Raw genomic sequence first — 68,108 nt, 5'->3', positions numbered from 1 at the left:
CACTGCAAAGAATGGGAATTTCAGAACAATTAATTGTGCTCATGCAAAACCTGTACATAGACCAATAGGCGGTCTTACAAACAGTAAAGGGGATAATGAGTGGTTTAAAATCAGGAAAGTTGTGCATCAGGATTGTATCCTTTCACCATATTTATTCAATGTGTATGCTGAACAAATAATCGGAGAAGCTGGAGTATATGAAGAAGGAAGACTCATTAACAACCTGGGTTATGCAGGTGACATAACAAGTGACGAGGACTTGAAGCACTTACTGATGAAGATCAAAAACTACAGCTTTCAGTACGAATTACACCTCAACATAAAGAAAACAAAAATCCTCACACCTGGACCAATAAGAAACATCACGATAGGTGGAAAAAATATTGAAGTTGTCAAGGGTTTCATTTACTTGGATCCACAATCAGCACCCGAGAAATCGGCAGCCAAGAGATCAAAAGACACATTGGATTGGGCAAATCTGCTGCAAAAGACCTCTTTAAAGTGTTAAAAAGCAAAGATGCCACCTTGAGGACTAAGATGTCCCTGATCCAAGCCATGATATTTTCAATTGCCTCGTATGCACGCAAAAGCCAGACAATGAAAAAGGAAGACCAAACAAGAATTGATGTCTTTGAATTATGGTGTTGGTGAAGAATATTGAATATACAATTACCATGGACTGCCAGAAGAATGAACAAATCTATCTTGGAAGAAGTAGAGCCAGAATCCTTAGAAGCAAGGATGGTGAGACTTTGTTTCATGTACTTTGGATATGTTATCAGGAGGGAGCAGTGCCTGTAGAAGGACATCATGCTTGGTAAAGTAGATGGTCAGCAAAAAAAAAAAGAAGACCCTCCATGAGATGCATTGATACAGTGTTTGCAACAATGGGCTCAAACATAGCAACGATTTTAAGATGGCACAGGACTGGGCAGTGTTTCTTTCTATCGTACTATGAGTTGGAACAGGCTCAATAGCACCTTACAACAACAACAATTAAGGAAAATTTCGTTATTTTAACAGTGAGAAATCTAATTCTTTGTTTTATATGTTGGTACAACTTGACATCTACATGCAAAACAATGAAGTTGAACCATTACCTCACATCACATACAAAAATTAACTCAAAATAGATCAATGACAAACATAAGAGCTAAAACCACAATATTCTTAGAAGAAAACATATGAGCCAATTTTTATGACTTTGGATTTGGTAATGGTTTCTTACATATGACACCCAAAGCATGAACAACCAAAGAAAAATAGATAAATTGGACTTCATAAAAATAGAAATCTTTTTGTGCATCAAAAGACACTGTCAAGAAAGTAAAAAGGCAACCCACAGAATGGGAGAAAATATTTGCAAGTCATATAGTTGTTACGAGTCAGAATATATAAAGGATTCTTACTACGCAACAATAAAAAGACAAACAACCCAATTAAATCATGGGCATTTTTCCAAAGGAGATACGCAAATGGCCAACAAGTTCATGAAAAGACGTTCAACATCATTAGACTTTAGAGAAATGCAAATCAAAACCACCAGAAAGCTGGACAAATGGAAATGGGGAACTCAAGGTCAAGAAGGGGAGAGTGTTCACACATCGCAGGGTTGGCAACAAATGTCACAAAACGGTATGTGTATTAAACGCTTAATGAGAAACTAATTTACTCTTTAAACCTTCATCTAAAGCATTAAAAATAAAACAAGGTACCACTAACAATAGAAAATAGCAAATGTTGGAGAGGGTGTAAAGAAACTGGCGAGAACGCTTGCTGTGTGTGAAAACCGTCGCTATATCGGCTTTCCCAATAAATAGCTTATTGTGCAATACTGCCATCTTGTGGTCATATATTTTCCCTTGATTAGCGTTGAACTCAACTACAACCTGTTAAGCATTTCTGGGCAATTGTTGTACATTTCTTTTCCCAGCTGAACCCAATTATTATTTTGTCAAATTAACAGTATTCTTTGTAATTTTACTTATAATTGAAATTAAATTTCTAAATTAATTTGGAGAAAATTAACATCTTTACAATACTAAATCTTCCTGTCTAGGAACGCGGTATACCAAAACAAAAAAACCAAACCCAGTGCCATCGAGTCAATTCCAACTCATAGCGACCTGGTGGCTTAGTGGTTAAGTGCTACAGCTGCTAACCAAAGGGTCGGCAGTTTGAATCCACCAGGCGCTCCTTGGAAACTCTCTGGGGCAGTTCTACTCTATCCTATAGGGTCGCTATGAGGAACACGGTATATCTCTTCATTTATTGAACTCTTCTTCAATGTCATTTAGTAAAGTTTTCATGTTGATTTCATATAGGTGTTATACTTTTATTAATTTATTCCCAGAAAATCTAAAATGTTGGCTTCTTTTAAAACTTCATATAGAGGGAAACTACTGGTTTTTGTTTAAATATTTTATAACCAGCCACCTGACCTAATTAAAATTAATTATAATAGTATTTCAGGTGCTTACCTTGGGTTTTTAGGCAATCACGTCATCTGTGAATAACTGTAACTTTGTTTATGCCGTATTTACTGCGATCTTGGGCATAGTTCCATCGTGGGTTTTTTTTTTTTTTTTGAGTATTTAACTAATTAATATAAAGTTCTTAGCATATTGTCTGGTACATAGTAAGTGCTTGTTATTGATTATGAAATTTTTTGGTGTTTTACCTTTTACTTATTGATGTTAGCTGTTAGTTTGACGTGGATTTTTAAAATGTTATAGGATTATTTCTCTGTTTTCTGAAATGTTTGTTTTTAAAATATTGAATGTTTAATTTTGTAGAGTATTGTTTTTGTATTTATGGAGATGATAATTTATTTTTTGCCCTTTCTTATAATTCTATGATAAATTAGTTATATGATATTATTACTAGACTTCCTAATACTTAACTAGTCCTATTCTCCTATAATAAATTTGAACTGATTACAATATTATTATGATCCTTTAAAAATGTTCAAAAATTTAATTTACTTATATTTTGCTTATGATCCTTACATCCATGTTTCTAAATGAGATTGAGATGAAGTTTTATTTTTTCTGTATTGTGTATCTTGGTCAGAGATTGGTGTCTAGGTTTTACTAATTTCATAAAATGGATTAGGAAATGGTCAATCTTTTCCAAGGTGCTGAGGCAGTTCATACAGTATAGGAATGATTTATTTCTAGAATGTTTGAAATCATTTATCCTCCAAGTCAATTCAGCCTGACATCTTTCTTGGTAGTATATCTTTAATAACTTTAAAAAATATCCTCTGCAGTTTTTAATCAGTTTGGATTTTAGCTTTTCTTCTAAAATTAATTGTGGAAATTTCCTAGAAAATCACCTATTTCATGAAGATTTTCAAATAGCCTGGAGTTGTATGTACAGTCAGTTCTGCTATAGCATGACATGTGCACTCCTAAAAATGACTGACATCACACAATAAAAACTACAGGGTTTATTGGGAAAATGGGATTGGGGTATAATACTCAAAAACTTTGCCAGTGACACAGTAAAAAAAGGGATATCTATACCCGTTGCCATTGAGCTGATTTCAACTCACGGCGATCCCATGTGTTACAGAGTAGATCTGCTCCATAAGGTTTTCTTGGCTGTAATCCTTATGGAAGCAGATCTCCAGGCCTTTCTTCTGTGGCACTGCTGGATGGGTTCAAACCACCAATCTTTCGTCTAATAGCTGAGTGCACACCATTTGCACACCCAGGGACCATATGAGAGTCTAAATAAATATCAGCATACTTTTACACATCCCACCTGTTTATGAAATACATAAATGCTACAAAAAAATGTGGCACTTTATAGTCTAAGCAAGTACAGGCTACTGTGATCCCATTCATCAGGCAGCTCAGATGGTACAAGATTCTGGTTGTGGTATCAGTCTTTGCATTTTGGTATTACCCATTTCTTCTGTCTCTCTCCTATGTGTTCTTTGTCACTGAATACTAGCAGGGTTTGAACCAGCTACTCTGTAGAGAGGAGCTCCCAATTTCCTTATTGCCCCCTCCTAGTTGAAGAGTTGGGCCACACACGTCCACTTGGAACTTCCATAGTGCCAGAAGAACCAGACCTATGACCATAATCTACCAGTCCCAATAAGAAGATAGACTGGAGAGTGGAGAGGAAGTGGTGATCGTCAGGCTTGCGGGGAAGGAGGGGCATGGGAAGAGGGTCCCCCTTCTCTCCCCCCGGGTGAAGGGATTGTTTAATCCTCTCCAATGCAAGAACAATGGCTCCAGGAATCACCCTTAGAAATTGGAGGTACCTGCAAGAAAAGGAGACTGGCTTCTCATCCCCCTGCCGAGCCGGCTGAGTTAGAGCTGAACATGGTGAAGGAGTTACTCCAGAGACCTTTACAGGTATCCTCTGGAGCCTGGAGGTATTTGTGAAATTGGAGACTGAAATTCACTTCTGATCTAGAGACTGACAAAGGCAGTAGGTCTTCTGAAATAGCTCTGCCAGCAAGGCTTGAAGGGATCGTAACAGTGTCCTTGGAAACTAACTCCCTTTTAGCTCAGTTCTCTGCCACCTTTGGAGAAGGTATGGAAGAGGACCCAAATGGTTCTCGTAATTTTGCATGGAGGACTAGGGGTTGGAAGAGGAGTAGAAGCCAATGGCTTCTCAAGGAGCCTCTGGGCCAAGTGGTGGTTTGCCCAGTCTAAGGGAATGGACCTGTAGTAGAGGCTTAAGGAAGACAGCTGGAGCAGTTCTCTATAACGGAGCAGTCCCCTAAGCAGCAATAAGACCACCATATCAACAGAAGCCATAAGCTTTGGAACCAGACCAAATCAGAGGGAGAGTGGGACACCTTCCACTACTAACCTAAACATATGTGCATAGACGGATTTCTGCCTTTCCATGCCCCCTCCCTTCAATATCATAGAAGTCAGGCCATTGGAAGGGAGAGGAGGAGGTACCATGCTCTCCTCCCCTTCCAAGCCCTTTGAAATCCCTGATCTAGCCAGTGAGGAGAGAGGGGAAGGGCTTTGAAATGGCTATAAGTTTGCATTGTAAACTGCACTGGGCCAAATTTTTATAAATTCAAATGGCCTAAAGGTTGTGAAAGCTTTTCCAGATAGTGATTAGGGACTGGAAAAGGAGAGTTGAACGTTGTGTGCATAACTGACAGTACCATAACTGATAGTAAGACTCGTGATGTGTAATCAACTTTATATTTATCCCCTACTGTCTCTTTATGAGGAGGCCTGGTGGTGCAATGGTTAAGAGTTCAGCTGCCAATCAGAAGGTTGGCAGTTCAAATCCACCAGCCGCTCCTTGGAAATCCTATGGGGGCAGTTCTACTCTGTCCTACAGGATCACTATGAGTCGGAATCAACTGGAGGGCAACGGGTTTGTTTTGTTTTGTTTTGCTTTGTCTCTTTATGTCTCTTTTCAGTGGGGTTGGTTATGTCTTGCTTCTGGATAAAATTTAAAGCAATACTTTTCTTTGATTTTCTGTTTACTCTTAGGTTAAAAAAGGTCCTCTGGCCCAGTTCATTGTAGTAGTGAAATATTTATATATTAACCTTCATTCAAACCTTCCTTTCCCAAATTGAGCCTGTCTCAGGTGAGTTGCCTGCAACAGGTGGTGCAGAATTTGAGGAGTGTGGTTAGCTTTTTTTTTTTTTTAACCCTCTAAGCTTTTTGCTAATGGTAGGTTCCCTCCAAGGGAGTAGATTGGGTAGGGGAGGAGGCAAAAGGACAGGAAATATTTTGCTTTAACTGGCCTTTGTTGAAAATCAATTTGTCACCCAAAGCAGGTCCTGCTCGGTGCGTCTTCTTGCCAATAAAGACACACAGAGGTGAGGAGTGAGAAAGCCTTTATTGCAAGCGTGCAGGGAAGGAGCAAGGAGGTTGTATACCTCAAATCAAGCTCCCTGAACAAAGGGAGGCAGAACATTTTATACTGTCTTTCACAAGGACATACATACAAATATTATGGACTACATAGGTTATCACGGCATGCAGGCTCAGTAAGACAATTTTAATTTTTTTCCTTTGGCATGTAGGCTAGTTAACTGGGTTTGACTGGACTGAGCCACACTGCTTTGAGGACAATGGACAGGAGGGGGCAGGTTCCTCTTTGTCAGAGCTGCTCCCAATTAAGCCACACCCAGTGTTATCATTTAAGGGTTTCTTTGATAATGGCTAAGCAGCTCCTGGCTGCATTGGCTATCAAATTGACTGTAGATGTATGGGTTTATTACTCAGGGTCTTAGGATACTGGGAGGGAAAAACTTGAAAGAGGAAGGAAGCTGGAGGCATGGGGGTTGAGTTTAGGCCTCTACATCTGTCTTGTGACAGTGGGAATATGTATATTTTAGGGGGAAACAGGCTGTGGGGAACAAGAAGCTATGGAAAAGGAGACAGACATATTATTCTCTTGCACTTAGCAAATAACAAAGATACGTTTCTTCCTAAACATGAGATGCTATTTCAGATGAATGTGGTAGTATCTCAGACACCATGCATCTAATTAAAATAGTTAGGGAAAAAGAGGTTAAAGATCCCATTCTCTCACCAAAGTCCAATGAGCTTACCATTCCCATCAACTCAGTTCTGACTCATAGTGACAGAGTAGAACTGCCCCATAGGGTTTTCAAGGAGCAGCTGGTGGATTCAAACTGCCAGCCTTTTGGTTAGCAGCCAAGCTGTTTAACCACTACACCATCAGGGCCTCAATGAGCTCAAGGTTCCCACAAACTGAGTCAAGAAAGAAAGGCATGGGAGTGAGAAAATAAACAAACAAAAAGCAAATATAAGAATTATATCTTAAAAGGAACTGTGTGCCTGTAAAATGGTGGTAGTAATAATAATAGCATCAATAGTAGTAGCATCAGAAGAACCTATCTAACTTCAGGAGGGGTAATGACCAGGGTCAGCCCATAGCTGATTCCCACGAGGTGGAGGTCAGACATACCTCCATCTTCTAATCTTTTTACCAGTTCGGACACCAGCTGTCCCTCCATGGCATTCTCTACTTCCCTTCTGGGTTTGATAATCCATTTCAATGGCCATACAGAACTCACAGACTATACTTACAGTTAAGTGGTTTATTAAAGAACAGCGTACAGCTAGGAATAAGGATCTACAGGGTACAACTCGGACTCAAGATCAGGAAACATGTAGGCAAAGTCCCCCTTCTTCAGTGCAGGACAGCTCTCCCAACTCCTCTTGGTTGTACAGGCCTCCTCTTGGCCCCCTGAGGACAGGCTCCTCTTGGCCCCGTCACCTCTCACCGCTGGCTCTGTCACTGGGCTATTTCCAGGCCTGTTGCCATATTCAGTATTACAGCCCTTGATCCATGTTGCTGTTCTTTTAGGAGGTTCTTTGCCTTCTCTATCTCTCTCTCTGCTTCTTCTTTGTTCCTGTTGCTTCTCTTCCTGCTTCTTTCTATCTTAAAAACCTCTGAGGGGCTGGCTGCTTAAATACACCAACTCCTTGTCAACTTCAAGCCATGGCACGCCCACCAGGTCCACAAGCTGACCAATCACCTTTTGGTAGGCCACAGACACTTCGTTTGCACAGTAGGCTACAATTCACCTCATTTTCATAGTCTATTGACCAATCCCTGTAAGGTGCATACCAATCACAGGGCAGGTTGCAGCCCAGGACCAGACGAAAAATATCAAACCAAGTTGTTCACAGCTTACCCAGGAAATGCCAATCAAAAGTAACAAACCCTCTGGGACAGAAAACTAGGGCAAAGGTAACTCCTCAGGGGTTAGGGGAAAAAATTCTCAAGCTGTTTTTCCAAAGAACCAAGGCAAAAGGGTACATCAAGGAACTGAGTTCACCACAGTGGCCATTAGGTACATGAAGCTGACTGGAATCAGCTGGATAAGAGGGTGAGTAAGTTTTTTACTTAGCCAAAGTTTAGTCAAAAATTCTCTTTTGGAGCCAGAAGAAATCTGGATTAAAAGAGGCTGTGAATGTCTAAAATTTTAAATGACCCTTGGGCACCCAACCATCCATGGGCAGGAAGTGAGCTGAGAAGGCTTATCAGCCCCCAAGGAAGAGACATATTCTTCAATGCTTGTATCAGATGTGTCCAAGGAGGATAATGGACAAAGGAAGAATCTCCCAGAGGACAGAACCAGGGGCCACAGAGAAAACTTGAACTTCATATATATGAATTTTTCAAGATTATTTCCTGCCTATAAATACTGGAGGTCTGTTTTACTTATTTGTTGCCTCAGTATTGCTGTGTAACAAATCACCCCAAATCTCAATGGCTTAAAACAACTGTTTATTATCTAGTTGTGTTAATTTCATGAGGCTGTCATAACAAATTGCCACAAGCTGGGTGACTTAAAACAACAGAAATTTATTCTGTCCCAGTTGTGGAGGCCAGAAGTTCAAAATCAGAGTGTCATTGGGGCCACGCTCTTTCCAAAAGCTCTAAGAGAGAATCTTTCCTTCTCTCTTCCAGCTTCTGGTGGCTCCAGGAGTCCCATGGCTTAGGGCCACATGACTGCAATCTCCGCCTCCATGTTCTCATGGCCTTTTCCTCTATGTTTGTGTCTCAAATCTCCCTCTGCCTTTCTTTTTAAGAACACCTGTCATTGGATTTAGAGCCCATCCTAAATCCAGGGTGATTTCATCTTGAGGCTGTTAATTATATCTGCAAAGACCCTTTGCCAAATAATAATAACATTCATAGGTTCCAAGGGGTTAGGACATGGACATATCTTTTGGGGGGCCACACTTCAAACCACTGCCCTAGGCTACAGGTAGGCTATGCACTTCTGCTGATCCTAGCTGGGTTCACTCATGTGTGTGCAGTTGGGAGTCAGTTGGATGCTCTTGGCTGAGCTCATTTATGTCTGAGAATCATCTGACTTTTGGTTCGTTTAGGATGGTCTCAGCTGGAGCAAAGGGTGACAAGGCTTTCCTTTATGTATCTTATCCTTTAGCAGGCTAGCTGGTGCATGTTCTCATGGTAATGTCTACAGAGGAACAAGAGTGATCAAAAGAACAAGGCCCAGTGTACAAGCACATTTTAAGCTTGTGTTTACATCATATTTGCCAAAATCTTTTTAAGCTGATGTTTACATCATATTTGCTAACCTCTCATTGGCCAAACCAGTTTACATGATTGAGCCCCTTGTCAAGGAATGGAATAGAATGCTCTTCTGGAGCTCTGTCTAGATGTATAGTAGACCATCTCGCTTTACCCTTCATGTCTCTTAAGGTTTTGCTAATATTTTCATCTGTTTTCTGCTCTCTGTGTCTCTGTGCTAATTCTGGGTAACGTCCTTAGATCCTTATTCCACATCACCAACTCCGTCTTTAGCTATGCCTCATCTGCTCCTTAACTTGCTCCTTGCACCTCCCATTTCTTTAATATTTCTTTATTCCTCAAAATTATGTCTGGTCAATTTAATATAGTTTCTTGCTTGTTAGTAATTCTTTCAACGTCTCTTTTATTCCTTTAAACGTTTGATACACATTTATTTTTATATTCTGTATCTTGTAGTTTGTGTAATTTCAGCATTTGCCAGTTTGATTTTTCAGTTTGTTGGCTTATTTTCTTGTGTTTCTGAAGTTTCTTCACAAGCTCATGTTCTTTGGAACTTTATCTGTAGGGTTCCTTGGTTTAAAGTGTATTTTTCCAGAAATGATTTTTATTTGCTCTGCCACATGCCTGAGGTAGGCAAGAATGTCCCCTCCCCATGAGGGATAGTTTTTTCTCCTGTTTTTCCATTGTATCATATTTCGAGGGTCCTATCCTTACTTGGGTGGTCTTTTATCCTCCTCACAGCTTGTAGCAGCCTGGCTTTATCTCCTACCTTTTGGTGTGCCAAAAGTAAAATCCAAGTGCCTGGTCATTGGTCTTTAAACTGGTGTATGTTTACTCCTGAGGGGTACATGAACAATTTCTAAGGTTTATGTGGGAACAGATAATTTTAATAAGAATAATTTCCAGATTCTCAACTTCCAAGTATACTTTTTCCTAAAATTGATCTTCTGGTCATTCCTGTCATACTGGGTCTCTCTTCTACCCTGATGGTGGTAAAGACAACTTGGGATAATGCTGTGCTGGTGGGCCCCCAATGGGCCCCTTGGTTCCCACCATTATGTGACAGCAGAGCTTGAGGACCTGACTGGGGGCCACCATGTAGTGGGGGTACTGGGCCTGGGGCCCCACTTTACCAACTTCCCTCCATCTATCTTTGTATGCTGCTTGGAAGGCATCTGGGTGGCTGTGGCTATGCTGCTGGCCCAGGAACCCTGACCTCTTGTGGTCATCAAAATGGCTAGTAAGGGCTATAAGTCTATGTATGGCAGATGAACCCACTTCTCAGGGCTTCCTTTGTTGGTCCCCTTACGGCTTTTCTAGCTTGGCTCTGCCAGAGAGAAACCATGCAGTTATTTATCACCAGCAATGACTTTGGTCTATTCCTTTCCTATACATAGCCTCTCTGAGTGCATTTGTGGGGTCCTGGGGCTGTGTTGATGGGAGTGGAGTGTCTGGTGCCTGGGACCAAATTGTGTAAAGGACTACAGAGATAATAAAAACCAAACCCATTGCTGCAAGTCGATTCAGACTTAAATGTCTTTGCTGGATTTATTTGCTGGGTTTTGGATTGAAATAGTAAATTTTGGATAAAAAAAAATTGCAACTCATTATAGTGACTATTGAGATAGTGAGTGTTCACATATTTTTTTCATTTTATTCTGTTAATGAATTACCTTGACTTTTGAATGTTCACTCAACTTTACATTCATGGAATTAACCAAATGTGGTTGTGATGTTTTACTTTTTAAAAATATATCATTGAGTTCAATTTTGCTAATATTTTATTTAAGGTTTTCCATTTGTACATGAGATAATGAATTATGGCTTTGGCAAAGAATATTGGACATACCACAGGCTGCCAAGAGAACAAACAAATCTGTCTTGGAAGAAGTACAACCAGAATGCTTCTTAGATTCAAGATAGCAAGGCTTCGTCTCAAGTACTTTGGACATGTTATCAGGAGGGATCAGTATTGGAGAAGGACATCATGCTTGGTAAAGCAGGAGGTCAACGAAAAAGAGAAAGACCTTCAGTGAGATGGACTGACACAGTGGCTGCAACAATGCACTCAAATGTAGCAATGATTGTGAGGATGGTGCAGGACTGAGCAGCGTTTTGTTCTGTAGGAGTTTTTTATATATGCTAGTTATGAGTCCTTTGTCAGATATATTTAATACAAATATTTTCTCCCAGTTTATTGTTTACCATTTCATTGTCTTAATGTTGTTTTTGAGAAGCAGAGTTTCTAATTTTGATTAAGTTCAGCTGTTGTATTCTTTTTCTTTTAATGGTTAATGCCCTTTGTGTCCTATCTAAGAAATTTTTGCTTACACCAAGGTCATGAAGATCTTCATCTGTGTTTTCTTCCAGATGTTTTATAGTTTATCTTTTACATTTACATCTGCAGTCCACATTGAATTATTTTTTCTGTATGGTGTGAGGTAAGAGTCAATATTCATTTTCTTGCATATGAATATCCAGTTATTTTAGGATTATTTGTTTAAAAATTTTTCTTTTTCCATCGAATTTCACTGGTAAATTTGTGAAAAAACAAATGACTGACAATCCATCAAATTTTAACAATTACAAACACACATACACATAGCAAGAGAGCTCCAAAATACATGAAGTAAAAACTGACAGAACTGAAAGGAGAAATATAAAATTCAGCAATAACAGTTGGAGACTTCAATATTCTACTTTTAATAATGGATAAAACAATTAGATAGAAGATCTACAAGGAAATGGAAGACTTGAACAACACCATAAAAAACTAGGTCTGACAGACATCAATAGAACATTCCACTCAACAACAGTAGGATACACATTCTTCTCAAGTGCACATAGAATATTCTCCAGTATAAACCATATGTTAGGCCATAAAACAAGTCTCAATGAATTTGAAAGGATTAAAATCATGCAAAGTATGTTCTCTGACCACGAAGGAATGAAATTGGAAATTAATAACAAAAGGAAATTTGGGAAATTTATGAATACACGAAGATTAAATAACACACTTCTAAAACACCAATGGGTCAAAGAAGAAATAACAAAGAATGTTAGAAAATACTTTAAGATGAATGAAAATGAAAACATAACAAACAAAAACTTATGGGAGCAACAAAAACAGTGCCTAGACGGAGATTTATAGCTGTAAAATTCCGTTAAAAAAGAAGAAAGGCATTAACACCAATCTTATAGATATTAAAAAAAAGATTATAAAACAATGCTATGAACAACAGTACACCAACAAATTGAATAATCTAGATAAAATGGACAAATTCTTAGAAACACACAAACTACCTAAAGTGACTCAAGAAAAAAATAGAAGTCACAACAGACTTAAACAAGTGAAGAGATTGAATCAATCATCAAATATCTCTCAACAAATAAAAGTCCAGGACCAGATGGCTTCACTGGTAAATTCTACCACACATTTAAAGAACAATTAACACCAACCTTTCTCAAACTCTACCAAAAAATAGAAGAGAAAGGAACACTTCTCAATTCATTCTCTGGGACCAGTGTTACTCTGATACCAAAGCCAGACAAAGACACCACATTACAGGAAAACTACAGGCTTATATTACTTGTAAATATAGATGCAAAAATACTCAAAATACCAGCAAAGCAGACCCAACAGCATATTGGAAGGATTATACACCAAGACCAAGTGGGATTTATCCCAGGATTGAAAATGGGGTTCAACATAAGAAATTCAATCAATGTAATACACCACATTAATAGAACAAAAGGGGGAGATACATGATCATGTCAATTGATGCAGAAAAAGCATTTGACATAATTCAACATCTTTTCATGAAAGAAATACTAAAAAAAAAAAATTGGAATAGAAGGGAGTTCCTCAACATGATAATGGACATTTATGAAACCTCACAGTTATCATATCATACACAGTGATGACTGAAAGCCACCATCCTATGATCAGAAACAAGACAAGGATGCCAGTTTTCACCACAGCTATTAAACTCGTACTGGAAGTTCTAGCCAAAACAATAGGCAACAAAAAGAAATAAAATGCAACCAAATTAGAAAGGGAGAAGTAAAACTATTTGCAGATGACCTGAGTCTATACATAGAAAATCCTAAAGAATGCACAAATAGCTACTGATGCTAATAAACAAATTCAGCAAAGTTGCAGGGTACAAGATCAAAGTACAAAAAATAAGTTTTTTTCTATACACCAGGAATTAAGAATCTGAAAAGGAAATTAAGAAAATAATTTATTTTACAACATCTTCCAAAAGAATAAAATATATAGGAATAAATTTAATCAAGGAGGTGAAAGATGTGTACACTGAAAACTACAAAACACTGTGGGAATGAATGAAAGAATACCTAAATAAATAGAAAGACATCCCATGATCATGGATTGTAAGACTTAATATTGTTAAGATGACAGTGCTCCTCAAAGTGATATACAGATTCAATGCTATCCCTGTCCAATTCAAATACTCTTTTTTGCAGAAATGGAAGAGCTGATTCTCAAATTTATATGGAGTTGTAAGAAGCTTCAAACAGCCAAAACAATCTTGAAGAAGAAGAACAAAGTAAAAAGACTTGCACTCTCCAATTTCAAAACATACTACAAAGCCACAGTAATCAAAACAGTGTGGGACTTCCAGGAAGATGGCAGCTTGGGCAGGAGTAAGTTCCAACTCCACCTCATAAGAACATCAAGAAATACAACTAAAGAATCAAAAAGGATGGAGAGGAAGTCAAGGTGATATCAAGTAATAAAAGACTGGTTCAAACGTAGGAAGATTGAGGTAAATTTCAAAGTAATCACAAAGAAAGTTAGCAAACTTACTTATCAAAATAAAGAAGAAAACATAGTCTCAATAAACACAAAATCTACAAAAACAAAAGAAATGAAAAGAAAATCCACAAACAAAAGGAACACAGGAGAGTAAGAGTAACAAGAAAACATCAGCGCCACAAAAAAAAAAACTACAAAATGACAGCAATAAACTGACACCTATCAATAATCACACTGAATGTAAATGGCTTAAATGCATCCATGAAGAGAACGAGAGTGGCAGAATGGATTAAAAAATACAACCCATCAATACGCTGTCTATAAGAGACACACCTCAGAAACAAAGACACAAATATATTAAAAATCAAGTACGGAAAAAAAACATCAAGCAAACAGCAACAAAAAAAGAGCAGGAGTGGCAATACTAATCTCAGATAAGATAGACTTTAAGACAAAATCCACTGTAAAAGAAAGGGAAGGACATTATATAATGATTAAATGGACAATCTACCATGATGACGTAGCCGTCATAAATATCTAGCACCCAAAGACAGGGCTACGAAGCACATAAAACAAACTGTAACAGAAAGCATTCTGCATCCCACATTGGAGAGTGGCACCTGGGGTCTTAAACGCTAGCAAGCGGCCATCTAAGATGCATCAATTGGTCTCAACCCACCTGGAGCAAAGGAGAATGAAGAACACCAAGGACACAAGGTAATTATTAGCCCAAGAGACAGGAAGGGCCACATAAACCAGAGACTACATCAGCCTGAGACCAGAAGAACTAGATGGTACACGGCTACAACCAATGACCGCCCTGACAGGGAACACAACAGAGAATCCCTGAGGGAGCAGGAGGACAGTGGGATGCAGACCCCAAATTCTTGTAAAAAGACCAGACTTAATGGTCTGACTGAGACTAGAAGGACCCCGGTGGTCATGACCCCCAGACCTTCCGTTAGCCCAAGACAGGAACCATTCCCAAAGCCAATTCTTCAGACAGGGATTGGACAGGACAATGGGATAGAAAAAGATGCTGGTGAAGAATGAGCTTCTTGGATCAAGTAGACACTTGAGACTATGTTGGCATCTCCTATCTGGAGGGGAGATGAGAGGGCAGAGGGGTCAGAAGCTGGCAGAATGGACACGAAAAGAGAAAGTGGAGGGAAGGACCAGGCTGTCTCATTAGGGGGAGAGCAATTAGGAGTATATTTTTTAGCAAGGTGTATATAAATTTTTGTATGAGAGACTGACTTGATTTGTAAACTTTCACTTAAAGCACACACACACAAAAAAAGATTGCAGCTTTGGAACCCAATGGGGCGGTTCTACTCTGTCCTATAGTGTTGCCATGAGTAAGAATTGATTTGACTGCACACAATAACAACAAGCAGAAGAAAGGAAAAAATAAAAATCAGAGCAGAAATCAATGCAAGGGAATACAGAAAAACAAGGAAAAAATCAATTAATTGAAAACTGGTTCTCTGAGATCAGTAAAACAGATAAACCTACAAAAAACAGTCAAACTGATCAACAAATATCAGGAATGCAAGAGACGGCATCAATCATTTTCTGTAGGTATTAAAATAAAAATAATAGAGGAAAACATGAACAAATTTAAGCCAATATATCTAACAACTTTGATACAATGGGAAAATCCCTTGAAAGACACAACCAAAGATCACTCAAAAAGAAATAGATGTCCTAAATCTAGAACATAAAAATATTCTGAATATAGAATAGCCCAATATCTGTTATAAAAATTGAATTTGTAGTTAAAAACGTCCTCAAAAAAAAAAAAAAAAAGGTGCAGATAAACTTAACTGGTGAATTCTACCAAATATTTAGGAAAGAAATAAAGCCAATTCTATACAAATCTTCTGGAAAATGAAAGAGGGAATGCTTCCCAAATTATTCTACAAGGTTGGCATTATCCTGATACTGAAAGCAGACAAAGATCTTACGTGAAAAGAAAACTATATGCTAATATCTCTCATCAACATAGGCGCAAAAATCCTCAACAAAATATAACATCTTGAATCAAAATGTAATTCGCCATATTAAGGGACTGTAAAAGAAAAATTATATGATCTCCTCAATAGATGCAGAAAAAGCATTTAATGAAATTCAACATCTATTCAATGATTAAACTGTCAGCAAACTAGGAGCAGAAAAGAACTTCTTTAACCTGATATAGGGAATTAGGGAACCTACTTAATTTTGCTTGAGATCGAGAACAAGGCAAGGATGTCTTCTCTTAGCACTCTAACATCGTCCTGAAAGTCTTAACAGGTACAATAAAGCAAGACAAACAAATAAAAGGTGTACAGATTTGAGAAGTAATAAAACTGTTTCTATTCACAGCAGACGTTATTGTTAAATGTGTTTAGCAAGGTTGCAGGATATAAAATCAATGTACAAAAATCAGTTGTATTTCTGTATACGAGCAATGAACGATTAGAAATCAAATTCTTTGTAAGTACCATTTCCAATAGCACCAAAAAATGAAATACTTAGTATAAAAATTAATGAAATATGTGCAAGGTCTGTACACTGAAAAACTACAAAACGCTGATGAAAGACCTAAATAAATGGAGAGATATAGCATAAATGGTGTAGAAAATTCAGTATTGTTAATATGTTATCTATGAAGACAATTCTATGAGATCTACATAAAGTCACTAGAGTCAAAAGGTGAATTTAGCATGATTGAAAAGTGTAAGATGAATATACAAAAATCAACTGTATTTCTATAATTAGCAGCAAACAAATAGAAATGAAAATTACTATTAAGAGCATGAAAAGACAAGCCACAGACTGGGGTAAAATACTTGCAAATCACATATCTGACAAAGGACTTGTAACCACAATACATAAAGAACCCTCAAATGAAATAATAAGAAAACAACCCAATTAAAACAATAACCAAAAGATTTGTACAGACACTTGTTTCATGGACCAAATACCTTCTCCGATCTCTCTGAGGGTTATAATGATCAATTTCTGAAGTTTTCTTCTTCCTAAATCATCTCTGCTTATTCTCCTTGATCTCTATTTTTCATTAATTAGACTTTCTTCAGATATCTGACGATGCTTGGTTGTCTTTCATTTCTAAGAATAGTGCCCTAACAAGCTGATTACAAGCACTACACATACAGGGCTTGTCAACAATAGAAGTCACTGTAGGGTGATCAAGCTACCAAGTTTGTCGGAGAACCCTAATGATGGTACCTTTAGGTCCTTCCTCTTGGATAGATTAGATTTCCCAGAGAAGAATTTTCCAGGATTCTGCTTGATGGTCTATGTCTAGCTGTCCACCTTCTAGGAGCTGAGTCTAGGAAGAAGGCAGGGTAGAGGAAGAAAGAGAACATCTAAGCATTCAATGTGTAAACATTCACTTAATTTGCTAGCACAGCACTTCTGCTCTCAACTGTGCTTTGTATTCCCCAGTCTAGAGACCTTTTGTTTTATCTTCTCCAGATAATAAGCCTTCTGTCTTCTGTTATGGTGGGGAGGGCATTGGCCAGGCTGCACAGAGTGAAGATGGGGATGAGGATAAGACGAGAATGGAGAAAAACGGCTCCACATTTACCCTTAATGACAAGTTCTTGGTGCCACCAATTCCTTGGTCTTTTGGGAGCCCTGAAGTGTAAGTCAGGTTGTTTTGTGGCATCCCCCACTGCCAGCTTATGATTGACTCACCTTTGCCAGGTCTGTTAAATCTGACCAATGGTCTATCTGATTTCTAGTTTCTTTTTATCTCCCTTCTCATTTATATGTCCTTGTGGGCTTAAAAAAAAATCATTTTGTTGTCTTTTTCCAGCAAACAAGTGTTGTCTTTTTAGTGGGGTTTAAAAAGAGCCTAAGAGGAAAGGCATGGGTTTAATCTGTGCTCTTTGTCCAGAATCTTTTTCAGCTATTTTGAGAATACCAAAAATGGCAGGGTAAACTCTTTTTTGTTTTTTCCCTGCCCCCAGTACCCTACACAAATGTGAATAAAGGAAATAAAAGCTATAAACTTCCTCAAGGACAAATTAAGTAAATAAAAAGGTGAGGGCATAAAGGAGACAATCACATATGATAAAGATGAATAAGTCACGAGAGGCTAGGTTTTATCGCAGTAATAAAGAACCCCAAAATCTTAGTGGCCTAACACAACAATAGTTTATTTTTACATGTACTGTATGTCCAACATAGGTCCTCTTCATAGTCATTCAGGGACACAGGCTAATGGAGGCTTCATCTCAACACGTGTTCGTAAGATCTCTTGCACAGTAGTTCTTAAAACTTCTGCCAGGAAGTGACACACATCACGTATGATCCCATTCGATTGGCCAAAGCCAGTCATATGATCATATCTAACTTCAAAGGGGCAGGGAAGTGCAATTCTACCATGTACCTGGAAGGGAGACAAACTCAAATTTTGTTAAATAGCACTAATGACTCCCAATCCCTCTTGCAGTCACCAAATGTTCAGTTCATTCTCCTTCCTATACACAAAATACGTTCACTCCAAGGGATAATGTTAATGGTTGAACAACATGATAAATATAACTAATGTCACTGAATTGTACACATGAAGAATGTTGAAAAGGCAAATGATTTGTTACATATATATTTACTGCATTTTAAAAAAGGGAAAAAAATACATTCACTCCCTCCCTGAGGAACACAATCCGAACGTCCCAAATGGTTATGACATCAAGCTTAAAGGTCGTGATTTCTGGGTTACACACAAAAGATCAGGGGTAATACATGTTTTTTGTTGTTGTTGATGATGTTGTTTGTTTTAATAATATCAAGTCTGAATGTGACTTCTCTTAATCTAGAAGCCTTTAAATTAAAAGTTATCTTCCCCATGAACATCTAATTTATGGTGGTGGAACAGTGACAGAATGACCACAATAAACAATCTCATTTGAAAAATGGAATAATAAGAGCTATATTGATACTGAAATCTAATGTCTGCGAAGAGAACACTGCAAAGTTCTCCCACCTACCTGCTTGGGATGGGAAGTAGAGAATGTTCCTTGGTTACGCCATGGTTTTCCTCTCTAGGAGGGGCTCTCCAGACTTTGCTTTCCATGGTCCTTGGATCCATCCTCTGGGAAGTTCATCCTTACCCAGTATCCCGCTTGGTCACATCTCAAGTGGACAGAATATGCCCTCCTTGGGCATATTTCTTAGCACATCTCCAGCCCATGGAAGTTTGGAGGCCCAAGATTCACTTGACGTCTTAATTAGCCAAAGTCAAGGATGGTGGTTCTTTTGGAAGTCCGTTCTCTCAAAAACATAGTTAGCTCTTTTAGCTGTTTAACTCTGGGAAGCTCTACGTCCCCATAGGCATACCTGCAATTATTGCATCAATGTATTAGATTTACTACATTGCTTGGCTTTCTCAGCCCCAAGCCCCCCTCTTTCTGTATTTAATTGCAGGTACTCAAGCCTATCAGGTTTTGGTAGAAAACAAGTCACACTCTTAGTCTGTTTCCACTGTGTGACTTTTTCCAATCGAAAGGGTTTACTGGATTCTACAACCATAATTAGGTCTTTGTTCTGAAACAACTTAATCCATGAAAAACCTGAACATTAGATGTGGTGACCATCCCCTTGATTTGATGCTTGCCACAATGCTGAGTTTTCATTTGTGTTTTTCAGCTATAAGAATTTCTCAATTTTATTGTCTGCAATTTGAAGTTGAGAAGAAGGAGTTAGTTCTATCAATCCTAAAAGTCCCTGAACTTGGGGCAGGGGTCTGGTGACCGTGGTTTCAGGGGACATCTAGGTCAATCGGCATAACAAAATGTATTAAGAAAACATTCTGCATCCCACTTTGGTGAGTGGAGTGTGGGGTCTTAAATGCTAGCAAGCGGCAATCTAAGACGCATCAGTTGGTCTCAAACCACCTGGAGCAAAGGAGAATAAAGAACACCAAAAACTCAAGGTAATTATGAGCCCAAGAGACAGAAAGGGCCACATAAACCAGAGACTACATCAGCCTGAGACCAGAAGAACTAGATAGGAGTCTGACTGATCCTGATTACCAAGAGGAAATCGGATTGATATTACATAATGGAGGTAAAGAAGAGTGTGTCTGGAATACAGGAGATCCCTTAGGACATCTCTTAGTACTACCATGCCCCGTGATTAAAGTCAATGGAAAACTACAGTAATCCAATTCCAACATGACTACTACTGGCCCAGATCCTTCAGGAATGAGGGTTTGGGTCACCTAACCAGGCAAAGACCCATGACCAGCTAAGGTGCTTGCAGAGGGTAAAGGGAATACAAAATGGGTGGTGGAAGAAGGTAGTTCTAAATACCAGCTACAACCATGTGACCAGTTGCAAAAACGAGGGCTGTAATTGTTATGAGTGTTTTTTCCTTGTATGTGTGCATCGAATGTTTTTTTTTCTTCACTTATAAAATATAAGATATAAACATGGCTAGTATGTTTTTGGTTGTATGTTAGTTGTATCATGTTAGGTGCAAGTATGACTTCATAATTATCTTTATTTAGAGGTTGTGTATGGTTTAGGGAGATGTGTACAGGTGCCAAGTTGACAAGGGGTGAACTGTAATGGTTAAGGTTGTGTGTCAACTTGGTTGGGCCATGATTCTCTGTTTTGGCAGTTATGATGTAGTTTGGCGGCCATGTAATTATGTAATTACCTCCGTTATGGATTGAATTGTGTCCCAAAAAAATGTGTGCCCATTTGCTAGGCCATGATTCCCAGTATTGTGTGATTTTCCACCATTTTGTCATCTGATGTGATTTTTCTATGTGTTGTGGATCTTACCCCTATGGATACAGGCCCACCACCAAGGAAACTCCCTTTCAACTGATTGGCTACTCACAGCAGATCCCATCATGGAGATGATCACATTACATCAGATCTCATCACGGAGGTGATTACATCATTATACGACTGCCAAACTACATCATAACTGCCAAGCCACTGAGAATCATGGCCCAGCCAAGTTTACACACAATCTTAATGATCACACCTACCAACCCAGAATTCTATACCCAGAAAAAAATCTTTCCAACAAAATGATTGCAAAGTAATGACTTTTTCTGTCAAATCAAGTGTTGGTGAAGATGTGCAGTAACTGGAACCCTCACACATTGGTGGGAATGCAAAATGGTACAGACATTCTGGAGAACAGAAAATTTCCTGTAAAGTTAAATATATACTTACTATACATGTCTTAGTCATCTAGTACTGTATAACAGAAATACCACAAGTGAATGGCTTTAACAAAGTGAAATTTATTCTCTCACAGTCTAGTAGGTTACAAGTCCAAATTCAGGACGTCAGCTCCAGGGGACGGCTTTCTCTCTCTGTCAGCTCTGAAGGAAGGTCCTTGTCCTCAATCTTCTCCTGGTTGAGGAGCTTCTCAGGCGCAGGGACCCCAGGCCCAAAGGGCACGCTCTGCTCCTGGTGCTGCTTTCTTGGTGGTATCAGGTCCCCAACTCTGCTTGCTAGATAAAAGGTGATACAGGCCACACCCCAGGGAAATTCCCTTTACCTTGGATCAGGGAGGTGACCTGAGTAAGTGTGGTATTATAATTCCATTCTAATCCTCTCAACATAAAAATACTATCACAAAATGAAGGACAACCACACAATACTGGGAATCATGGCCTAACCAAGTTGACACATATTTTTGGGGGGACACAATTCAATCCATGACAATACAGCTCATGGAGCCCTGGTGGCGCAGTGGTTAAGAGCTTGGCTGCTAACTCAAAGGTCAGCAGTTCGAATCCACCATCCACTCCTTGGAAACCCTATGGGACAGTTCTATTCTGTTCTATAGGGTCGCTATGAGTCAGAATCAACTTGATAGCAACAGGTCTGTTTGTTTGGTTTCTGATGGGTATACAGTTCATAAACCACTCTCCTAAGTGTTTACACAAGAGAAATGAAAACATATGTTCACACACAAAAACGTGTACATGAATATTTATAGTAGCTTTATTCAACCCAGATACAAACAGGTACATCCATACAATGGAATCCTACTCAGCAATAAAAGGAATGAACTACTCTATGTTCAATGACATAGATGAATCAAAAATACATTATGCTAAGTGAAAAAAAGACAGACTCAAAGGGCCACATACCTTATGATTCTATTTATATAACATTTAGGAAAAGGCAAAATTATTTAAAAAGGAAACAGACCAATGGTTGCCAGGGGCTGGGAGCTGGGGAAGGGATTAACTACAAAAGGTCATGAGGGAAGTTTTTGAGGTGATGGAATGTTCTATAACTTGCTTGTGACTGTGATTACTTGACTACATGTCATAGAACTGTACACAGAAAAGAGTGAATTTTACTGTACATAAATTATACCTCAGTAAACCCAGCTTTTAAAAAAATACAAATCCCTGTCTTTGAGTCAATTCTGACTCACAGCGACACTTTAGGACAAAGTAGAACTGCCCCATAAGGTTTCCAAGATTGTAAATCTTTATGGAAGCAGACTGCCACACCTTTCTCACTCGGAGCAGCCGGTGAGTTCAAACCACTGACCTTTTGGTTAGCAGCCAAGTGCTTTAATCACTGTGCCACCAGTGCTCCTAACTTAAAAAAAAAAAGACAAAAATATTTTAATCTCTTTAAATGCATTGATAATTTATCAAATATTAAAGAAATTATCAGAGGACAAAAGCTAAGTGAAACTGGGAACCCACAGAGGTTAATAGACCACTGAAATCTGCTTTCCTCTTGAGGGCATTTGCCAAAATCAGAAAACTTGAAACTCAGTGTTGAGGAAGCCGATGGCAGGAGACACACCCCAGGCCTTTGATAATGGGGTGATCTAATAGGAGATTGTCCTGTTGGTATAAAGCCAGGGTCTCAAAGGTCTATACCCCATATTTTGTGAGCTAGAAACCACCACCCCACAGCAAACCTGAGGCCTTGAAGAATTTGTCTGTCTTGAATCTCAGTAGTGAGTAGACAGGAAAAAAAACTCTCCCTGGGAGAATTGATACCCACAAACCAGCCCTCAGATGCCAAATTCGCAGTACCGGATCATCTCAAAAGTCTCAAGTTGTGTGAATTTAACAGGGCCTTAGGCTTTTATAAAAAAATATGTATATATATATATAGTAGCTCATATTTTTGGCAGCAGCAAGTATTAGTTGTCTTTAGAAAAGCTCACTATTGATTGGGATTTTCTTTTATGCCAGTTTGATAGCTTCTGAATTCAATACCGAATTAACAGCAAACTGAATACCAAATAAATAAGTAGGGGTCCTGTTTGTGTCACATTTAAATTAACCATAGAGTTTGATACTGATTGGGGTATGTGACCTAGATCCTTATGACTTAGATCCTTTATGACTAAAGATCCTTTACATTCTTTATGGCCTCCAACCACTCTCCTATTTGTTAGTTACTTCTTTCCTTTTTCTTTTATTTTTTATTCTTATTAGCAGTTTTGACTGGACCCAACCTCCTAATATCTTGAGCACTTCTTTTGCTCAGAGTCAACCCTCCCTCCGTAACCTCTCTCTCTAATGGATCACCACCACCAGTATTTGCGTTCATTCAGGACTCTTTTTGTTGCAAGTGACTGAAAACACAATTCAAAGTGGGTTAAGCAGGAAACGAAGTTTAGTTAGCACCTGTGAATGAAGAGTTGAGGAGTAAATCTAGCTTTTGGTGCTCAAACAATTCATCAGGTCAGTTGCTTTTAATCTCTCACGTCTGCCCCTGCTGTTTTAGTGTCATTCTCAGCCTCCACTTGGTGGGCTCAGCAGCTCTGGTCTCTCCCAGTGCTAAAACAACATGTAAGATGGCCACCTGGCATGTCACATCTTGCAGGAAAGAGCTTGGCTCTTTTCCACTAGCTCCAGCAAAAACATTGAGATTACTAAGAATGGACTAGCTTAGGTGACCTGCCCATTCAGGAAACGATCATTGTGGCCAAAGGGGTGTGTTGCTCTGAATGGTCAGGCCTAAGGCATGGGCTATATCCTGGTAAGTAAGTCTGGTGTGGAATGTTACTGCAAGTTGAAGAGTAGAGAGCTCTAAATAACCCTTAACCCTCCTCTTTCGTCCTCTCTACAGCCCTGAAGCTGGTGGGTTTACATTCTACCTATCAGGCAGGGCTCCAGTGGCCTTCCTGTACTCAGTGGCCCAGGAGCTGGGGGGCCTGGCAGGGAGCCCCCACATCATGGTGGTGCTGGATCTGGGTTACTTTACCGCCTTCCCTCTATCCATCTTTGTCCGACAACTGGCAAGGATCCGGGCAGCAATGGCTACACTGCTAGCTTAGGAACCCAGCACTCTTATAATCATCAAACTGGAACACTGGCCACAAATCTGTGTTTGCTGACCTCTGCGTGGCCTTCATGGATGCCTGGGAAATGACCTCCAGCCTAGTCCTGCCAGATATCTACCCAAAGTGGCTCATACAATGAGGTAGAACTTGCTCCTCTCTTTGGTCTCTCCCACCTGAGTGCTTCCATTGGTCCTGGGGCTGTGCAGATGGAGGGCCTGGGGACTGGGACACAGTTGTGGAGAGAACCACAGCCATGAGAGAACTTCTGGGAGAAGGGCAGAGGCCATTAACTTATCTCACCTGGAAGACTGCAATAGCTTCCTAATTATACTGGTTGATTCTATTCTTAGGAGCCCTGGTGGCACAGTGGTGAAGTGTTTGGCTGCTAACCAGAAGGTCGGCAGTTAGAACCAATCAGCCACTCTGTGGGAAAAAGATGTGGCAGTCTTCCCGTAAACATTTATAGCCTTAGAAACCCTATGGGGCAGTTCTACGCTATCCTATAGGGTCGCTGGGTAGGAATCGACTCCATAGCAATGGGTTTTTTTTTCCTGTTCTTACCCCATAGGAGCCCTGGTGGCAAAAACCTCTCATCCACTCAGAACTAGAGTGATTATTTCCAAGCACAAGCCAGAGCATGTTATTAGTCGGCTCAAAAGCCCAAAAGCTTCCTATCCCACTTGGTATAAATCCAAACCACTTACTGTAGTCCATGAGACCCTATATGATGCTCCTATCTAACTGCAGTCTCATTTATTACCACTCTTCCCAGGCATGTTGCAGTCCAAACCCATGGGTTTTCTTGCTGCTCAAGCATGTCAACCTTTTTGCCTTGGGGCCTTTATATCTTCTGTTCCTTGTGCCTGGGGTGCCCTTCCCCAGATCTTTGGCTGGCTTTCTTCTCATTTACTTCTCTCATTAATCATCTCCTCACAGAGGCTTTTCCTGACCATCTTAAATAAAATAGCTCTCTCTCCCACCTCAGCACACTATCCCCTCTTTACCCTGCCTTTTGTTCTCATCACTAACCACAACCTGCAATTATTGGTTTACTACTATTATTGTTGTTTACTTTTCTGTCTGTCTGTCTTAATAGAATATATAATCCCCACGAGGGGTAAGGAGTTTGTCCAGCTCACTCACTGCTATATCTCCATGACCTAGAATTTGTTGTCAGTTGCCATCAAGTTGATTTCATTCAACTCATGGCAAAGTATGTGTTGCAGAGCGTAACCGTTCCATAGGGTTTTTGTTGTTATTGAGGATATACACAGCAAAACATACACCAATTCAACAATTTCTACATGTACAATTCAGTGACATTGATGACATTCTTCGAGTTGTGCAACCACTCTCACCCTTCTTTCCTGAGTTGTTCATTCCACATTAACATAAACTAACTGCACCCTAAGTTTCCTATCTAATCTTTCAAATTGTTATTGTCAGCTTGACCCCATACAGATAGATCTTAAGAGCACATGCTCAAGACAGGCATTTTTATCAGTTAAACTAAACCATTGTTTGGTTTTAAGAAGACTTCAGGGATATTTTTGGTTTAAGGTTTAAAGATTATCTCAGGGCAATAGTTCCAGGGGTTCATCCAGCCTCCGTGGCTCCAAAAAATCTGGAGTCCATGAGAATCTGAAATTCTCTTCTGCATTTCCACTCTTTTCATCGAAGATTCTTCCATAGAATCTTTGATCAAAATGTTCAGTAATACCATACGATCCTGCAATCCCACTCCTTGGAATACATCCTAGAGAAGTAAGAGCCTTTACATGAACAGATAAATGCACACCCATGTTCACTGCAGCACTCTTTACAATAGCAAAAAGATGGACGCAACCAGGGTGCCCATCAATGGATGAATGGATAAATAAATTATGGCACATTCACACAATGAAATACTACTCATCAATAAAGAACAATGATGAATCCATGAAACATTTCATAACATGGAGGAATCTGGAAGGCATTACGCTGAGTGAAATTAGTCAGTTGCAAAAGGACAAATATTCTATGAGACCACTATTATAAGAACTCAAGAAATAGTTTAAACAGAGAAGAAAATGTTCTTTGATGGTTACGCCAGAGTAGAGAGGGAGGGAGAGGGGTATTCACTAACTAGATAGTAGACAAGAACTAATTTAGGTGAAGGGAAAGACACACAATACAGGAGAGGTCAGCACAAATAGACTAAGCCAAAAGCAGTTTCCTGAATAAACTGAATGCTTCGAAGGGCAGCGTAGCAGGGATGGGGTTTGGGGACCATGGTTTCAGGGGACATCTAGGTCAACTGGCATAATAAAACGTATCAAGAAAAATTCTGCGTCCCACTTGGGAGAGTGGCATCTGGGGTCTTAAACCCTAGCAAGCAGCCATCTAAGATGCATCAGTTGGTCTCAACCTATATGGAGCCAAGGAGAATGAAGAACACCAAAGACACAAGGTAATTATGAGCGCAAGAGACAGAAAGTGCCACATAAATCAGAGTCTACATCAGCTTGAGACCAGAAGAACTAGATGGTGCCTGGCTACAACGGAAGACTGCCCTGACAGGGAACATAGCAGAGAATCCCTGAAGGAGTAGAAGAACAGTGGGATGCAGGCCTCATATTCTCATAAGAAGACCAGACTTAACGGTCTGACTGAGGCTAGAAGGACCCTGGAGGTCATGGTCCCCAGGCCTTCTGTTAGCCCAAGACAGGAACCATTCCCCCAAAGCCAACTCTTCAGACAGGGATTGGATTGGACTATAAGATAGAAAATGCTACTGGTGAGGAGTGAGCTTCTTGGATCAGGTAGACATATGAGACTATGTGGGCAGCTCCTGTCTGGAGGTGAGACGAGATGGCAGGGGGGACAGAAGCTGGCTGAATGGACACGGAAATACAGGGTGGAGAGGAGTGTGCTGTCTCATTAGGGGGAGAGCAAGGTGTATATAAATTTTTGAATGTTCAGTAATGGTAGCTGGGCATCATTCAGTTCTTCTGGTTTCATGGCAAAAGAGGTAGTTGTTCATGGAGGCTCCCTAAGGTTTCCAAAGTTGTGACCTTTTGGAACCAGATTACCAGGCCTGTCTTCTGAGGCACCTTTGGGAGGGTTTGAACCACCAACCTTTTGGCCAGTAGTTGAGCACTTAACCACTTGCACCACCCAGACTCCCACGACCTAGAATGGTGTCTGAGAAATTGCAGATTCCAAAAATTCATTGAATGAATGAATGAAAGTGAGATAACTGACATGTCACCTCTATGTCCTGCACCTTCTCTCGGCAGCCTACACCCTGTGAGAAATAGGCAACTGGCCAAAGCCCCTCCCTGCAGCAGTTGCTGATTACTATATATGCATGGTTATCACTTAGAGACCCTGAGCGATTCAAATGGTAAATCTGCTCAGTGCTAACAGAAAGGTTGGAGGTTCAAGTCCACCTACTGGCACCTTGGAAAAAAGACCTGGTGATCTACTTTGGAAAAGTCAGCCACTGAAAACCCTCAGAGGACAGTTCTACTCTGACACACATGAGGTCACCATGAGTTGGTACAGAATCCATGGCAACTGGTATTGGTAAATGGTTATCACCATTAATGTTTTACATTTATATTGCGGCAGTATAATTTCCAGTGCAGTTTTCTATATTTATTATTTTTATTTTGGTGGACTCACAAGAACATTGTCCCCATTTAACCCATGAAAGCCTGGGAGGTTACACACAGAGCTGAGCCAGTCCCTGGCCCTAGTCTGATTCCAGACACTGGCATAGAGTGATACTGGTGGTGGCAGTGGCTAGAGGGGTAGTCTGTCTTCATCAGAACACCTGCCTTTTGCAAGGGCTAGAAGTGACCATCCTTGACTCCTCTCCATCTCTGGCTGATGGGGTCCTCTGTCTCCTGGAAGCCAGTTCCTGGGCCTGGAGGGCTTTCCTGACAAGAGTTCAGCACCTTCCCAGTCCTTGTCGGTGGAGGATGACCTCCTAGTTTCCCACCTCGGGTTCCTGTTGGTCTTGCCGGAACCCTTTGTCTCTGCTATGAGTCTTCCCTGACCACCTTAAAGGGGGCGCCGTGACCAGGCACGACCACATCGGCAGCGCTTAGGATCCTCTTCCGGCTCCGCTCCTGGGCCACCGGGTCCTCGCTCAGTGCCTGCCAGGAGTCCTCGTCCCCATCGCGTTCAAACACGTCGCCCACCACCACTACGGTGCCCAGGGCTGTGCCCGCCACCACCACGCTCACGTCCTTCTGACCCCCGTGGCCCGGCGTGGCCCACACCTCGAGACCGGGACCCAGCCGCAGGGGTCGCTCCTCACTTAACCCGTGGGGGAGGTAGCGGCCCCCCGGGAGGCAGAAGTCGTGCGAGACCAGAAGAGCCGCCCCCGGGAACAGCCCCAGATTCCCGATGTGATCAGAGTGCCCGTGGGTCCCCACTACCAGAGTCACGTCTCCCGGGGCCACGCCCTGCCCCGCTAGGGCCCCCAGCAGCGCCTCCCGAGCCCAGGGGCCCCCAGTGTCCACGACTATAGGGCCACGGGCCGCCTCCTTCAGGGCGCTCTTCGACCCGCCGTCCCCGGAAGGGGGCTCTCGGTGGCTGGAGCCCAGGGCCCAGTCTTGGGGCAGCACAAGGGTCACGGAACCATCGGCGCGCACGGCATCACTGACTCCTTCGGGCTCCGCGTAGCCCTGCAGCAGAACCACGACGGAGTAGGGGCCACCAGGCACCAGCAGAGGGGGCTCCCCGCGCAGCGGCTCGGTCCGCACCAGGTTACTCATGGCAGGAGAGGGACCGGCTGAGGACACAGAAAGTGGGGCTGTGGGCGACAGTCAATTCCTCCGCGTTTCCGCGCGCGCCCGACTCCGGCCACTACCCAAGTGGCATCTTCCAGGTCTCATCTTTACCACGCCCTTCAGGTAGTATCTCCCGCAATCCGCTTCTGAAAATGGTATTTCCCAGCCTCCCCTTTCTCCTACGCGACCGGCCCGCCCCTCAGCGCCTTCAGTCCGCCCTCCCTTCCCACGCTTCCGTGGTAGATCGCACCCATCGCTCCCCAAAGGATATCCCATTTCCCCCACTCACTCTAACCTTAGCCATTCTCTCTACCTTTGACCCAGATTTATCGCCTCTCTTAAGTCTCCCCTCCTGGGAAAGAAAAAAAAAAAAAAAAAAAAATCCAAAAAACAGGAGAAATTTTGTCCTCTACGGGCTTCCGTAAAGTATGGTGGCGGAAACGGCCGTACATATGAGATTTTAATTTCCACGCATTACCCAATCTGCGCAGGCGTAAATTGCACCGCCTCAAGCTTAAATACAGTTCTTCTCCTGGTTCGGAATCCACTGGACAGTACTGGGTTTATGTCTGCTCGCTTCCTTGAACTTTCACAATTAGAAAGCACCATTAGTTTCTTTTTTAAAGAAACTATTTTTTTTAGACAATCTCATAAAATTAAACGATTCACATCTCCCCACCCCCCAGCTCTTGCTCTTAATATCCTCGTCTTTTGGTTGAAGGATAAGGCTTGAAAGAGGGAAAGGAACGTACTTCCATCAGAGCATAAACCAAAAAACCAAACCCACTGCCTTTGACTGGGTTCCAACTCATAGTGACCCCACAGGGTTTCCAAGGCTGTAGATCTCTACGGAAGCCGACTGCCACATCTTTTTCCCATGGAGCACCTGGTGGTTTCCAAACGTTAACCTTTGGTAAGCAGTCAATAGCTTCAACCATTGCCCCACCAGGGCTCCTTAGTTTAAAGCATAGCTAATCTTTTTCCCAAACTGGCATTCTGCAGAACAGTCTCAAAGAAAGTGTTGATAGGTTTGTGGGGGCAAGGGGTGTGGGAACACTAAGACTTCTACGCACAAATAATGTGGGAAATGGTAGATTAACCTTAGTTTTCTTTACAGTAACAGGAATTTTCCAAGTCCTTATTATTCTAATGGGAGTTGATCTCCAAGAGGTGAAAAAGTATACAGGATTTCCCAAGCTTTCTGAGCACTTTTTCACAGAGCCCATCAGAAGCAGTTTGAACTATGCTGGTAAATATGATTTTGGGGGATGGATATTAGAAAGCCTGGTCTCTTCACATTTTCCCTCCCATTCTCTGCTAAAGACAGTAGTAGTGAGTTGAATCCAGACCACTAGTCATATAAAGAAATCAAGGACAGATTTAGTCAAGGGTGGAATGGAAAGAACAGCTGTCTCTTCATTTTTCACTTCCACCCTGACCACTCCCCTGCCCCCCGCCAATCTATCAAGATGTACATTTTCTCCCTTAAGCAAGGCAACTGAGTGCTATTCTTCTTTGACATCAGAGTGACTAATTCATCACTACCTGAGACAAATGAGTCCTACAGAGGCAAGATGGGAGCAAGTGGAATTTGTCTAGTAATTGCTAAGATACCACAGAAGGCATATTATTATCCAGGTAGTACTTTTCGAAGCACAGGTTAAATTTTCACCAGCAAAAGTGAGCATTTATATAACTCAGCCCTGGGTACTGGACTCTTCTCTTGGCTTGAAATGTGACCAGGCTTTTCTGAATCCCCCAGAAAAGGTATCTGCCCTTAGGATCTATCTCATTGCTTTCGTTCAGTCTCCTCTGGGCCTGAGTGCAGTTCTGGCATGGTTCACAGCAGACTCCTTTTCCTGAGCTTGACCACATAAAAGGTTTGTAAAACAATCTCCCTGCTTACTGGTTAATTAAACTTGCATTCAACACCATATGGTGATAAATAAAAAAAAAAATCAAACCCACTGTTGGGTCAACTCAGACTCATAGCTACCCTACAGGAGAACAGAACTGCCCCATAGGGTTTCCAAGGAGCGCCTCGTGGATTTGAACTGCTGACCTTGTGGTTTGCAGCTGAACTCTTAACCATCACACCACCAGGGTTTCCCGTATGGTGATAGGATGAGGCAAAGGGTAAGATTCAGATGTTAGATCTTTCCAAGCAGGGCATATTAGATGATGACGGGAGAGAAGGATTAGTTGCAGGCCGGATCTGAGCTCAGGTTTGGGCATGAAGGGTACTGTTTCCCACATAGTTTGGAAGTAGAAGCGGCTCCGTGAGACCTGGTGCAAACTACGAGAGTTTCACTTAAGGGGATGATGTGGGCATCAAACTTTCTTCAGATGGTTGAAGATGTTGCTTGACGTGGATTGAATTGTGTCCCCCAAAAATATGTATATCCATTTGGCTAGGCCATGATTCCCAGTATTGTGTGATTATCCACCATTTTGTCATCTGATGTGATTTTCCTATGTGTTGGAAATCTTACCTCTATGTTAATGAGGTGGAATAGGCGGTAGTTATGTTAATGAGGTAGGGCTCAATATACAAGATTGGATTGTGTCTTTTGAAATATAAAAAGCAAGCACAGACACAGGAGTACTTCCTGCCACCAAGAAAGAAGCACCAGGAGCAGAGGGTGTCCTTTGGACGCGGGGTTCCTACGCAGAGAAGCTCCTAGTCCAGGGGAAGATTGATCACAAGGACCTTCCTCTGAAGACAACAGAGAAAGCCTTCCTCTGGAGCTGGCACCCTGAATTTGGACTTCTAGCCTATTAGACTATGAGAGAATAAACTTGTTTGTTAAAGCCATCCACTTGTGTTATTTCTGTTACAGCAGCACTAGATGACTAACACAGTCCCCTTCTGTAGCCAGGAGGCCTGGCTTCCCTGCATTGCCCATTTCCTTCAGCCCCAGGCTGTCCAATATGTACAAAGCGGTGTTCTGTAAGGGGATGGTTTCCTTGGCTTGGCCACTTTTGTAAAATCCAAAGCACTCGGAATCCACAGGGTCCACAATGGGATCATTGAGGAATTTCACCATCACAAACTTCTTCAAGGTCATTAGGTTTTTCTTGTAGGACTCATTGACACCCCTCTCCTGACTTATATCCAACAAGAAAATGCTATAGTTGCAGTATGCATCCCCCTTTATGGGGTCGTGCCACTATTCTGCTTGCACCAGGCATTCTTGAATGGCTTTGGGAGGCAGCGCCACCATTCAATATTTTCCTGAGCAAGTCACAGACAGGAGAGCTCTCTCCTGGGCATCAAGGGAGTCCAAAAACACCTTGATGCTGTCCCTCAACAGAGATGAGATTGATTGTGGGAGGTGAGGGCATCTTTGAGCCACTGCCCTCAGAAATTGGCCTCCCCGGGAGAATCCCATAGCATTATAGCCTTGCTACAATTAAGGATCCATGGCGAGAGTCTGACACACTGTCAATACGTGGAAATTGACATTCAAGAAGCAGCTGTTCTCTACATCCTATATCAGTGTCTTCCCAATCTCCAAAGAGAAGACATAAATTCCAGGTATTTTCTTCACAATCATTTTTTTAACAGCACCCATGCTTAAGGGATTACAACAGCTGTCTCCTACCCCATGCCAGATCACCAGTGGCAGTAGCAGTGGCAGCAGTGGGTTGAGATGCCCCAGAGCCCAGGCAGTGTAGGACCTGGGCAGGAGAGCAACACCCCAGCACCATTAGCTTTTAACAGGGCAGCAGCCAACAGCACTATTCTCTGGGTGCTGACATATTGGCCAGGTATAATGTGTATACGGCAGTGTGCAGAGGGAGTTATCGGAAACTTTAGGCCCAGCTGAAACATATATATATGTATATATATGTATGTAAAGTTTAGTAGTGATTTAAAAATTTGACACCTGTGAAATTATATGGCGGGCCCTTGGTGAAATCAATATGAACTAGACCAAGTATCTACCTGCCTAATTTAGTGTTGTCCCATCCCCATCCAGGATCTCGTTCTTGTTCAGTTTGCTGGCACATAGCCTCCTGGACACAGACAGTGTAAACAGTGTAGAGAATGTCTACTCTGGGATCTTCCTGTAAAGGTCTGAAAACTGAGACCCAGAGAGGCAAAGGGACTTTCCCAAGCTCCACAGCCCCAAAGTCACTGCTGACCTCTGGAAGCAATAGAGATATTTAAAGGGGAAAGCCTTGGGTATTGTCAGCACACACACCTGCCATTCAAGGTGCTGGATGGCAGGCAGAGGGCCCATCTATTGGGGCAGGACTTCAACCTGCTGCTCCCAGCCTCTCCCAGTAGTATGCCATGCTGTACCACCAGGATCCTGCCTAGCCTCAGATAGGAGAGAACAGCTACAAGCCCTGGAATGGGTCACTCACACAACATACAGCATTAAAGCTGTGGGGCAGGGAAAGCTCATACGTCAGAAGGTTCTTCTCCATGACCCCTGCCCTTCCTGGGGGCTCCAAGACAAGTCAAAGGTCCTCTGGGTCATGCTTGGGGTGGCCTGGTGTCTTGGTTACCTCTTCTTCCTCCTCTTCATGCTCCTCCTCCCCTTCTGTTTTCTCTTGTCTATCTGTGATCTCCTCCTTTCCAGTCCAAGTTTCCTCTAGACACGCTAGGTTGGGTGACAGAAGATGGTTTAGATATTGGTCCTGGAAATAGGGGAGGTTGTGACCTCGCAGGAAAGGAGCCCAGCCCACACACTTACCAGTTTCTGCAGCTGGAAGCACGTGCCTTTTACAGAGAAAATGCTGTAGGGGCTGCTCCTGGTGGTGGAAGTACCAGTCTCCCACAACGTCTTCGAACTCCTCCAGCATTGTTTCACACTAGTCAGGAGGAAGGGCCAAAAGGGCGTCTGTTCTGCTGGGCTTCGGAAACCCTCCTCTCTGCTCTCCACTTCCTGTCTCCCCTATCCCACCTGGCTGACCTTGGAGAGGCAGGCAGCCTGGGTTTTAAGCTTGGCTTACTAGATGTGTGATGCCCATTCACTCAATAAACATTTCCTAGCACCTACTCTGTGCCAGGGAGTTTATTGAACTTCTCTGAATCTCAGCTCCTTGCCTGTAAAATGGGGAATGGTAATAGTACTTGCCTCAAGAGGTTGTTGTGAGGGTAAATGAGGCAGCAGCTGGGAAGTATGGCCTCCTGAATCTGGCACATAGCAAGTGCTCAATAAGCAGTTAAAAAACCAAATCCATTGCCATCGAGTTGATTCCAACTCATAGTAGCCCTATAGGACAGAGTAGAACTGCCCCATAGCGTTTCCAAAGAGCAGCTGGTGGATTCCAACTGCCAACCTTTTGGTTATCAGCCGAGCTCTAATCAGAGCTCCCACAATAAGCCGTAGGGGTTATTTATTAGCCTCTGTTATCACTTCTTGGTATTCTCCCAAGCCCACTTCAATTCACGGTAGTCTTCATTTTACCACTTCTGCCCTCTTCTCCCTGCTCAGAGGTAGACGTCTCCTACTGTCAAATTCTAGGACCCAGTTCTCCTCTCAGGTCCCCTTCTCCCCCCTCGGGCAGCACAATATCTTATCCTACCTGCTTCTTGAGGAACGTGACCTCCACACTGGGCTCGTCCCACAGCTCCAGAGGTATCCCCAGATCCACCTTCACCCCCTTCTGAACCAGGCCTCTCAGCGTTGCCATGGTCTGACTCTGGCCCTGAGAGATGAGGAATTTGGGTTCAGAGATGTAGTGGGGTGCGGGGGTTAGATGGGTGCAGAGTGGGGCACTTGCCCCGAGATGCAAGTTGAAGGGGGTGCCAGATGACATGCGGAATAACATTTCGAGGCGCCACAAATATGAAAACTGGCTCAGCCAGACAAGAGGCGATAAGGTGTTTCTGCTGACAAGTTGCCACTATCGAAGGCTATGCATCTTGAAATTGGGGTGGGGACACAACTTAGAGATCGCCTCTGGGTGCTCAAATTTGGGGAAGGCATGTAATATAGAGATTGCCCCTGGGTGCTTGAATGTGAGGGACTCCAAGCAACTTAGAGATTGCCCCTGGGCACTGGTTACGCTCACTATACCCCTGTATGGGATCAGCCTGCTGGCCACCTCTTTCTTCCTCTTTCCCACCATATCCACTTTGTCAACTACTGGAGACTGAGGAGTGAATTCCATGAAGGTGAGAGGGGGGAGTCTGATGATGGGAAGGGGACACTGGAGATGGGGAGTGATGGGCAGACATCTCTTGTGGACCTCAGGGAATATAAGTCTTTGTCTCTAAGAGGTGGGATCCCCCACCATGGCTGCCCTGGAGAAGGGTCTGACCTTGGCGTATCTCAGTGAACCCTTGCGTTCAGCATGAACACTGTAATCTAGGATCCGCTCACATAAATTCTCCAAGGCCTCTTCCAGTCTTGTCTCCCTGTGGGAAGAGGGGAAATAAGGATTCCCTGGATGCTGTAGGAGTTCTCAGGGCTCTTACAGTGAAGGGACACCAAGGAAGACTCACGAAATGCTGTAAGGGACGTGTCTCTTCCTCTTGCCTGTGTCCAGCACCTGCCCCAGCTCCAGCATCTCTCGAGATCGACCAGTGCGGCTCAGCTCCTCCTGTAGCTCCAGGCTCAGCAGCTTACAGACTTACGGAATAAAGACGTTCAAGGAGATGTGAGAGAAAAACAAACACACCAGCACCTCATTCTGCAGATGACCAAAGGCAGCACAGCATGACGGTTAAGTATAGGCTCTGGGGCCAGTCTAACTGGTAGAATCCTGGCTCAGCCACTTAGTGGCTGTGTGACAATCTTGCTGTGCCTTGGTTCTTCATCTCTAAAATGGAGATAATGAAAGTATCTCCCTCAAAGGGGTACGGCGAAGATGAAATAAGTTAATATATGTAAGGCCCCTAGAATAATGCCTGGCACACAGTGAGCACTGTATATACGTTTGCTGTTATTTTGCAATTATTTATTGAGTGACTTTTGTATGCACACTAATATAGACAGCAATAAAACCCACAATCCCTATCCATGGGACATGTGACACTGCCAGTGTAGACAGACAGATGATGACAATATGGTGCAATGGACTCTACACTAGGGATTCAGATAAAGAGACATCCTCATGAGGAAACACAAAATTCATTCAACAGTGATTTCCTGAAGAGCAAACATCACTCCTGCTCTGCCACAGTATTTCCGGCACCTAGCACGCGACCTGGTACGTGGTGGGTCCCAATAAAAGCGTATGACCAATACAGAAGTGACAGGCAAACTAAATACTGGAGCAAGTAACAAAAGTGCCTAAAACGTACCAGGTGCTATGCTAGGGCTTGGAATACACAGACACACCCTGTCCCTCAAGGAGCATGATACAGTGGGAGGTGACACATGAGGAAAAAGACTTCCAGAGGAGGTAATGTTTAAACTGGGTCTTGAAGAATAGGTAGGTGCTTACCAGACACAGAAGGAGAGGGTCACTCCAGGCAAAGGGAAGAACAATGTGCAAAGGCAAGAGGTGCAAGAGGATAAGGCAGAGTCGGTGACCGGTGACCAGTGAGAAGTTCAGTGTGGCTGGGGCCGTTTTGGGATAGGGGATGGGAAAACGGAAATATAAGAAAGGTTACAGCAAAGATACTTAAGACACTATGCCCAAAATGTTAGCTGTATTCTGATCACAGTAAGAGGATTGTAGGGGTGTTAAAATAAGGACAAGCGGATGGACACGCTTATGTCTGTGTTCAGAAAGGATGATGGATGTTGCCGGGTGGAGAGAAGAGTGGGGACACAGAAGTGAAGGGAGAAGAGAGCTTAGGACCAGAGTCTGAGAAACACTGCTACTGATATGCAGTAAGGGATGAGGTGAAGAGAAAAAGGATCCAGGGAAGAAATTACCATCAGGAAGGCAACAAACTAGGGACACCAGGGCACCTGATTACCCAGCTCTGAAGTGCCCCTCCCAGGTTGGGCCCACACTAACGCAGCCACAGAAGATGCTGCTTGCTGTAAAATCCATACAGTGCACACCCTCTACAAGGCCTCACATCATAGGGAAACTCACAGCAGTGTGACCTCCTCTTTGGTTTATGAGCTTGAAGGGTGGAGTTGCTCACTCCCAGCCCCCCTCAGGGGTGCACAGGTCCTGTAATTTGAGAGCCTCTCTGTGGAGCTGGGACAGAGGATGTCCACAGGTATGAACCTCACACGTGGCTCCGGCACGCCCTCCAGATTTAGGTCCAGTGACAAGGGGCACGCACACACACACACCCGAAGATGCTCAGTACGCAGTAGGCAGTCCTGGGCATAGTCCCTGAAATACAATTCCCACAAACCATGGGGGCCCAACCTCGCAAGACAAAGGGGGCTCCCTCTGGATGTCTCATGGGAACTGTACTGCCATAGTCTTGAGATCGCACTATGCCATTCCCTTCCTTGATCTCTTTCGAATTTTGCCAAGTTCACCGAACCGCCTACAGGCATTCAAGAAGGTCGAGTGACCTATCCATCACGGTCCCTTTGGTCGTATCAGTCCTTTCTTTAACACCCCTGCAGTCCTCTTACTGTGAGCAGAATACAGCCAATGTTTCTAGCAATAGCATACAAGTCTCTTTACTGTATGGCCCCAACCTTTCTTACATTCCCATCCTCCCACCCTCATCCCAAACGCGCTCCCAGCCGAGGGAAGTGCGGCAGGGGGATACAGATAGATGCTACTCCCTTTAGATACCTTCGCATTTGCTGGGCAAGCGTTCTAAGTCATCGTCCTGCTCCTTCGGCGTTCTGGCCCGAGCCCCAAACACTGCCAAAACGAAAAACAACGTCCCCAAACGCACAGGTCCCATGACAAAGTGCGGTCCACGAACAACCATTCTTCTATTTCCGAACCAACTTTTGCAAGGCAGCGGGCCCTTTAAATTCAGAGGGAGGGGTGGACGGCTGCTGGAAATCCAGCCTAGCAGCTCGAGCGCGTGCGCAGTGCCCACCGAAGGAGGCGGGGCCTTACGTACTTCTGGGCTTCCCCGCCCAGGTTTGGTGGCGCCTCCTGAAGGTCCTGGCCGACGGGTAGTGAAGGAATAAATCAGAGTAATTGGGACGGGAGAGAGTACTCCTTCCCACATATTTAGAAACAGTGTTTTTATATCATTTCAGGACGTAAGGCTAGGGGACTCGTTCCAGCTCCGCGGAGGGGCCGTGTATTGTTGTCCTCTGCCCGGACCTGCTCCCTAGAGGGGGCGGGCCCAACATGGCGCCCAGCGCCGGGTGAGCGGCGCTTTGGCGGCGGTGAGAGACTTTGCAGGCTTGGACGCTCGGCTGGCGGGGGTGGGTCTGAGTGATACCAGGGACAAGACCCCCAAAAGGTCCCTTGTGGGGACCGGCAAGAGGACGGTTGGTTGTGTGTCCCTGCGCGTGGGGACCCCCGTGTGTGTGTTTGCATTGAAGGATGTTGGGGGAGATGGGGTGGGCTCTCTGAGCCTTTGCTCGCACTGTACCCATTGCCTGGGGGCCTTCCCCCCACTTTCTCTGCTGGGAAAACTACACAGCCTGGAAGACGTAGGTCAAGCCAGCCCTCTGGGAAGCCTTCCCAGTGCCTCCACTGATCTGAGGGGCTTCTGAGGCTGTAGGGAGTTTTATGAGCCCTCATTGCACACCTGTATCTATAGGGCCCAATGCGGGGGTAGCAGAAAGACAGATACGTAGTCAACCTCCAGTGGGAAACGTCCTGAAAAGGACCAGATTCTGGGGACAACGGCGGGGGAGTGATTAGTTCTGTTGGGGAGTGGGGTGGCTTCGCTGAGGGGAGGTGAGTACCGCTGGATGTTGGAGGATTGATAGGAATTCTTGTGTACCCAGCACCAGGCACAGCATATGTGTTGAATAAATGTGTTCCCTACAGGTACATAAAAATGTAGCTATAAAATGGGAGAGGAGACCTGGGATGGTTTGAGAAGAGCCAAATTCTCCTGCGTCTTGCACCTTCCCCGTCTCCAGTCCTCCTTCACGCTCCCCTGCCCCCCAAGTCGGTGCTGAACACTATTGACCTGTATCTTCCTAATGTACAGCTCCAAGTATACTACTTTTGATCACAGAGTAGATTCCAAGCTTGGGCCTGTATCTTATTCATCTTGGCAGTAGTGATGCCGAGTATTTATTGAACACCTACGTGGTATATACAAACATCTCTAAGCCTTACAATTCATTCAAATATTTATTGAGGGTCTACCTTGCCTTAGTCATTGCCTGGGCTCTTGGAATACATCAGTGAACATAACAGACAAATATCCCTGTCCTCATGGAGCTCACATGGTGGTAGTAAACAATAAGAAATTATAGAATATATTAGATGTTAAATGCTGGCGGGGGGGGGGAGGGGAGGAACAAAGTAGAGCAGAATGAGGGTGGGATGGAATGTTAAATAGAGTGGTCACAGTAGGCAGCCAAGCAGATATCTTGGGGAGAGCATTCCAGGCCAAAGGAACAGAGCAAAGACTATAAATCAAGAGTATGCCTGGCAGCTTCAAAAAACAGCAAAGAGGACAGTGTGGCTGGAGGTGGAAAAGGGAAAGAAAGGAAGTCAGAGATAAAATGAGGATGGGGCAAACCATAAAAGCCCCTGTGGGCCATTATAAGCATTTTGGATTTTACTATAAGGCAAATGGGGAGCCATTACAATATTTTGAGCAGATAAATGACATGATGGGGTTTACATTAGATGGAATTATGTTGGCTATTAGGAATAGTTATTAGGAATAGATGTAGGTAGGTGAGGGTAGAAGCTGGGAGACCTTGTTAAGAAGTTTTTGAAGATATCCTGGGAAGAGATGATGGTGACGTGGGCCAAGATGTTGGAAGTGGGGGAATCAGAGTGGGTCCGATGTGAGGGTTCAGATAAAGATTGAGTGCCTGCATGGACGGCACTGCTGTAAGTGAAGATTAGGAAAGCTGAGCCTGGAACAGGTGGGTAGAGATCAGGAGTTCAGTTTTAGTGGAGCTTTTGAGGAGGCAGTTGAGTATACAAGTCTAGAATTGGGGAGAAAGATCTGGGCTGGGGATATAAGTTTGCCCCATAGAAGTGGTTGAGATCACCAGAGAAGTAAATGTAGCTAGAGAAGAAGACCAAGGACTGAGCCCAGGACACTCCAAAATTAAGCAGACAGAAAAGGAAAAACCAGTAAAGGAAACAGCAAGGGAGTAGCCAGTGAGGTAGGAGGAAAACCGAGTGCAGGTAGTCTGGCAGTCAAGTGAAGAAAAGTATTTTCAGAAGAAGGCAGTGGTCAACTGTATACTGCTGAGAGGTCAAGTAAGGTGAGAACCTTGGAGTTAGTGATGTGGAATCGTTGGTGACCTTGACAAGAGCAGTTTCAGGGACATAGTGGGGGCAAAAGCCTGCAGTGGGTATAAGAAGGAAAGGAAAGGAATTAGAAAGGAGTTCAAAGTCAACTCTTTCAAGGAGGTTTTTTTTTTTGTGTGTGTGCTTTAAGTGAAAGTTAACAAACCAAGTCAGTCTTTCATACAAAAACTTATATACGCTTTGTTATATACTCCTCGTTGCTCTCTCTGTAATGAGACAGCACAATCCTTCCCTCCACTCTATTTTCGTATCCATTCAGCCAGCTTCTGACCCCCTCTGCCCTCTCCTCTCTTCTCCAGAGAGGAGCTGCCCCCAACATCTCATGTGTCTACTTGATCCAAGAAGCTCATGCTTCACCAGTATCATTTTCTGTCCTATAGTCCAGTCCAATCCATGTCTGAAGAGTTGGCTTTTGGCATGGTTCCTGTCTTGGGTTAACAGAAGGACCATGACCTCTGGGGTCCTTCTAATCTCAGTCAGACCATTAAATCTGGTCTTCTTATGAGACTTTGAGGTCTTCATCCCACTGCTCTCCTGCTCCCTCAGGGATTCTCTGTTGTGTTCCCTGTCAGGGCAGTCATCGGTTGTAGCTGGGCACCATCTAGTTCTTCTGGTCTCAGGCTGATGTAGTCTCTGGTTTATATGGCCCTTTCTGTCACTTGGGCTCATAATTACCTTGTGTCTTTGGTGTTCTTCATTCTCCTTTGCTCCATGTGGGTTGAGACCAATCAATGCATCTTAGATGGCTGCTTGCTAGTGTTTAAGACCCCAGCTGCCATTCTCCAAAGTGGGATGCAGGATGTTTTCTTAATAGATTTTATTATGCCAGTTGACTTAGATGTCCTCTGAAACCATGGTCCCCAAACCCCCGCTCCTGCTACGCTAGCCTTCAAAGTGTTCAGCTTATTCAGGAAATTGCTTTTCGTTTAGTCCAGTTGTGCTGATCTCTCTTGTATTGTGTGTTGTCTTTTCCTTCACCTAAAATAATTCTTATCTGCTATTTTATCTAATTAGTGAAAACCCCTCTCCCTTTCTCCCTTCTCACTCTAATAACCATCAAAGAATGTTCTCTGTTTAAACTATTTTTCGAGCTCTTATAATAGTGGTTTCGTACAATATTTGTCCTTTTGCAACTGACTAATCTCATTCAGCATAATGCCTTCCAGATTCCTCCATGTTATGAAATGTTTCACAGATTCATCATTGTTCATTATCGATCCATAGTATTCCATTCTGTGATATACCATAATTTATCCATTCATCCGTTGATGGGCACCTTGGTTGCTTCCATCTTTTTGCTATTGTAAACAGTGCTGCAATGAAACGTGGGTGTGCATATATCTGTTCATGTAAAGGCTCTTATTTCTCTAGGATATTTTCCCAGGAGTGGGATTACTGGATCGTATGGGAGTTCTATTTCTGGCTTTTTAAGGAAGCGCCAGATCGATCTCCAAAGTGGTTGTGCCATTTGACATTCCCAGCAGCAGTGTATTAGTGTTCCAGTAGTGATTCAGTAGATTCAGTAGATTGAGAAGGTAATGATGATGCAGAAAGATGGGAGAAATGCTAGGACAGTATGAGTTGGCGAAGGGCATGAACAGTTCCTCACTACCAGGTGGGAAGGCAGAGTATGTGGATGCAGGTGCTGGTAGGTAGGTAGACGTGGTGAGCGTCTGGAGGTTCTCTTCTGATGGGTGAAAGTTAGGATGGAGAAAAAGGTGCTGGAGGTTTGAGAGGATCAGGAAAGGTGTCAGCAGGACAGTGGGAGAGTGAGTGCCCTGTAGAAGTATAATGTGATTGTCTGGCAGCAGTAAGAACTCATTTGAAGTTCATGGTCATAAATTTAAAGTGAGAACTCACCAGCGAGGTTGTGTGGTTTTCTCGTCATGTTCAGTTGTACGGCTCTGTAGGCTCAGAGTGGGAGAGTGGTGTTTAAGCAGTGTCGTATTTTTGTTAAGCACGAAGGATGGTGTGAGAAGGGGCAGGGGAGATGAGGTGCATGCGTAACAACCTTAGGGAAAAAGGCATTAGCCACACTTTACAGAGAAGAAAACCAAAGCTGAGAGGATTTAAGTCATTTGCTTAAGCAACACAGCCAGATGGTGGTAGAGCTGTGCTTTAAATTTAGGTCCGTATTCGTCTATTGTACCTCACTTGTGAGGAGCCCTGTTGACACCGTGGTTAAGCACTCAGCTGCTAACTGGAAGGTCAACGGTTTGAATCCACCAACTGCCCTGAAGGAGAAAGATGTGGCAGTCTGCTTCTGTAAAAATTACAGCCTTGGAAAGAAACCCATGGAGCTGTTCTACTCTGTCCTGTGGGGTCACTATGAGTCAGAATTGACTCCATGGCAGTAGGTTTTGGTTTTGGTACCTCACTTTACAGTGCCTGGCTTAGGATTAGAGCTCAGTAAACTACGTTGAATTGGATTGGATTCCTACTGTTTTCTGTTTGGACAGAAGACACCCCTGAATTCCTTCCCTCCCCGTACCTCCTTTGTCTTCCCTTTGTTGTGGCCTCTCCTGACAGACAGTCCCTCTTCTTTGGGTCTCATGTTTCTTTTTCTCTCTCCTGCCTGTCCCATCCCCCTGCCAAGGTCTCCATCTCTCCACCCTGGAGCATCATCCTAGGAGAGGGGAGGAGGTGCTCCAGAATGGCTGAGGAGAAGAAGCTGAAGCTCAGCAATACTGTGTTGCCCTCTGAGTCGATGAAGGTGGTGGCCGAATCCATGGGCATTGCTCAGATTCAGGAGGAGACTTGCCAGCTGCTGACAGATGAGGTCAGCTACCGCATCAAGGAAATTGCACAGGTAACCTAGCCCCTCTGCCCAGCCGTTTATGGAGGATGTTGCCAGTGGTCTCCTTCTTCACCAGGGTCTTGGGCTGATGTCTGCTCTCTCCCTCCCCACCCTCAGGATGCCTTGAAGTTCATGCACATGGGGAAGCGGCAGAAGCTCACCACCAGTGACATTGACTATGCGCTGAAACTAAAGAACGTCGAGGTGATTGGGCTATGAAAGAAAGGGGCAGGAGGACTGAGGTGGGAGCAGGCTGGTGAGACACCATCCCCCCAGACACTGCATTTCTTCCCCATGCTTCCTTCTCATCCCAGTGTCTTTCTCCCGATACAGCCACTTTATGGCTTCCACGCCCAGGAGTTCATTCCTTTCCGTTTTGCCTCTGGTGGAGGCCGGGAGCTTTACTTCTACGAGGAGAAGGAGGTTGATCTGAGCGACATCATCAATACCCCTCTGCCCCGGGTGCCCCTGGACGTCTGCCTCAAAGGTTGGGGGTGGGGAGGGCAGCGTGGCAGGGAGGAGGGAACAGAGAAGCAATGCATATGGGTTTGGGGAAACTCACAAGTGAAAACCTAAGTGTGAGATCCTTGGTGAGATGTACAAAAGGGGAGCAGGAACTAAAATACATTCCTTAGGGTGGAGTGGCTCCCTAGTGTCCATCTAAAAGCAGTTCAACTTTAAGTCTTTCTTCCTTGCAGCTCATTGGTTGAGCATTGAAGGCTGCCAGCCAGCTATACCAGAGAATCCACCCCCAGGTAACCTCTGTGCCCAGAATCCATCCCTCTCTATCTCACTCCCCTTTCTCCTTCCACACTTGTCAGTTCTGCTGTGACTTGCTTTCCCACCAGCTCCCAAAGAGCAGCAGAAGGCTGAGGCCACAGAACCCCTGAAGTCAGCAAAACCAGGCCAGGAGGAAGATGGGCCCTTGAAAGGCAAAGGTCAAGGGGCTGCTCCAGCTGACGGCAAAGGTCAGTAATGCTAGGCTAAACCTCTCCTGACTCTTGCCTCAAAGCCATGTGGTCATTTGTGCAGTGGATGAAGTAAGGACAGAGTGGTGAGATCTCAGGCCAAAGAGCCCTAGAAAGGATCAAGAAGCCTGAGGAAGCCAGGTCTCCCTGGGTTTTCGGGAATGGAGGCTTAAGCTTTGTCTGGTACTGAGGCCTCTTCTGGAGCTCTTCTTCTAACCTGTTTTCCGAATTCACACAGGGAAAGAGAAGAAGGCACCACCCTTGTTGGAAGGGGCCCCTTTGCGACTGAAACCCCGAAGCATCCACGAGTTGTCTGTAGAACAGCAGCTCTACTACAAGGAGATCACCGAAGCCTGTGTGGGTTCGTGTGAGGCCAAGAGAGCGGTGAGAACTCCCACCTTCTTTCCTTAACCCTGAAACTCCTTCTTTTTGAGGCCCCACAAATTCCTCCCACATCCTTGCCCTACCTCACCTACTTCCGTTCCTCCCACAGGAAGCTCTGCAGAGCATTGCTACAGACCCAGGACTCTACCAGATGCTGCCACGATTCAGTACCTTCATCTCAGAGGGGGTGAGCATTTGGGAGGACCAGGATCTAGGATGAGGTTCAGAGGGGTAAGGAGGCAGGCAGCAGGAGCCGTTCATCTGAGGGATCTCGCTGTCCCATCACTTCTCCCTCCCTTAGGTCCGCGTGAACGTGGTACAGAACAACCTGGCCCTGCTCATCTACCTGATGCGCATGGTGAAGGCGCTGATGGATAACCCAACGCTGTATCTAGAAAAATATGTGAGTGGTCCTGCCTGCCCACCTCTCTTCCCAGGATCAGGGTAGTTAGAACCCACTGACCTGCCACTTCTCCCTCAGGTGCATGAGTTGATTCCAGCTGTGATGACCTGCATTGTGAGCAGACAGCTGTGTTTGCGGCCAGATGTGGACAATCACTGGGCCCTCCGGGACTTTGCTGCCCGCCTGGTTGCCCAGATCTGCAAACACTTCAGCACAACCACTAACAACATCCAGTCTCGGATCACTAAGACCTTCACCAAGGTGAGTAAGAACATGGGGTGTAGACTATCCCCACGCAATCAACGAGAGCTTCACTAAAACCAGTGGCGGGCCCGTTTTGGCTGGGGAAAAAGTCACTGAAAACAAGGGCCAGAGGGAAGGGGCCTGGAATTCGGGGTGGGCTAAAGGATTTTAGCCTCATCAGTAATGCCTTAATGATTTGCAGGGAAAGCTTGTTTAGCCTTTTCCACACACCTTGATCTGAATTTATTTTTTCTTCCCCTTACAGAGCTGGGTGGATGAGAAGACTCCATGGACAACTCGTTATGGCTCCATTGCTGGCCTGGCAGAGCTGGGACATGATGTTAGGCCACCAGTGGGAAGAACTAGGGGAGGGGAGGCAGTCATGAGGTTACAGAGGGCTACAACCCCACCTGCCGCCCAACCTGGGAGACAGTGTGGTGACCTGGTGGCTCTGCTTCCCTCTTCTTCCTTTCCAACAGGTGATTAAGACTCTGATTCTGCCACGGCTGCAGCAGGAGGGGGAGCGGATCCGCAGCGTCCTGGACGGCCCTGTGCTGAGCAACATCGACCGGATAGGAGCTGACCATGTGCAGAGCCTCCTTCTGGTAACCACAGCCCCTAACCTATGCCCACTACTCCCAACTTCTTCCCACTGATCCCTCCACACAGACAGGTATAATGGTTAGCAGGCATGTAACGTATTTTATTTAAATACGTATTCCCATCTTTTGTCTCGTGTATTCAGAACACCTGAAGAACGCAGGGTTAAATAAGAAATAAGGGGTCTGAACTCTCAGCCTGTGCCTTTTTCTAGACTACACTGTCCCCAACAGTGCTTCTGTATCACTCTCTGGTCTATTTTGTACAAGACAGACACCCCATGGATCAAAAGTCCCTTTAGATATTGCTTACGAGGATACCTGGTAAATTCTCCATTTATACCAGTTGGTGCCCATGTTTTCTTATGAAGAAAATCCCCCACATTCCTTACACATACTGATATCCCAGCATAGCTTGGCCTCCGAAAGGAACATATTGAAACAATGGGTTTTCCTTTTTCACCCCTTCCCTGTCCCTCTCCTAGAAGTACTAACCCTCCCTCTACCTGGCTTTATTTGCCTTCTGTCTGCAGAAACACTGTGCCCCAGTTCTGGCAAAGCTACGTCCACCGCCTGACAATCAGGATGCCTACCGGGCAGAATTCGGGTCCCTTGGGCCCCTTCTCTGTTCGCATGTGGTGAAGGCTCGGGCCCAGGCTGCTTTGCAGGCTCAGCAGGTCAACAGGACCACTCTGACTATCACTCAGGTCAGTGACAGTGGGCAGGACAAAGGGCAACCAAGTGGAAAAGAGACAGAAGATGAAATCAAGACAAATCAGATGGGACAGAGCTGTGGCTCTCATCAGGATAGGGACTTCCACGTATAAACACATACTCAAGACACGTGCAGTCACTTTTTTAAACCTCAGAACCCTGTGAATTGGAATCTTGGGAGAGTCTAGGCCCCTTTAGTGAGTGATGCCCCAACCCCAGGTCAGAATCACTGAGGAAGTGAAGGGCCCAGGTTTTTCATTCTAGGCCCTTTTCTTATTTTTTCATGTATTCATCTATGCAACAAGCATTCATTGAGGTTGCACTGTGTGTTGGGCATTGTGGGAATAAAGAATGAGCCAGATGAATATTATTTTTTTCAAAGATTAAGTCTTTATGAGAGGAGACAGATATTAAATATTAATTACACAGAGGACAATATAACTACCATTGTGGTAGGCGTTATTCTTCTTTTTCTTGAATGTTGACGTTTTCTTTTTGCTTCTTTCCCTACAGCCCCGGCCCACGCTGACCCTCTCCCAGGCCCCTCAGCCTGGCCCTCGGACCTCTGGCTTGCTAAAAGTCCCTGGCTCCATCGCACTGCCTGTCCAGACACTGGTGTCTGCTCGAGCTGCTGCCCCTCCTCAGCCTTCCCCTCCTCCAACCAAGTTTATTGTAATGTCCTCCTCCTCTAGTGCCTCATCTACCCAACAGGTATGTGAAACCATGTGGAAAGGGAACGGTGAGGGGCCCGGGTTCCCTCAGCATCCTGTGGAGGCCCCAAAGTAGAACCCACTCACTCTGGGTCCAAAAACAAGAGATGGAAGGGACACTTCCCAGGGTCTTGTGGGGCTAAGCTGCTCAGCCTGGGCAAGACTCTTGAGCTACCCACTCCCACCCCTGGCCTCTGGAAGTAGGTCCTCCTGTGGGGAAGGCTCAAGGCAATTGACACTCTTTTCTTCTCCCAGGTCCTGTCCCTCAGCACCTCAGCGCCTGGCTCGGGCTCTACTACTACCTCTCCTGTCACCACCACCGTCCCCAGTGTGCAGCCCATTGTCAAGCTGGTCTCCACAGCCACAACTGCACCCCCCAGCACCGCTCCCTCTGGTCCTGGCAGTGTCCAGAAGTACATAGTGGTTTCTCTTCCCCCAACAGGGGAGGGCAAAGGAGGCCCCACCTCCCATCCTTCTCCAGTTCCTCCTGCTTCATCATCTCCCTCCCCACTTGGGGGCAGTGCCCTCTGTGGGGGAAAGCAGGAAGCTGGGGATAGCCCCCCTCCAGCCCCAGGGACTCCAAAAGCTAATGGCTCCCAGCCCCCTGGATCTGGCTCCCCTCAGCCTGCTCCTTGATGCTGTCACACATCTGCTGACCATCTTCTCTCCCGCTGGTTTATACACAAACACACATACACGTTGGGGGGAAGGAAGTAGTAAGTCTACTTCTCCCACGTAATTTTCTTTTTAGATATTGTACAGTTAGTTCCTCAGAATAAAAGTTTGATTTGTAAGTTCTGATCCACCTCAGTCTTCCTGTGTCAGATACCATGTAAGGGTTAAGCCTGTCAAGCCCTCCCGGCTTCCTGGTCCCAGGACTTCCATCCCAGACCCGCGGGCCAGAAGGCTGGAAAAGCAGACATCATCATTTTCCTGTTGACAGTGTCCTCATTTGGGGACACTCAGATCCGAATGACATAGGCATCGCTGTGGCTTAGGTGTCGCACCCACTTGTGGGGGTTGGCGTTGCCGCAGGGTCTGAATGCAAGCCTGAGGAAGCGAACCTGGAGGCCGGAGCATGTGTGCCGGGGAAGTTCAAAGGAGAGGCTTGCAGGGCCCAGCCCTAGTGGAGGGGCTGAGGTGGAGGGCCCATGGCCAGCAGGCCCAGAGAGGCTGGGGACATCCATCTGTGAGGAACAGGGGTGGGAAGAGGGGTGCTGAAGGGTTGGAGAGGAAAGAGGGCAAGGACCCCAAGAGGCCAGATAGGAACAGTGCCATTAGGAGGGATATGCCAGAGGCTGAAAATGAAGGTTCTTTGGGGGGAGGGCGTTCAGAGAATCAACAACTGATACCTGGAAAAGGCCTGACAGCTGAGAGCCTCCTTGTACCCGAGGTAGGTCCCAGTGAAGGGCTCCTTCCCCCAGCTCTGCCTTCTGATCTGGGCTGCTCAGCTCCTGAGAGAGGCTGGTGAGGAAAGGTGCTGAGCTCAGCCCCCACCTTCCTGGGGGGTGAGCCAGTTGTACTTCAAAGCTCATGCTCTCTACTCCCCCTGTTCTTCAGGGAAGCAGGGGAAACCACCCACACGCACACTAACCTGACCACCCCTCGTGGCAGGGGAAGGTACAGCCTGATGTTGAGAGCTTGGCTGCAAAGAAGAAATGAACCAAGTCAGCCCCAGAAAGGTACAGTCACTTGTCCCCATCGTTCTTTAATGTCACAACCGGAGTACAACACAGGTGCTACCATCCCCTTCCCAAACTAGGGGACTCTATGTTAAAAGGGATTCTGAGGCTGATGGGTGCATATGAAAAGGCAGGAGATATTTTGACCCTGTGTCCTATTCACATAGCTGAACTAGGCCTGGCCAGACCCAACTCTTACCTCTTTGGAGGTAGATCACATCGTAACTTCAGATAAACCTGGAGCCTGGATGAAAGGGTAAAACACCTTTACCGAGAACATGTCCTACTGGCATCTCACCATTCCCCACCCAGACCTCCATGCATGGCTGTGTAATTGTGCCCCAGGGAGAGAGAAGGTGCTGAAATCCAGCCCAACTCCAGCAGCCAAGCCTCTCATGGGGCTGAGTCCACATGGAGGAAAGTGTGCCTTTTTCTAATTCTCAATCTATTATCACTACCACTGCCACTCCTCCACAGTAAGTCCTGGGAACACATATGTATCGGCTTGGGTTCCAGAGAAGTTCTACAACAGGGAATGATCTCACCTGCCTGAACCTCGGTCCCACTGCACAGAGGGAAAGAGCCGGAAAGGGAGAGGGGAGGGGAGGTCATCTGAGAGTTGGTACCGCATTACAGTCAGCTGAAACCAGAGAGAAGCAGAGGTTGGTTCAGTCTCCTCACACCTGAACTGCCTCCTTTTCCGACAGTAGACAGACTATACTGGGCCACCCCTATCCTGACCTCTCCTTGAGGTGGCTGCAAGCGGAGGATTCGATGAGACTCAAACTCGTCCAGATGCACAGAGCTGTGAAATGAGACCTCATCAACCCGAATTCCTGGCCCATAACCTGCAAAGAGAGAAAGACCCCTCTCTTAAGACATACTTTGAGAAGGAAGAGCAGGGAGAGGGGGAGGATGTCTTTAATACACTTAAATGCCCTTCCCCTATTCTAAGATGATCCAGTTTTCTCTATGAAATCTTGGCAATGCCTACACCTAGGAGGGAGCCCTGGTGGCACGGTGGTTAAGAGCTCGGCTGCTAACTAAAAGGTCAGCAGTTCGAATCCACCAGCCGCTCCTCGGAAACCCCATGGGACAGTTCTACTCCGTCCTATAGGTTCACTATGAGTCTGAATCGACCCAACGGCAACAAAAAAAAATTTTTTTAAATACCTGTGAGAGAAAGGCTTTCTCCTTACCTCTCAGTTCTGACTTCCCCACACAAAATTCCTCTGTCAAACCAATGCGCATCTCTGTTAGAAAAAAACGTCAGAAAACTTAACAACGCCATACGTACCACCAAGGAGCCTGTCCCTACCCAACCCTGGGGCCAGCCTGTGGCCTTCTCACCAGAGCCGCTGGGCAGAAAGCTCTTGAGTCGGATCTCTCCCTGCACATCCACCTTCAATAGTGAGCCCTGAGAGTGACAGGGAAGTTAATACCCAGAATTTTGTCCACCCCAGCGTGTTTCCCATATACCATCTGTCCTCAGCTCCAGGGCTAGGGATCCAAACTTACATTAGATGCTATCAGTACAGACAATCTCTCGACCACATCCAAAAAAACTTCATTCTTTTGATTCTGAGGAAGAGAGGGGATTTGGGTGGTTGGAGGCCGAATGGCCTGTATTCTAAAACGGGTAGGCTGAAAGGATCGCATAGTTGAGGCTAGGGCCCTGGGGTGGGGACATGGGGGTGAGGGAAGGAATACTCAGCTCTAGGGGTAGTGGAAAGAAACACCTGGATCTTTGACTCTGGAGTCCAGAAAAAAACTGGGAGAGTCTGCCACTGTCAATTCTTTCCTCACCTGGTCAGAGTGACTGGAGAGGATGGGGCGGCTGGCTGCGCTGCTGGGGGCCACTTTGCTCTGTTGTGTCTCAGCCCCGAACTGTAAAACACCCAAAGCAATCAATCCTTCTCGGTTACTCCTAGCCAACCCTCCTTCTCTTTCCTCATTTTTTATACCCCCTCCACTGACCAAGCCAACACTGCTGAGGTCAAAGAGGCTGAAGGGCTTGCTGACCACAGCTTCCGTCTGGATGAAGTTCCTCAGCATCTCCATGGATGTGGTCTGTACGTAGCCATAGTCCTATTGGTGATGGAAGGAGGATCGCTGGGTGGTCAGTAGGGAGAAGGGGTGAAAAGGAGCAGGAGTACTTAGCTTCCCAACAATAGGATCCCACGTAGAGGAGTGGATATGTCAGGGGAACAGGGACAAATGAGGGATATCCTTGAGCTTACCAACACTTCATCCAGTAGTTCATAGACAAGAGCTACATTGCGGGAGATGGTCCCCTCGCTCAGGGAGCCACAGTAATCACCCAGGAGGGTGGCTAACCTGAGGCAAAAGAAAGAGGTGTGTATATTCTCCTTCTCTCAGATCCCCACTCCCAGATGCCCAGCCCAGCCCTCCTCACCGGGAGAGCAGCTCTAGGAGGCTGAAGGGAGAAATGTTTTCTGAAGTCGTGGCCACCAAATAGAGGCCGCTGTGTCTGATATGAATAAAATGACGGCCATCGTGGTGCTGAGAGGCAGAGGCAGGAAAAGAGCTAGTGGTTAAGACCTAAGTTCACATCCTAGCTTCCTTAATAGCAGTGCAATTTCAGGTGAACTTGAAACCATCCTAAGTCCCAGCATCCTAAGATGCAAACGGGGTTAATAAAGAGTGCCTACCCCAGAGTTCTGAGAATTGAGGGACAAGGAACTGTGCGTGGTATATTGTTAGCACCTAATGAACTTTGATTAATATTATTTGGGAGAATGTTCTCACCAAATGGAGGCTCTCAGGGAACAGCCCCGGGGACTAGGAGGCGCCCACCTGTCCCCGCCATCTCCTACCCCCCCCATTGCGGGGTGGTTACCATGACAACCGGGGACTCGTCTCCGGGCAGTCCCGTCAGCTTCCGGTAGAAGAGCTCGGCCACATCCCGGCCACCACTGTCCCCGCGGACTGACCGGGTGGAAGGACAGTTAAGAAGCTGGCGATACACCCTGTCTCTGGGGCACCACTCCCACCAAGTCGCTCCACCCCCGCCCCGCATGTCAAGGATACAGTCTTTGTAGATGAGCGGGTCCCCCTTCGAGGACAGAATGAAGAACTGGGAAATCATGGTCGTTCTGGAGAGGAGACAAGACTGCGAGACCTCGGCCTGCCCCGCCCTGCGGCTCTGGAACAAAAGGACGCGCGTGGGCTGGGCCTTTAAGAGCGACTCTCCTCCGCCCCCGCCGGCTGGGACCGCGGGAAACCGGGCGCCCGCCCCGCCTCGCCCGGACTTCTCCACCCGACCCCCCCGCCTCCTCCGTGCCACTCTGCCCAGGCTAGGCCGGTGATTGGCCCAAGCGGGGGGCGGCTGGGGCCTGCCGCGAGTGGGAAGGGCGACAGGCCTTCCTTTCCAATTGGCCCGCACGGAGTGGCGCCGCTCACGTGGGGGGCTACGTTTCGCGCCAATTTCAGTTGCTCGAGCGCAGTCAGCCGCGCGGACGTTCTTTGCTATTCGCGGCGCGAGTCTCCTCGGCCCGCCAACTGCTGCCGCGCGCCCCTTGGCAGGGATGGCACTTAAGGACTACGCGCTCGAGAAAGGTAAGGGTCTGCAAGCCCGGGAGGGGCGTTCTGCACGGGAAGCCTCCAGGCCAACAGCTGGTGATGTAGGCTGGGAACGTGGAGGGCCGGGGTCGGCGGGCTCTGGGGCGTGTGAGGCCAGGGGTACGGTCGGGAGACGGCGAGGCTGAGGCAGACGGTCTGGGAGGCGCACAGGAGCACCGGGGTCGAAGGAAGACAGATAACCCTGTCCAGGAAAGCTCGGGGTCCTGGTGGGGGTAAGGGGCGGAGAGCCCGGCTGGAGGCTCCACAGGGAAGGTCACGCCCAGACGAGACCGAGACCTCAGGTGACCCTGTTTGAGGGGCTTTTCGGCCTTAGGGATGGGGACCCCCGGTTCGCTTCCCGCCCCGCTTTGGGCACTCTCGAATTCCCGCGTCCTACGGGAGGCGCGCCGAAGCCCCAGGGGCGGGAAGGCCAGAGCCGCTGCGCGCCCGGATTGGCTGTCGTGGGCCAACCTCGCAGCGGAAATGAAGACAGGGCGGAAGTTGCGCGACTGGCTGGAGGGAGCGTCGTGTGTAAACAGTGTTCTTCCGCGCGGTAGCCTCGGAGGGAGCGACCTGGGGTGGGGCGTGCCTGGAATTGGGGAATTTCGCGGGAGGCAGAGAGAAGAGGCAGTAGTGTGGAACGGCGTGGCCCTTGGCGTGCTGGCCAATCGCCGACGGGCTCCCGCCTCGGGCGGAGGAATCCCGGGCTGTGAGGCGGCTGGATTCGGGGCCCATGTGCTTCTTTGTTTACTAAGAGCGGAAGCAGTGGCGGGGAGAGGGAGTGGGCTGGGAGACGGGCCTAGTGGCAAGAGATCCCGAGGAGAACAGCAATTTATGAGACCGAGAGAAGAAAGGAGATCATATGGGTGGAAGAAAAGCTGAGCACCGACAGGCCTGTGTTGCGAGTGTGGGAGGCCACTGGGGAAAGGTACTGGGAGTTTTAATTACGGCAGAGACTGGAATTTCCCTGCGAGGAGGGTGTCGGGTAATACTCTTAGCTGCCAGGACCACTTAGTCTTTTTTGGTTAAAAACAGACTTGTGAAAAGGAGTTTTGCCCGGTTTGGGGAGTTTTGTAGTTATTTAGGTACTTGCCTAATTAGCGCACAGATTGTTTTAAATGAAAGCGGGTTTCTTAGATTTCCATCAAAGGGATTTTTAGTTAGGTATCTGAAAGAAGGGGTTTTTCTCACGATTTTACATTTATTTTGTAGAAAAGGCTAAGAAGTTCCTACAAGAGTTTTACCACGACGAGGAATCTGGCAAGAAGCTGTTTAAGTATGGGAACCAGTTGGTAAGTTTTAAGATTAGATGGAGGGAATGGGGTAGTTGCTTAAGGGGCTCTAAAAGGTGGCCTGGCTTGTTTCAGCAAGTAAATCTGTCTGTAAATGACACGTTTAGCATGGCACCTAATGCACGATGAGTGTAAAAGTACACTCGTAATAATACTAATAATAATAAAATAATACTAAAATGTCTTAGGAGGTGGGAGGTTGTCTTTGGGGGCAGAGGAGTGAGTATTGCTGTCTCACATTGTTCTTTCTCCCTGTACATGCCCCGAGACTGCTGAGCTCACAGTGATGGCTTTTCATGTGTGAACATTGGTGAACAAGGTGAACTTGGCTCTGAAGTGTTGCTGTCTCTTCCCCACCCCAGGTTCAGCTGGCTCATCGGGAACAAGTGGCACTGTATGTGGACCTGGATGATATAGCGGAGGATGACCCTGAGTTGGTGGACTCGATTTGTGAGAACGCTAAGCGTTATGCGAGGCTTTTTGCTGATGCCGTACAAGAGCTGCTGCCTCAGTACAAGGAGAGGGAGGTGAGTGGTTGGAGGAAAAGGCAGGCCAGTAGACTTAGGTCTTTGCTGAGAAGCTTCTCAGGTGTTTTTGAACTGGCAGGAAAGTGATGGCGGTGACTTCTGTTTGGGGCCCTTTATGCTGCCTTCCTTCTCTGTCCTGCTGCTCATTTTCCTTGTTTTTGTCGGTCCTACTGTAGGTGGTAAATAAAGATGTCTTGGATGTTTACATTGAGCATCGGCTGATGATGGAACAGCGGGGCCGGGACCCTGCAGCTGCCCGCAGCCCCCAGAACCAGTATCCTCCTGAACTCATGCGCAGATTGTGAGTGGCCTCTGGGGAAGAATGTGGCAATTTGTTTAGTAGAACCCTGCTAATAACCATTTTCTCCTTTTAGTGAGTTGTACTTCCAGGGCCCAAGCAGCAGCAAGCCTCGTGTGATCCGGGAAGTACGGGCTGACTCGGTGGGGAAGTTGGTAACTGTGCGTGGGATCGTTACTCGTGTCTCTGAAGTCAAACCCAGGATGGTGGTGGCCACCTACACTTGTGATCAGTGCGGGGCAGAGACCTACCAGCCGGTAAGCATGGAGCGTGGAACACGAAGGCGGTTAACTCTGTTAATGGTTTTTGTAAGAACTATATTTGTTCACTGATGTTTGTTATTTTTTATTTATTACGACACACTTGTGTGCTTAGTTTCCATTCTTATTGGGATATGTAGTGGTTTTGCCATTTGTTTGGTTATATTGGTATCTGTCGCTGTTGATCCAGAAGGGTTAAAAATGTTCTAGACAGTTCCATGATGAGTCAGGTGACTGACGGTAAAGGGGTTTTTATGTTTGATTGTTTTTATTGTTTCTTTTCTCACACCCTAGATTCAGTCTCCAACTTTCATGCCTCTGATCATGTGCCCAAGCCAAGAGTGCCAAACCAACCGCTCCGGAGGGCGGCTGTATCTGCAGACACGTGGCTCCAAATTCATCAAATTCCAAGAGATGAAGATGCAGGAGCATGTGAGTTTGGTGTATGTGCCCTGGGTGGGTGAAAAGGGAGTCTGCTCAAACCCTGGGGTTACTTGCGGAGTGGGAGAAAGAATGAAAGCAGAAAGAGCTGAGGCAAGAGAAGTCACCTAGAGCAGAAAAGAAATTTAACCTCAGCTGAAACTTTCTGATTGAGTGAGGAAAAGGTAAAGGGGGTCTCTTTTGCTCCTCCTAGGGGCTTGTCTGGAGCTGGCTAGGCTGAGAAGCAGAAGAATGGGATGTCTAGGGAGGTGAGGTTTGATCCCGTGGGCTTACATTCTTTTCTTTTTATATGCTCTTCTCTCCCTTAGAGTGACCAAGTTCCTGTGGGAAATATCCCCCGAAGCATCACAGTGTTGGTTGAAGGAGAGAACACAAGGATTGCCCAGCCTGGAGACCACATCAGTGTCACTGGTATATTTCTGCCAATCCTGCGTACTGGGTTCCGACAGGTGGTACAGGTAAGAAAGGGTGTTTCAAATGAGGAAATATTTCTTTTTCTCTTCCTCTCACTCATTGTCTTCACCTCTAGCCCCGAGGAAAATTACTAACAGCAAAATACCAAACAAAATATATAAAGGGCTTTGTTGGAAATCATTAGGGGATCAGGTGAGTGGGACAGGTAAAGGGGTTTCATCCATACCCAGCATTTTCTTGCCATAGGGCTTACTCTCAGAGACTTACCTGGAAGCCCATCGGGTTGTGAAGATGAATAAGAGTGAGGATGATGAGGCCGGGGCTGGAGAGCTAAGCAGGGAGGAGCTGAGGCAGATTGCAGGTGAGGGGCAGGGGGAAAATTAGAATTTGGGTTTTTTCCTGAGCTCCTTTTTTTTCTCTGGTGAGTAATTTTAACTCTCTTATAGAAGAGGACTTCTATGAAAAGTTGGCAGCTTCCATTGCCCCAGAGATATATGGACATGAAGATGTGAAGAAGGCACTTTTGCTCCTGCTGGTGGGAGGTGTAGACCAGTCCCCTCGAGGCATGAAGATCAGAGGTAAAAATGAGTGGGAGAGAGGTTTGAGGTGAATGAAGCCATTTGGGAGAAAAAGAATGAGAGGCCGCAGAATAAGGGAATTGGCATCTTGGTTCATGGGCACAGGGAGGGCTTGGAAGAAATTATATTGGGCATGGGGGTATGGTAGACTTCAAAAGTGTATTTCTGTTGTTGGACAACTTGCTTTGGGAAAATAGTCACTTGGGGTCTTCCTTCCATCCCTCCAGGCAACATCAACATCTGCCTGATGGGGGATCCTGGTGTGGCCAAGTCTCAGCTCCTGTCTTATATTGATCGCCTGGCACCCCGCAGTGAGTAATCTGACCCAGGGAGAGGCACACATAGAACCACATTTCTGTTCATTCCTTGGGGGATTGGGAGGCAGGAGTGGGTGGGAATAGCAGGTCCTGAGGAGGTTTAGTGGCAGGGGAGAGGAGATGTTGCCAGTGCGGGAACTCCCAAAGGTCTCCAGCTGCCTCGGGTAGTTGTGCGTTGGGCAGATAGAGCAGTTCCAGTGCAGACCTTTTAGGTCCTTTGCCCTGTTCTTTATTCCCTTCCTTGCTTTTCCCTTTGGCTAAACATGCCTGCTTGTTTCCTCTTCCTGACCCTGCCATTCAGGCCAGTACACAACAGGTCGGGGCTCCTCTGGAGTAGGGCTTACAGCAGCTGTGCTGAGAGACTCTGTCACTGGAGAACTGACCTTGGAAGGCGGGGCCCTCGTGCTGGCTGACCAGGGTGTGTGCTGCATCGATGAGTTTGACAAGATGGCCGAGGCTGACCGCACAGCCATCCATGAGGTTATGGAGCAGCAAACGATATCCATTGCCAAGGCGGGCATTCTCACCACTCTCAACGCACGCTGTTCCATCTTAGCTGCCGCCAATCCTGCCTATGGGCGCTATAACCCTCGCCGTAGCTTGGAGCAAAACATACAGCTTCCTGCTGCACTCCTCTCCCGATTTGACCTCCTCTGGCTAATCCAGGACCGGCCTGACCGAGACAATGATCTACGGTGAATGAAGCTGAACATCCCTTAGTAGTACTCTGTAGGGAGGGAAGTGAAATCAGAAAACCTTTCAAAGTCTCTGCTCATGGAAACTCCAGTCTTCCCCTCTTACAGCAGGAGGCCAGTCATTAGTTCTTAAGAAATGGTGGGTCATGGCTGAAATGCTTATTATTGAGGTTTTTCTGGAAACGTCCTTGCCACACTGGAGGAATATTTAAGAGTTAGGGTACAGGGTACGTAGTGCCAGAGAGAGTTATTACTTCTCTCTACCCTTCCCAGGTTGGCCCAACACATCACCTATGTGCACCAGCACAGCCGGCAGCCCCCAGCACAGTTTGAACCTTTGGATATGAAGCTTATGAGGTAGGAGACATGGGTAAGGACTGGTGTATTTCATTCAGGTTACTGGAGTGTGTGTATGTGTGTCTCCTGAAAAGCTTTCTGTCTAAATGTGTACTTCAAACTCTGCCCCCCATTCTAACATGTCTTAGATAACAATGAGGAAACACTGGATTGGTCTCTAGGTCCACTCCTGAGTCTGGTCATACTGTGTCTGATCCTTCAAATGAAAAAGGGGTGTCAGAATTCTGCCTTTAACACCACCACTGCCCTGTCTCGGGTGAAGCAGGTACAGTTTTTAGACAAAGCTGGATTCTGCTTTGTGGGTATTTTACCTCACTTTTTGCTTGATGGTATGAGGGCCGCCAGTGAACTTGAGTTTTTCCTTCTACTTAATCCAATATCTAATATTCTCCGAGTAAAAGAATTATGTTTTCGCTCAGCCATGTCATATGTCCAGAGGCACGTGCGATAGGTAGATTTGTCTTGTTCATACAAAGGCCATTTTCCTGAGAAGTTGAAGATAATTTGAAATTTCCCGGGGCTTGTACTGTTTGGAAGCCCTGGTGGCACAGTGGTTAAGAGCTACAGCAGGTAACCAAAAGGTTGGCAGTTCACATCCACCAGGCGCTCCTCGGAAACCCTGTGGGGCAGTTCTACTCTGCCCTATAGGATCGCTATGAGTTGGAATCGACTCGATGGCGGTGGGTTTTTTGGTTTTATACTGTTTGAAAGGAGCCCAGGTGGTACGGTGGTTAAGAGAGCTTGGCTGCTAACCAAAAGCTCGGCAGTTCAAACCCGCTAACTACTCCACAGGAAAAAGATGTGATGATCTCCTTCTGTAAAGATTACAGCCTTGGAAACCCTGTGGGGCAGTTACACTCTTCTATAGGGTCACTGTGAGTTGGAATTAACTCGATGGCAGCAGGTTATACTGTTTGAAGAAATCCATCAGTAATATTCAAGTCAAGTGAACAATCATTCACTTATTTGCCCCGTCAAGAGTTTTCTTAAATGGGGACCCCTCATGCAGAAAAAACAAATCCACGTGTTTACTCCACTCCGTCTCCCTTTTTTGCTTTCCCATGATCTCTCTTCCCACAGACGTTACGTAGCTATGTGTCGGGAGAAGCAGCCCACAGTGCCGGAGTCTCTGGCTGACTATATCACAGCCGCATATGTGGAGATGAGGCGAGAGGCTTGGGCTAGTAAGGATGCCACCTATACTTCGGCCCGGACCCTGCTGGCTATTCTGCGGCTTTCTACAGCTCTGGTGAGTGTCAGGTCCCTTTGCTGGAGAGTGGTCTTCACATTGGCAACCCACCTTAACCCTGTTCTCTCCCACTTGCCTCCTCCCTCCCACTCAGGCCCTGCCGGGGCTAAAGTGCTGACAGTGCAGATAGTGGTCCTCTCCGTGCTACCGCACTGTGGGTACTTGCTGCTCCGGTAGGGCATGCACGGCGTCCACAGAGGGAAAGGCAGCCTCCCTGCTTCTCTGGGCCTACAGAGGGTGTGGCTGGGGCTCATGTCACTCCCCGTCCCAGATCCGCTACTGTAAATCTTCATTGGCATCCTCCCATCTTGGACCTTAGTCCTGGGGGCTCCAAAGTGCTGTTCGTGCAGGTAGTGTGATTACCTGACCTACTGCTGAGCTAGCACTTCCCGAGCCCCTGGGACACAACCTCTCCGCCAGCCGCCTTCTTGGCAAAGCTCCCCAAGCTCCATCTGTCATGGTGGGGAGCCCAGTGGAGTTCAGAAGGGTCTGGTCTCCCTCACAGGACAGCTGAACACCGGGACTGGCCAGTGTTGAGAGGCGGAGACTTGGGCAATTGCTGGACGCTGCCCTGGGCATTGCACTTGTCTCGGTCTGACAGTGCCGGCCCAACACTGCAGATGTTTGGGGGTGGTACGGGGAGGGGAGTCTCTACTCTCGTGAGTAAGCGACTTGGGTTGCCCACATTTTCTTAAGGCTGGAACAAGGGTGTTCCCTGACTTTGCTCCATTACCCTCCTCTTGTTCCCATCTCTACCCTACCTTCCTCTTAGGCACGACTGCGAATGGTAGACACTGTGGAGAAGGAAGATGTGAATGAAGCCATAAGGCTAATGGAGATGTCAAAGGACTCGCTTCTAGGCGACAAGGGGCAAACAACTAGGTGAGCAGTCCAGTGAAGGATGAAATCAAGTCAGCTTGCCTTTCTTGAACAGGCTTATCACTGAGGCTTCTGTATCCACATGTGTATGAGGCTGGCCTCAGAATTCTAACACTGACCACTGTTGATGTTGGGTGTTCTTATCTATATCCAACCTTAAACACCCACCTTGTTTTCCTTTAGGACCCAGAGACCAACAGATGTGATCTTTGCCACTATCCGTGAGTTGGCCTCAGATGGCAGAAGCATCCGGTTTTCTGAGGCAGAGCAGCGCTGCATATCCCGAGGCTTCACACCTGCACAATTCCAGGCGGCGCTAGATGAGTATGAGGAGTTAAACGTCTGGCAGGTCAACACTGCCCGGACACGGATCACTTTCGTGTGATTCCAACCTTCTTGAGACATTGGGGTCTACTGTGCATACCATGCTAGCCTCCTCCTCTAAAAGGCTGAATGATGCCCTTGAGGGGAAAGGAGAAGTAGCCCCTTTCTCCAGTGCTGTACTTGGTTGGTTTTACTCCTTTTGCTAATAAAAATTGTTTACAGATCACCACCTCCTAACTTGGGCCCACCTTCTGTTAAAACAAGGTTTTGTGGGCCTTCTGGATTCATACCATGTATCTTATGCTGCTGCTTTTCCACTCATTCAGTAAAACTACTAAGTACCTATCCTGCATGCCAGGCACTGACGGAGACACTGAGGATGCAGCCAGGAAGTCCCTGCTATACAAAGATGACATGCGGGCTGGATCACTCCACTTTTTGAGCTCTCCCGCCTGTTTTAACTCCGCTCTCACTCACTGAGCCTTCTTCTATGTGCCAATCACTCTTACCAGGCTCTAGGGAACAGAGCCAGCCTGAAACACAAAGGCAACCTTTCCCCTTTTCCATCTCTTTAATAGTTTTTTCCATCTCTTTAATAGTTCCATCAGACATGTTTTTATTCCCAGTCTCCAGCTCCTACTCCAGGCCCTTTTTAGGGGGTGCTGAGATTAAGGGGACTAGAAGGTGGCACGTGGAAATGTGATGCCTGGTACCAGTCAATTCCAACTCATAGCAACCCTACAGAATATGGTAGAACTGTCCTATAGGGTTTCCAAGGAACAGCTGGTGTATTTGAACTGCCAACCTTTTGGTTAGCAGCCAAGCTGTTAACCACTGCGCCAGTCTTTCAGAACACTTCCTTACCTCCAAATTATGGGTAGTAATACTTCAGCCTCAGAGTGAGCTCATATGGGTAAGCACATGTATCAGTACAGAAAGCATTCAATATGTCAGCAATAATTGAGAAACCCCCTCTTTGCACTTCACAATGTCCACAAGGACCCAGGCTGAGTTGTCCCTAATAAGAGTTAAAATGTGCTTAATAACATATCTGCCCCCCTTCTGTAAAAAACAGTGGATTAAAGAAATTAATTTAGCTTGGAAAATTAGTCCTTTATCACATTTATAGGGTTGGCCTATGTACGTTGATGTCATAGGGTGACTTAAAAGAATATCGCTTAGGTGGAAGCAGGCAGTCTTTGGCTCGATATAAATGTCCATCTGACCGAGCATGGGTCACTTCAAGTGGCAGTGAACTCCCGTCACTGAAGGTTGTCAAGAGCTGATGATTAAAAGGGATTTGTGCCTCTGTAAGCAAGGCTGGAATGAAGAGCCTTGTTTAAGATCTAAGCTGAGAAACCTGTGTGGTGCCTAACAGAGAGGACACAGCCACTGGAATGGGTGCTGAGGGGCTGCTCCCTTTTTATTAATGACACAGAGGTTTCTTGAAAGGGAGTGTAGCTCCCCTCCCCTTTGGGACAGTTGCCTGACCCCTGTGCAGCATCCTTCAAGTACTGGCTCATCAGAAGAAGAGCCCCCGCATTCGCCTGCCGATGCCTTGTCGATCGTAGAGGACATTGAACTTGTTCACAAACTGGTTCATGGTGTTACATGTTTTGGTGATGGTGCCAAGGTAGGCCATGAGCCCCACGTCATTGCATTGCTGGGAGGGAACAGAAAGAACCAGTTCCCCAGGGGATCCTTTACCGTATGCTCAGGGAACACCCGAATCCCATGTCCTGCATGCAAAAACAGCTTGAGCCCCACCTCCCCATCCTGGGCTTCACACTCACGTCATAAAAGTCTGTCTTGAACTTATCTGTGCTGAGTACAGGGAGGCAGTGGCAGAGAGCATAGGCCTCTCTCAGGATCTCATGGTTAAAGGGGACCTCTCCTAAAGGCACAAAAGCAGACTGCATTAGTATGGAGGCTGTTGGTACCTCAGGAAGTAGAGGAAAGATGGTACGAGTGCCAGGGAGGCACTTGTCCCACCTGCTTCAGAGGCCTTGACGTACTCCAAGATGAGCTTGACACGGCTGTGCAGCATCTTGATGGCGCTGTGCTGTGCTATCAGGTGTTCTGCCACTGCAGGGACAGGGACAGGTGAAGGGGGAGAAGACACGTGGCCTCCCTTCTACCCCTGCTTGCAAGGAAGCTCCGCCAGTCTCCGTTACCAGTGGAGTTCTCTCCGCTGCCTGTGGCTGTCATTCTGGCCACGTGGTCTACACCGATGCGTTCAGCTTCCTCTGTGGCCAGGGTGTAGGTCAGCTCGGCAAACAGCATTGTGGCCTACAGAGCAGAGTACCCCACAGAGGGTCAAAAGCAGGAAACAGGCCAAGAGCAGGATCTGAGGGTTGAAGGGTAGGGTATTACCTCTCCATTGATTATATCAATGACAGATTCAAAAACGCTGACAGGAAGCTGTAAAGAAGAGATGGAGAACAGTTCTAACATCAAATGTGCCAAGAACTGGACAGGGCTGTTTCACACATCTTCTCATTTAATACCCCCAAGAACCCAGTGAAGTAGAGACCATCCCTTTTACGTATGAGGAAAATGCAGCTTAGGTGTAAAATGATTAGACAAAGTCACAGAGCTGCAGAACAGAGGTTCAACTCTGGCATTCCCCAACACAGAAGTAATGTCATCCAGTAAAAGAGAACAGAGAAAGGCTAGAAGAAACAGTAACAGAGAGGCATGGTTAAAACGGCATGGGGTCAGTATTACTCACATCTGTGTGCTTGGTCATAGGGTTCAACTTAAGAAAGAGGGGACTCTCGATTATCTCACACACCTAGAACAGGAGGAAGAAGGACAAGAAAGTCAATGCCTTCTCTCTCCTCTTCCCCTCATCCTCTAGCCTCTGCCCCAGCATGCACATGTGTGAGCATGTATACCTGCTTATGGACGTGGATGTCGGAGGGGTCAGGCGGCCCCCCTGTGGTATACCAGCCGAGAAACTCCAGCTCCTTGAATACCTGTTTAACTGGAGAGGAAGGGGCCAAAGCACATAGTATTCCTTTAAACCATCCTTCCTCACTTTGAAGCTCCTGGTGTACTTTCATCATCTGTTCCCCATCTCCCTCAAATCCTGGCTTGTTTTAGAATAATTACTCCCTCTATCTATAGGGTCGCTATGAGTCGGAATCGAGTCGGCACTGGGTTTGGTTTTTGGTTTTATCCTGTCTTCTCTCATCCTTTACTTTTTTGTGGGGGAGGGTCTGGACCTGAATGTGTTCTTTTTCTGAGATCTTTTCAGCTACTCTCATCTTACTTTCCCTGTTCTCATCCCATTCTCCTGTTTATTTCTTCCCAATCCTATCTATTTCTCCCCGCCCCCCCTCCCCACCACCCTTTGCTTTTACTCCCATGCCTCTCCCCCACTTCTATTCCGCTCTCACACTGCTCCTCCTTGGTGTAATAATATTCCTTGTCAATGATAATCTTCTCTTCCACGGTGTGAGACAGCAGTTCAAAGGAGTTCATCACCTCAATATTTCGGCCCTCCTGCTTCCCGATCAGAGCCCCAATCACTGGGGAGAAGACACACATTAAGTGAGTACAGGTAGTCCCTGACTTACGATGGGTTCTGTTCTGATGACTCTGTAGTAAGTGATTTTCCACGTAAGTTGAATACGTCGTTTTTGTTTTCATTATTATTGCCTTTTATCATCAGTACCTTTATAAAGGAAACACTGATAGCATAGTAATTAAGTGCTACAACTGCTAGCCAAAACTTCGGCAGTTTCACTCCACCAGGCGCTCCTTGGAAACTCTATGGGGCAGTTTTACTCTGTCCTATAGAGTTCCTATGAGTCAGAACCGACTCGACGGCAACGGGTCTGATTTTGGTTTTAGCTTTATAAATCACAACATTGAACATCTATGAGTGAACATCTGAGAATAACATCAGCAAATTATGAGCGACAACACTGTAATACATATTACTAATGATAAGATGTATGAAATGAAAAAACCAGAAGTCCTAAGTGCAGTTTGTCCCAACTCGAATTCTAACTCAAACTCGACATTCGTTGTCGAGGACTACCTGTATAAGGAATTCCAAAACTTTCCCGGAAAGCCTGAGGTCAGTAGGAACCAAGTATTGGGAAAGCAGCGATTCAGGGAGAGGGAGTTGGCCTCAGTAAAACAAGGGAGTAGTTACCGGGGAAAAGTTCACCATTTGGGGAAGGTGACCAATGGGAGGGGGTTGGAAAATTATGCCAAACACTCACCCTGCATAGGCCGCCCCTCCTGGGAGCGCATGCGGATCCAGTGGTCTGAGATGTTGAGAATGACAAGGGGATGAAGAGCGACGGAAACACTACCAGTCACTCCGGAGGCCATCACGCTGGGGACTACTAAGGGTGGAGAGAAAGGGGTGAGAGTCACAGTCCGGGCACCACGTTCTTCCCTGGGGACGGGAGTGGGGGACGGCAGAACCCGGGCCCTACATCCCTCTGCGAGTTATCCCAGGGAAAGATGTGGCCGTTCTGTCCTCCTGACTTCTCCCGGGAGTCCAGAAAGGTCTTACTGCACCCGAAAGAGTGTCTCCAGAAACCGTCCCCGCCGGGCCCGTTACCTGATGCATCCACCTCCATCCCGGTGCTGCCTCCGGTCCCGTTCGCAGCAGCTGCCGCCGCCGCCATTTTCCCCACGCCCGCCAGCCTTGGTCCCACCCCCTCCTTCTCGGCTTCCGTACGGAGCAGCGGCGCATGCTCAGTTGAGCGCGCCTGCCCTGGCGTTGGGTGAGCTTTCGGTTTGGCGGTCTCCAGCTGCTCCTCTCACCCGACCATTGCGGGCGGCGCGGGCGGCCCTGTCAGCCGGCAAACCAGGAGGCCCTCGAGGCGCCTGAACCCGACAAATTTTCATAGACCCTGCCCCCATCTCTCTCCGCTGGTGACCTTGAGTAAAATTGAGATAAGAACACCTAGTTCTTAAGGCTGTTGGAAAATGAATTAAATGTCATGTTATTGCCCTCTGGATACAATCCAAACACCTAACCACCAAACGCAAGGACCTGCGTGATCTGATCCCCACCTGCCGGTCTACCTTCACCTCATACTTTTCTATCCCTTGGTCCTGTGCTTTAGCCACATTCCTCCCACATGCCCAACTCACCCCCACCCAAGGGTTTGTTCATCACTGGTATTCCCGTGATCCCCGTGTATAACCAACACAATATCTGACACAGAGGCATTTAAGTACTTTTTGCATGAATAAATAGGGGCGGAACCGGGTCTCAAGTGGTGCTAAATGCATGTGCTATCTTGCCTTCTTCCAGATATTGGTACCACATTTTTTCAAAACCCAACTTCCTTCTACCCGCCATCCCCTGCAGTCTGTGAAAAACTCACCTGGCAAACCTCCCAACCCACTCCAGCCCACTCCTACGCTCATGCAAATTGTATACACAGCTGCCCCTGTCTAGCTGGCACTTCTAGTGTGCATCCATACCCCAACCCAAAGTGTAAGCTCCTAGAAGACAGAGATCCTGTCAGGTGCCTGTTTTGTGATCCTGCAGAGCCCAGTCTAGGGCCCAGAACCAGCAGGTACCAGGAAATGTGTTCTGGTGATAATGGTGACTTGCATCATTGGTCAATCTCTTCATTTAGGAGTCTGGAAGAAAGGAATTTGAAGGGCAAGAACCTTCAAAGGAAGGAGACTGAGAAATCCTGCAGGGAGAGGAGTCTTCTGGCCAAGGGGAAATTAGGAAAGAGTTTTTTCCCCTCTAATCCACAGTGAGTAACACCCCACACCCAGGTGCCCATCAACTGAGAGGGTTGTTGAAGAAAATCATATATGCCTCACTTAGGAAAAATAAGCTCAGAAAAATGGTTTTCTTTTTAAAATGGTAGACGGCTACATTGAAAAGTTAAAAAAAAAAAGACAAGAATTATTGTAGTGTTAATAAAGTTCACAGCTGTGTTGTTTCACACATTAAAGCACTCCTTTGTCTTTGTTTCAAATGCTCTGGAAACATTATTCAACTCATAAAACAGTGGTTATTGGGGGAATTTAAGGATGACTTTGAAACTGAACCAGTTGATAATACATGCTTCAGAAGTAAGCTTACTGGGCATTTCTTAAAACTGCACTGTATTTTTAAAAACGACAAAAAACTCAAGTTGAAATTTTGGTGTTAAGACAGTCATCCTTAGGTTCTCTTCCTACCTTAAAACAAAACTAAATTCAACGCATCACTTTGTTGTTTTGGTAACTTGTCCATCCACAGGGTGACTATGGAAAGGACAGGAATCCTGCTGGTGGGGAACAGAGCAGAGGATCTGCTCAGAGAGAGCCAAGACTGGGTCACTGATTGCTTTGAGCCTGTGGTGTTGCCAAGAAATTGTACCTCTTTTGGGTCAGTGGTTATCCATTAGTCATTTATTCAACAAATATTTAGGAGTGCTTACTACGTGGCAGGCACAGTTTTAAATGGTGGAGATACAGTACTGAACAAAACAAAGTTTTGACCTTGTGGAGCTGATCTAGAGGGGTGCTATTTTACATGGAAAACTTCTCACGTAAAGTGAACAGGGACCTGAATGGAGCGAGGAAGCAAGGCATGATGATAGCTCATGGGAAGAATGTTCCAAACAAAGGGGACAAGTGCAAAGGTCTTGAGCCAAGACAATGTATGGTATATTTCAGGAATAACAAGAAAGTCAATGGCTGGAGCAGTGTGAATGAGAGAGAGAATAATAGGACATGAAGTCAGAGAGGTGACAGGGTTAGGTAATGTGATGCCTTGTAGGCCATTATAAAGACTTTGGCTTTCAGTCCGAGTGAAGTAGAAAAAAAAAAAAAAGACGTTTGAACAGAGGCATAACATGATTTGACTTAAGGTTTTAAAGGATCACCAGGCTGATGTGTGGAGATTAGAGTGTAGGGGGCAAAGGCAGAAGAAGCATGTAAAAAGCTATTGTTATAATCCAGGTAAGAGGTGCTGGTAGTTTGGTCAAGGACAACAGAAGTGGAAATAAGGAGATGACCAGTTATCCACATGCCTTCATGGACATTAGAAGAAGGCATCCACTCTGGAGCTTAGGCTGGATTTCAGTTTCCACCTACCCCTTCACCCAACTGCCTTTGACAGGGTACAACCTGCACAACCTACTCAGCAGTCCTGTGAGTCTGCTTGAAGTCAGGATAGATTTTGAAGGTAGAGCCAATAGGATTTGCTGACCCAAGGACTCTTGGACAGCAGGAGAAGCATATGAATCCATATCAGTCAGTTCGCAACAAGGTTGTGCCGGTCCAGTATCTGTCCACATGTGAAGGGAGGGACCACATTCAGGGGTTTCCATTTACAGCACCAGACACAGAAGAATAGCCCAGGACTGGCTGCTCCGCATGATTTTTTTCTGTTTTCGAGCACATGGACAAGGATGACAAACCCAGTGTGACTCAGACAGACCATCTGATGGTTTTGCCCTGCTGCAGTGCTGGATCTAGAGGATAAAGAGAGCATCAATTGATCCTAATTTTTTCTCCAGTCATCCCTGATTTGTGTGTGTGAGACAAGGGCATTTTTACAAAATTTATAAAGACCCATTATATCCCCCACCTTGACATATGTAGACCACTTTGGGGGGACCTGGAGAGTAGTGTACTCAATCAAGTGGTCATTGTCTTCATGATCTAGGACCACATCAATCCAACAAGAGAATACCCGTGGCAGAATCAGAATTAAGCCTGAATTCCCTAAGCCCGCTTTTGACTAGGCTGCACCCAGAGGGTGTACTAAGGTTGGCCTGGCATAGCCATTAGGGAAAAAAAGATGCATCATACTGAGGAACAGTCAGGGCGGAATTCTAAATTCTCAAAATAAGTATAATCTATCACCTCTTTCATCTTGATCATTACCCAAGAGGTGGCCAAGAGGAGATGAGGTGGCCCCTCTCTTGGGGGACAGTGGCATTCAGTGACTAGATCATCCTACTAGATCAGAGCAGAAGGAGATGAGGGAAGTAGAGCTGATTTTAGAGGAGGCCGTTCCAGCACTTGGCAACTAGATGCTGTAGATGGTAGGGAGTGTGGAATGTCTATCACATAACTTGACAATTGGCCATTATTGGGCGGCCTTTGCAAAAAAAAAAAAAAAAAAGGTGTACCATTATCAGATTGGAGAGGATCTGGAAAGCCTAAAGCATAAAAGAGTAGTTTCAAGGGCCAATCATGATGTGGCCTGAGT

The 68,108-nt window shown here is 45.7% G+C and overlaps 6 protein-coding genes and 1 pseudogene across 11 annotated transcripts; 2 read left to right on the top strand and 5 right to left on the bottom strand.

Moving 5' to 3' along the window:
* Window positions 1–26,069: 26,069 nt before the first annotated feature.
* On the bottom strand, window positions 26,070–29,249 carry MBLAC1 (metallo-beta-lactamase domain containing 1). Of its 2 annotated transcripts, none has more exons than XM_049904605.1 (2): window positions 29,196–29,249; window positions 26,070–28,902 (listed from the first exon to the last, which is right to left on the bottom strand). In XM_049904605.1, the coding sequence occupies exon 2, from the start codon at window positions 28,883–28,885 to the stop codon at window positions 28,145–28,147; it is 741 nt and encodes a 246-aa protein (XP_049760562.1). In that variant the 5' UTR covers window positions 28,886–28,902; window positions 29,196–29,249; the 3' UTR covers window positions 26,070–28,144. The 2 variants fall into 2 exon arrangements, with proteins under 2 accessions (XP_049760562.1, XP_049760564.1); XM_049904607.1 differs by having other exon boundaries at window positions 29,214–29,245.
* Window positions 29,250–29,478: 229 nt separating this feature from the next.
* Window positions 29,479–32,604, bottom strand: LOC126087523 (palmitoyl-protein thioesterase 1-like; annotated as a pseudogene).
* CNPY4 (canopy FGF signaling regulator 4) lies at window positions 32,441–37,782 on the bottom strand. The gene is made up of 6 exons (XM_049904395.1): window positions 37,577–37,782; window positions 35,364–35,490; window positions 35,180–35,276; window positions 34,442–34,564; window positions 33,607–33,724; window positions 32,441–33,513 (listed from the first exon to the last, which is right to left on the bottom strand). Exons 1-6 carry the CDS (start codon window positions 37,716–37,718, stop codon window positions 33,371–33,373), a joined length of 750 nt encoding a protein of 249 aa, XP_049760352.1. The 5' UTR covers window positions 37,719–37,782; the 3' UTR covers window positions 32,441–33,370.
* A 155-nt stretch (window positions 37,783–37,937) lies between these two features.
* Window positions 37,938–47,652, top strand: TAF6 (TATA-box binding protein associated factor 6). Of its 3 annotated transcripts, none has more exons than XM_049903594.1 (15): window positions 37,938–38,130; window positions 42,795–43,007; window positions 43,113–43,199; window positions 43,329–43,482; window positions 43,694–43,750; window positions 43,844–43,963; window positions 44,202–44,347; window positions 44,457–44,534; window positions 44,649–44,750; window positions 44,829–45,011; window positions 45,259–45,333; window positions 45,473–45,598; window positions 46,126–46,299; window positions 46,820–47,017; window positions 47,272–47,652. In XM_049903594.1, exons 2-15 carry the CDS (start codon window positions 42,852–42,854, stop codon window positions 47,650–47,652), a joined length of 2,037 nt encoding a protein of 678 aa, XP_049759551.1. In that variant the 5' UTR covers window positions 37,938–38,130; window positions 42,795–42,851. The 3 variants fall into 3 exon arrangements, with proteins under 3 accessions (XP_049759551.1, XP_049759552.1, XP_049759553.1); XM_049903595.1 differs by having other exon boundaries at window positions 37,938–38,169; XM_049903596.1 differs by having other exon boundaries at window positions 38,113–38,235.
* A 282-nt stretch (window positions 47,653–47,934) lies between these two features.
* On the bottom strand, window positions 47,935–51,957 carry AP4M1 (adaptor related protein complex 4 subunit mu 1). Its single transcript, XM_049903597.1, has 15 exons — window positions 51,750–51,957; window positions 51,559–51,647; window positions 51,115–51,221; window positions 50,939–51,035; window positions 50,676–50,786; window positions 50,505–50,585; window positions 50,217–50,279; window positions 50,049–50,115; window positions 49,898–49,951; window positions 49,440–49,546; window positions 49,244–49,338; window positions 48,898–48,942; window positions 48,611–48,661; window positions 48,369–48,480; window positions 47,935–48,203 (listed from the first exon to the last, which is right to left on the bottom strand). Exons 1-15 carry the CDS (start codon window positions 51,805–51,807, stop codon window positions 47,979–47,981), a joined length of 1,362 nt encoding a protein of 453 aa, XP_049759554.1. The 5' UTR covers window positions 51,808–51,957; the 3' UTR covers window positions 47,935–47,978.
* Window positions 51,958–52,088: 131 nt separating this feature from the next.
* MCM7 (minichromosome maintenance complex component 7) lies at window positions 52,089–60,205 on the top strand. 3 transcript variants are annotated; one of them, XM_049903591.1, is made up of 15 exons: window positions 52,089–52,277; window positions 53,493–53,572; window positions 53,935–54,099; window positions 54,276–54,400; window positions 54,474–54,654; window positions 54,952–55,089; window positions 55,407–55,556; window positions 55,759–55,873; window positions 55,959–56,090; window positions 56,318–56,401; window positions 56,709–57,102; window positions 57,376–57,459; window positions 58,540–58,708; window positions 59,481–59,590; window positions 59,771–60,202. In XM_049903591.1, the coding sequence occupies exons 1-15, from the start codon at window positions 52,247–52,249 to the stop codon at window positions 59,970–59,972; spliced, it is 2,160 nt and encodes a 719-aa protein (XP_049759548.1). In that variant the 5' UTR covers window positions 52,089–52,246; the 3' UTR covers window positions 59,973–60,202. The 3 variants fall into 3 exon arrangements, with proteins under 3 accessions (XP_049759548.1, XP_049759547.1, XP_049759550.1); XM_049903590.1 differs by lacking the exon at window positions 52,089–52,277 and adding an exon at window positions 52,762–52,833 and having other exon boundaries at window positions 59,771–60,205; XM_049903593.1 differs by lacking the exon at window positions 52,089–52,277 and adding an exon at window positions 53,195–53,208 and having other exon boundaries at window positions 59,771–60,205.
* A 1,104-nt stretch (window positions 60,206–61,309) lies between these two features.
* On the bottom strand, window positions 61,310–64,577 carry COPS6 (COP9 signalosome subunit 6). Its single transcript, XM_049903598.1, has 10 exons — window positions 64,494–64,577; window positions 64,147–64,272; window positions 63,313–63,444; window positions 62,809–62,897; window positions 62,643–62,705; window positions 62,285–62,332; window positions 62,086–62,200; window positions 61,904–61,996; window positions 61,705–61,805; window positions 61,310–61,574 (listed from the first exon to the last, which is right to left on the bottom strand). Exons 1-10 carry the CDS (start codon window positions 64,558–64,560, stop codon window positions 61,434–61,436), a joined length of 975 nt encoding a protein of 324 aa, XP_049759555.1. The 5' UTR covers window positions 64,561–64,577; the 3' UTR covers window positions 61,310–61,433.
* Between the last annotated feature and the right edge of the window lie 3,531 nt (window positions 64,578–68,108).

The sequence above is a fragment of the Elephas maximus genome, chromosome 12 (assembly GCF_024166365.1).
Source record: "Elephas maximus indicus isolate mEleMax1 chromosome 12, mEleMax1 primary haplotype, whole genome shotgun sequence".
In the NCBI taxonomy this organism is placed as follows: domain Eukaryota; kingdom Metazoa; phylum Chordata; class Mammalia; order Proboscidea; family Elephantidae; genus Elephas; species Elephas maximus.
Note: the sequence above shows the minus strand (reverse complement) of the source record. Positions and strands in the feature narration are given on the sequence as shown.

Excerpts from the sequence above, each read along its gene's own strand:
- MBLAC1 (XM_049904605.1), bottom strand. The coding sequence starts at position 28,885 with ATGAGTAACCTGGTGCGGACCGAGCCGCTGCGCGGGGAGCCCCCTCTG.
- CNPY4 (XM_049904395.1), bottom strand. The coding sequence starts at position 37,718 with ATGGTTGTTCGTGGACCGCACTTTGTCATGGGACCTGTGCGTTTGGGG. Across the intron at positions 35,491-37,576 it reads CTTGCCCAGCAAATGCGAAG|TCTGTAAGCTGCTGAGCCTG; the intron begins GTATCTAAAGGG and ends TTATTCCGTAAG. Across the intron at positions 34,565-35,179 it reads GTTCACTGAGATACGCCAAG|GGCCAGAGTCAGACCATGGC; the intron begins GTCAGACCCTTC and ends CTCATCTCTCAG.
- TAF6 (XM_049903594.1), top strand. The coding sequence starts at position 42,852 with ATGGCTGAGGAGAAGAAGCTGAAGCTCAGCAATACTGTGTTGCCCTCT. Across the intron at positions 43,008-43,112 it reads GCATCAAGGAAATTGCACAG|GATGCCTTGAAGTTCATGCA; the intron begins GTAACCTAGCCC and ends CCCCACCCTCAG. Across the intron at positions 45,334-45,472 it reads TGGCAGAGCTGGGACATGAT|GTGATTAAGACTCTGATTCT; the intron begins GTTAGGCCACCA and ends CCTTTCCAACAG.
- AP4M1 (XM_049903597.1), bottom strand. The coding sequence starts at position 51,807 with ATGATTTCCCAGTTCTTCATTCTGTCCTCGAAGGGGGACCCGCTCATC. Across the intron at positions 51,036-51,114 it reads CTCCTAGAGCTGCTCTCCCG|GTTAGCCACCCTCCTGGGTG; the intron begins GTGAGGAGGGCT and ends CTTTTGCCTCAG. Across the intron at positions 48,204-48,368 it reads AGCTGTCAGGCCTTTTCCAG|ATGGATGTCCCCAGCCTCTC; the intron begins GTATCAGTTGTT and ends TGTTCCTCACAG.
- MCM7 (XM_049903590.1), top strand. The coding sequence starts at position 52,764 with ATGAAGACAGGGCGGAAGTTGCGCGACTGGCTGGAGGGAGCGTCGTGT. Across the intron at positions 54,401-54,473 it reads CCTGAACTCATGCGCAGATT|TGAGTTGTACTTCCAGGGCC; the intron begins GTGAGTGGCCTC and ends TTCTCCTTTTAG. Across the intron at positions 54,655-54,951 it reads GGGCAGAGACCTACCAGCCG|ATTCAGTCTCCAACTTTCAT; the intron begins GTAAGCATGGAG and ends CTCACACCCTAG.
- COPS6 (XM_049903598.1), bottom strand. The coding sequence starts at position 64,560 with ATGGCGGCGGCGGCAGCTGCTGCGAACGGGACCGGAGGCAGCACCGGG. Across the intron at positions 62,201-62,284 it reads TTGATATAATCAATGGAGAG|GCCACAATGCTGTTTGCCGA; the intron begins GTAATACCCTAC and ends TCTGCTCTGTAG. Across the intron at positions 61,997-62,085 it reads CAGCGGAGAGAACTCCACTG|TGGCAGAACACCTGATAGCA; the intron begins GTAACGGAGACT and ends CTGTCCCTGCAG.